General features: G+C 38.7%; 3 protein-coding genes, 2 long non-coding RNA genes and 1 pseudogene across 5 annotated transcripts; 2 read left to right on the forward strand and 4 right to left on the reverse strand.

Moving 5' to 3' along the window:
• The first annotated feature begins 8,345 nt into the window (after positions 1-8,345).
• On the forward strand, positions 8,346-9,537 carry LOC144705663 (uncharacterized). Its single transcript, XR_013582076.1, has 2 exons — positions 8,346-9,155; positions 9,289-9,537. It is a non-coding gene; the product is annotated as an uncharacterized LOC144705663 (long non-coding RNA).
• Positions 9,538-18,061: 8,524 nt separating this feature from the next.
• Positions 18,062-27,226, reverse strand: LOC144705989 (uncharacterized; annotated as a pseudogene).
• A 1,016-nt stretch (positions 27,227-28,242) lies between these two features.
• Positions 28,243-29,834, reverse strand: LOC144705243 (uncharacterized). Its single transcript, XR_013582006.1, has 2 exons — positions 28,625-29,834; positions 28,243-28,491 (listed from the first exon to the last, which is right to left on the reverse strand). It is a non-coding gene; the product is annotated as an uncharacterized LOC144705243 (long non-coding RNA).
• A 1,798-nt stretch (positions 29,835-31,632) lies between these two features.
• On the forward strand, positions 31,633-38,151 carry LOC144705242 (catalytic/ hydrolase). The gene is made up of 10 exons (XM_078577828.1): positions 31,633-31,833; positions 31,904-31,972; positions 35,618-35,697; positions 35,980-36,079; positions 36,157-36,210; positions 36,289-36,366; positions 36,447-36,544; positions 36,623-36,677; positions 37,674-37,795; positions 37,918-38,151. Exons 1-10 carry the CDS (start codon positions 31,654-31,656, stop codon positions 38,075-38,077), a joined length of 996 nt encoding a protein of 331 aa, XP_078433954.1. The 5' UTR covers positions 31,633-31,653; the 3' UTR covers positions 38,078-38,151.
• Positions 38,152-50,279: 12,128 nt separating this feature from the next.
• LOC144705932 (pentatricopeptide repeat-containing protein At1g74630-like) lies at positions 50,280-52,184 on the reverse strand. The gene has a single exon (XM_078578800.1). The coding sequence runs from the start codon at positions 52,167-52,169 to the stop codon at positions 50,424-50,426; it is 1,746 nt and encodes a 581-aa protein (XP_078434926.1). The 5' UTR covers positions 52,170-52,184; the 3' UTR covers positions 50,280-50,423.
• A 3,553-nt stretch (positions 52,185-55,737) lies between these two features.
• Positions 55,738-57,828, reverse strand: LOC144705636 (large ribosomal subunit protein eL8y-like). The gene is made up of 7 exons (XM_078578411.1): positions 57,718-57,828; positions 57,464-57,511; positions 57,147-57,348; positions 56,474-56,643; positions 56,261-56,389; positions 56,097-56,189; positions 55,738-56,018 (listed from the first exon to the last, which is right to left on the reverse strand). The coding sequence occupies exons 1-7, from the start codon at positions 57,718-57,720 to the stop codon at positions 55,887-55,889; spliced, it is 777 nt and encodes a 258-aa protein (XP_078434537.1). The 5' UTR covers positions 57,721-57,828; the 3' UTR covers positions 55,738-55,886.
• Between the last annotated feature and the right edge of the window lie 14,261 nt (positions 57,829-72,089).

Below are 72,089 nucleotides of genomic sequence, written 5' to 3' on the forward strand. Positions count from 1 at the left end.
GTTGGCCCCCACGGTGAAGTGTCACTTCTGCAAAAACCTCGGTTATACCAAGAAAGATTGAACTAAGAGGAAGGCATGGTTTGCCAAGCGTCACTCAGGCAATATTGCCTCATAACTACGTATGAATCAAATACAGCATATATACCTCAACCGCGTTAGTGGATTCCCCAGTGCTATGTGCACATTTCAACCACCTTGTAGGGATTTCAAGCAAAGCAAACCCCAAATGAAAGCAAAGCACTCGACATTTCTAGCAATAGGATGCGGTCGCATGTCAAATATGTGGGAGATCATCGCCTCACCATGGACGCTAGAGAAGTTTTTATTTGGAAAGATTTCTTTTTCATTCCATCTTTTCAAAGAAATTTGATCTCTGTAACCAAACTAGTTAAAGTCAATTAGAGAGTATATTTTGATTCATATAGAATGTCTTTAATGAGGGGAAATACTCCTATTTGTACAACGATAATAGATGGATTATTCAAGCTTAACAAAACTTCAGTTGAATCACCCACTTCTCTGGTTAGCTCGCTTAAGAGGACAAAAGTTGCACAAGATTCTAGTATTCTATGGCATAAGAGACTGGCACATATATCCCAAGAAAGAGAGGAAAGATTAGTGAAGGAGGTAATTTTAAGTTCCCTAGATTTCAATAACTTTTACAATTATGTTGATTGTATAAAGGCTAAGGCAGTCAATGCCTTCAAGAAATCTGCTAATACAAGCCAAAATCTTCTAGATTTGATTCACACTTATGTGTGCGGACCCTTTGATCTTTTCTTCACTGGCCAAAAATACCTTGTTAACTTCATAGATGATTACTCCAGATACATGTATCTATACCTCATCTATGAGAAATCTGAAGTCTTCGCGATGTTTCAAGATTTCAAATTAAATGTAGAAAAATAACTGGGTAAATCCATCAAATGAGTTCAATCTAATAGAGGAGGCGAGTGCTATGGTAGATACACAAATAAGTGACACATGCCAGGACCTTTTGTTATTTTCTAAAGGAACATGGCATAGTACCACATTACACAATGCCAGCCAAGGCCAATATGAATGGGGTAGCTGAACACTGAAATAAAACACTTAAGGAAATGGTTAGAGCTATGATGAGTCACTCGACCCTGCCAGTCTCATTGTGGGGTGAAGCATTGAGAACATGCATGCATATACTAAATAAGGTTTCTACCAAGTCTGTAGGGCAAACTCCTTATGAATTATGGACTGGTAAAAGGCCTTCTTTAGGTTACATGCATTTATAGGGTTGCCCAACTGAAGTCAAGCTTTACAATCCAAATGAGAGGTCTCTAGATTTAAGGACAGTCAGTGCTTACTTCATTGGCAATCTAGAGAGGTCAAGGGGCTACAAGTTCTATTGTCCTACATATACAACTATCATTGTTGAGTTTGATCGGCCATATTCTTAGAGGAAGTTTGTGTTAGTGGTAATATACTAAGGGACTTTGTTTTTGAGGAGTCGATAGAAGATTGCATGGAACCTCATCATGATACGTCGAACACTAGTATCTACCATCCTCAATTGACTCGCACATATTTGTCAATTATTATTCCAACAAAGGATGATACTCTACGAGTGAGTGTGCTAGTCCATGAACAACCTCAAACACAACCATCAGAGGAACCTCAATCAGATGAAAATCTGCATCAAGGTCAAGAGGTTATCCTAAGAAGGTCTACTTGACAAAGAAGACAAGCAATTCCATCAGATTATGTGGTGTACTTATCAGGTGAAGATATAAGTGAGGGGCAAAATGACCCCAATATATTTTCAGAAGCCATGAGTTCTAGAAATTTTGATCATTGGTTTGAAGCGATGGAGGAGCTTGAATCAATGGATCACAATCAAGTGTGGGGAATTGTGGATATACCATTAGGGAAGAAACCAATTGGTTGTAAGTGGGCCTACAAGATGAAGCTTAATCCTAATGGAACTGTCGAGTAGTATAAGGCCAGACTTGTTACAAAAGGGTTTACACAGAGAAAAGGTATTCACTACTAAGAGACCTTTTCTCTTGTCTCATCAAAGGACTCATTGCGAATAGTAATGGCCTTAGTACCTTATTACAATTTAGAGCTACATCAAATGGATGTAAAAGCAGCTTTCCTAAATGGAGAATTAAAGGTGGAAGTGTACATGCTGCAACCTCAAGGTTTTAAGGTCAATGGAAAAGAAAATATGGTTTGTAAGCTGAATAGATCTATATATAGGCTGAAGCAAGCTTCCAAACAATGGTACATCAAGTTCTAATTTATTAACGGAGACCAAAGATTTCCTATCTAACCATTTTGATTTGAAGGACATGGGGAAGCCAACTTTGTAATTGGAATTCAAATATAACGAGATAGATCCCTAGGCACTCTAGGACTATCACAAAGGTCCTACATATCAAATGTGTTTCGGAGGTTTGTGATGAAAACTTTTTCTCCAAGAAAGGCCCCTATTGTGAAGGCCGACAAACTGAGAAAGCTAGAAGGTCCTCATTCCGATGAGGAAGATGGCTATGAAGGACAAACCATATGCTGCTATTGTTGGATCTCTCAACGATGCCCAAGTGTGTACATCACTGGATCACTGGATATCTTGCTTTCATCACTGGATATCTTGGTAGATACCAAAGTGACCCCGGACTCATGCATTGGCAAGCTGCCAAGAAGGTTCTAAGATATTTGCAAGGGACAAAAGATTTGATGCTTACGTACAAACAATCAGATCAATTCGAAGTCGTGGGATTCTCGAATTCTCAGATCAATAAGTAGCCGCTACCCGGAAGAGAGTGACCTTGATATGAGAGGGGAGAGGTCCACCACTTGAAGAGTGTAGTGAGGAATCTTTTGGATCATAGTGTAATATCTGGAGAGAAGTACTTCTTTATATCTCATTTCATTAGCTCTACCCAAAACCAAGAGGGATGGCACCCATATTCCTGACAAGGTAGAATCCAAATTGTCTAGGGGAGTTTCGTTTGCGCATGTTATTGATAATTCTAACACTTCATGCAGATGAATAAGGATTGATGGATGAAGAAGTCATCTAAAGGAATAATGGTACATTGCTAAGGGACTAGCAATGATTTAAGTGGGGAGGTATGATAACTTGCAAATTAACAAGATTAATTAATCAATCTTACATTAAATTTATGTACTTTAATGATCATATTTTTATGTTATCATATAAAAATAAAGATAAATGACTTATATTTTGATTTTATTATTATTTCTAATTTTTTATCATTTTTTAACATGGTATTTAACCTTATTTCATTGAAGAAATATTTTTTACAGGGCTCTATATACTTGGCTAAAGGTTGTTAAGGGCTTTTATGATTTTTTTAGAACTGTTCCATATTTTTATATAATTTTCTGACCAATATTTAGTTAAGAAATGATTTTATAATATTTAAATAATACATATTCTATTTTTTTGGCATTTTATAAACTATTTATATAATTATCAAGGGGCATCCACGTCATTCGCCCGACATTCGGGCGAATAAGTGGATAACTATTATTTAAACATTAAGAAAGAGAAATAATGGGCCAATCATTAGTTCAGAATTTATGACGTGGCGCGGTCAGCGAGAGAGAAAGGTATAATTTTTAATTTTACTTTTAATTTTCGTGCATTTATCATTATTATTAGTCGTTAGTGCGTACATTTAATGTACGCGCTAACTGACAAGCGCAATTTTTGACTTCGCAGCATCGATTCGTCATGTGCATTAAATGCACGGGGGAATCGACTATAGGAAGACAAAAATTGCGGCTTAATTGTCGTTTTGTGTTTTTTATAGAAAAAATAAAGAGAAGGGGGCGACGTGGCTTCTTTATAGCCATTCAAAGAGACGAATCATTTTCCAATGATTGCGGCCATTTGAAGTGCGCAAACACGTGTCGACACACGATCCAAGGCGGCGAAAACAAGGAAATAGAGGTTCAGTCAATCAGAAAAATCAGTTTTTTTATATATAATGATATGATCCAACGGCCTAGATTAATCTGCAGTAAAATGGCGATATCTTGAGATCTAGCCATCTGGTTGGGCTGCATGTTTGTCTTTTCCCCCTCTACAATCCCTACGGTTGGATCTTTAAATAGAGGTCTGGAAAAGAGAGCAAAAATCACTTTTTCTAGCTCTCTCCAAGGATTTCGCCAGGAAGGACACAAGAGTTGCTTTGGAAGTCGACAGTTCTTGATTCTGCACTCAAATCTGTAAGTTTCTGATTTATATTTCAACCTTCATCTTGAACGATTCTTAAACGCCAAGGCATGGGCGAAATGCACATGCCCTAGAAGTGGTATGGGGTTCAACATAAATTCATAATTCAGGACCATGCTAAAAGAATATGGGGTTCAACATAGAATCACTACCCCATATCATCCACAAGCCAATGGTCAAATTGAGAATTCAAATAGAGAGATTAAGAAGATTATTAAAAAGATTATTCAGTCTGATGGGAAGGATTGGTCAAGTAGGTTGTATGATGCACTTTGGGCGTATAGAACTGCTTACAAAACACCCTTAGGATGTCTCCTTATAGGGTTGTTTTCGGTAAAGCATGTCATCTTCCGGTGGAAATAGAACATAGAGCTTATTGGGCTATTAAAAAACTTAATGTCTCTTTAGATGCAGCAGGAAAACAACGTTTATTGCAGATGCACGAACTCCAGGAGCTGAGGAATGAAGCTTATAAAAATTCAAGAATTTATAAAGCTAGGATGAAGCATTTTCATGACAAGAACATTAACCGCAAACATTTTCAGAAACATCTAAAGGTATGGCTTTATAATTCAAGGTTGAAACTTTTTCTAGGGAAGTTAAAATCAAGATGAGATGGACCATTTACAATTATTGACATATATGATAATGTAGCAGTTTTGATTTTTTATCCTAAGACAGGGAAGGAGTTCACAGTGAATGGCATGCGATTAAAGCCGAATGTGGAAGCAGAAAATTTATCACAACCCACAGCAACAATATTGTTAAAACCGATCGCAACCACCGAACAGGAAGCACAAACTTAGGATTTGGATTCTAAAACTTTTCTCTTTATTGCATTTTCATTTTCCAAATAGTGGGAATTAACCTACATTCCTAGCTTTAATTTTTGTTTGTTTTGTTTTCAGTTTGTAGTTTTTTCCAGGAATAAAGAAGAATAAGAAGTACAAGTCACACACATAACGAGATGTCGGCTCACCATTAGTAAGTTCTTCAAAGATCACGCCTACACATGCTTGCAATTCTGAATTTCTGAATTATATTTGTGATCCATTGAGGACATTGCAAATTTTAGTGGGGGGGGGGGAGAACATTTCATGTGCTTAGGAGTGCAAGCCTTTGTTTGGTTTTTGTCATATAAATTCCATGTATAATTGAAAACCCACCTTTAGGAGACCTTCTTCATCCATGAATTCGAATTATATATGTAGGGAAGTTTGGCTTTATATAGCGGATCATGATCATGCAAGAATAAAACAAACCTTGATTTTGGATGATGTGGGAGTCAATTTCTGAATGGCTAGGGTATCTAGTGGGTGTGTAGGGGGTAGGAAAATCAAAGGATTGAAGCACTATGACTCAAAATGGTAGAGAGTTGAGTGAATTGAGGACCCCTAGTGCGCCACCATTCACTGAGCCGATCCTACTCGAATGTTTTTATTCTTTCATTGAGTCAATCTTACTTTAGGGTGGAAGATAGGCATTTCTCCAGGTCTTTAAGCACAGAATTTCCTTTTCTTGATTCTCCATCTACCTTGCCATTCCACTATGCCATTCCATATGCCATTCCACTATGCCATTCTATATGCCATTCCATTTTTCCATCCTATTTGTTATACCATATGCCATATGCCTTTCATGGATGGTAGCCATCTCCGAAGCCATTCTATCTTCCTTTCCATGGGATCACCTTTATCCCATCTCTATCACCATTTCTGTCTAATTTCGCTCTCCAATTTCTTATTACCTCTTCTTCTTTTCAATGATTTTGCATACTGCCCTCATTAGAGTCAATGATAATTCTATTCTCTTTTCTCTTTCACAATGTTTTAGTATGTTCTTTACCCCTTACAAAAAAAAAGAGAAGGTCCTCAAGTTCAAGCAAAATCTGAGGAATTAAAAAAAAAAAGGGGGATTTTTGTGATAGCCATTGTTAGTACATTAATTTTGTTTCAAGTTATTGAATGTATTGAGGGCATCACACATGATTTCTTTCTTTATATTTCTTTCTCATTCATCTAAGTCTTGGGAGAAGGCAACCTGAAATGATATATCCTTGATGGAACCTTTCATTCAAAATTCATCTCTTCCCCTTTGAGTGTTCTATCTTTCGTTCATTCTTATTCTCTTACCATGCCATCACAATATTTGATATTATGTGCTAACTGGGAGGCGAAGAATTTCTAGATTTTATCGTATAGTAGGAGGAAACTTAGTGGAGAAATTTAACAATAAGTAGTCGCTACCCGGAAGAGAGTGGCCTTTATATGAGAGGGGAAAGGTCCACCACTTGAAGAGTGCAGTGAGGAACCTTTTGGATCATAGTGTAATATCTGGAGACAAGTACTTCTTTCTATCTCATTTCATTAGCTCTACCCAAAACCAAGAGGGATGGTACCCATATTCCTGACGAGGTAGAATCCAAATTGTCGAGGGGAGTTTTGTTTGAGCATGTTATTTATAATTCTAACACTTCATGCAGATGAATGAGGATTGATGGATGAAGAAGTCATCTAAAGGAATAATGGTACATTTCTAAGGGACTAGCAATGATTTAAGTGGGGAGGTATGATAACTTGCAAATTAACAGGATTAATTGATGAATTTTACATTATATTTATGTGCTTTAATGACCATATTTGCATGTTATCATATTAAAATGAAGATAAATAAGTTATACTTTGATTTTACTATTATTTCTAATTTTTTATCATTTTTTAACATGGTAGTTAACCTCATTTCATTGAAGAAATATTTTTACAGGGCTCTAAATACTTGGCTAAAGGTTGATAAGGGTTTTTCTAATTTTTCTGGAAATTTTCCATATTTGTTTATAATTTTCTGACCATTATTTAGTCAAGATATGACTTTCGAATTAAAAGATTTGATATTTATTAATTTATTTAATATTTAAAATGAATTTTCTATTAAATAGGTGGCATCCACGTCATTCGCCCAAAAATTAGGGCCAATGATTGGAAGCGACAGAATTATTCAATGATTAGCTCATTGTGGCATTGCGAATCACGATGCCATAATGAGCAAATGATTTGTTCAACAGCTAACATGGCACGGGAGGCGACAAAGGTATGTTTTCATTTTTTTAATAAATACCTCATCGGTTAACCACATGCATTAAATACACGCGGCAACCGACACATGTTTCATATGATGATTCTTTGCATGTGAAACAGTTAGCCGCGTGCATTTAATGCACGCTCTAACCGACGCACGTGTGTTAAAGAATAAAAAGTTGCGGCATGCTTTTAATGAAGCATAAGCACGTTTGGTCGGTACTGGAGGAGGTAATTAACACTACAGAGGAGCGGATGGATCGCAAGTTCCTAGTGCACTGGCACAATCGACCTTCTTCAGATGACACGTGGATCTTCGAAGCGAAACTTCTTCAGCATCGACCAGAGCTCGTCCAACCCATTGAAGATATCCTTAGCTTCAACTCGTCAGAGCTGAGTTCTTCCTACCCTAGGAGGATGATGGAGGACCATCCCGCTGACTCCGGCCCCACCCGTCGCCAGCCCAGTCGTGGAACCCGAGCCGACGTGAAGAATCCACAGTTCCACTATCAGGTTTGATGAGGGGCATCGTCGTCTCGCTACGTGTCCAATGTCTGGGTGCAAAATTTTATGGTTTTATGTTTTCATTGTTGTTGGACTGACGGGAGTTCCCTCCTGCGCGAGTACCAGCCTCCTGAATGTTTCTGTTCTTTGTATTTGATTTAGTGTCTTCTTTAGGGGAAGAGAACCATGTTGGGTTTCTCTTCTCCTAAAGAGTCCTCTTAAGGAAAGCCCAATAGGCTCTCCCTTAAGAGCCCAATAGGGCCACCTTCCCACAACTGCCACTTCCCCAATAGAAGAATAGAAGAGTAGATGTGGAGGGATAAAGTTATGGTTGAAATTTCAAAATTCCAGATCTCGTTTATGTTGTTGGCAACTAATTTTGGTTGTTCATCGCTCTACCCTGTTGTTGAAGAAGAAACCATCGAGGAGGAAGAAGAAGCAACATCTCATCTATTTCCCAGTGTTGAGAGTTGACAATCGCCAGATCCTCTGCGTCGACATTCGCCGAATTGAACCTCTCTGTATCTCTGGGAATCTGATCAACCGTGAACGAATCAGTCGGTGACTTAGCTGCTCAAATTCAAGCCCCGTCCATCAGCTTCAAACGGAACCGTCCTCGAACAGATTTTGTCTTCAACTTAGAAGTTATCACTGTTGAGTCGTCAATTTGTTGGAATACCGAAGAAGAAAAGCATCCTGAAGAAGGAGCCTGTTTTGTCATGTTCCCCTCTGGTTAGATCGATTCAGAGGAATCAAAGTTTCTTAATTCCATCATCGGACAGCACCTTGCCGCTCATTTTCCTATTTCTCAGCATCTTTTCTTTTTTTCTCTCAACTGCTTGCTCCTCAATTCTACTGAACCTGCACTTGTGGACTCATTATTTTCTGTCATTCGGCCGTCGATTGCATTTCTCCATACCTCCAAAACTTCCTCAGGTGTTAATTATCCTCATATTTCTCCACATTTCATCCTCCTGGTCGCCGATCTCAGAATTTCCAAGTGCTATAAGCGCCGCAAACGCACCCTTTTGGAGTCCAAGTCGTCGGATTTCCCATTGCCCTTGCCTTACGTCGTTGGGTTTGCTTGGGCCTCTTCTCCCTTGGAAGTTCAAACGATCATCGGATGGGGTGAATGGAGGGACGATGAAGGCGTTCTAAACATTGAATTAACTGCTGAATCAGAGTCATAGAGGATTCTATTGTGGCTATTTTCCTGAAGAAGCTGAGAGCCCTGATAGCACAACTACAATCGGATTCGAAGACGATCGGCCGGCCATTCTACTTAGCAGAAGCTCTTGGAACGATCTACTGTGTTACTGGAACGACGAGTCCAGGTCACATTCCCTCTTCCTTCTCATTTTACAATGTTATTTATCTCTTTGAGTGCCGATTACCGACTACTCTGCTGCTATGAGAGAGAATCTTACGAGAATTATAGGATTAGACACCATATCTGTTTTTTTTCAGAGAATTTCTTGACGGTGTCGGGCCTGATTGAGTATGTTGATGGTGTGGACGCTCTTGGACCAGACGTTCCCCACTCATCGTCTTTTGAACCATTTACGTTGATCATTGGAACCTTGATTAAGATGAAACCCGTATCGTGTCGTATAGTTGATCTATGTCTCGGATCATCGACAATCAATGTGCTTCTCGTTATTATTTTTCTCGAATAATCTTAATATTCCACGTCATTAACATTGCATTTTGTGTTTATCATTGATAAATTGCAAATTAACAGGATTAATTGATGAATTTTACATTATAGTTATGTGCTTTAATGACCATATTTGCATGTTATCATATTAAAATGAAGATAAATAACTTATACTTTGATTTTAGTATTATCTCTAATTTTTTATCATTTTTTTACATGGTAATTAACCTCATTTCATTGAATAAATATTTTTTAAAGGGCCCTAACTACTTGGCTAAAGGTTGGTAAGGGGTTTTCTAATATTTCTGGAATTTTTCCATATTTGTTTATAATTTTCTGACCATTATTTAGTCAAGAAATGACGTTCGAATTAAAAGAATTGATATTTATTAATTTATTTAATATTTAAAAATGAATTTTCTATTAAATAGGTGGCATCCACGTCATTCGCCCGAAAATTCGGCGAATGATTAGAAGCGTCAGAATTATTGAATGATTAGCTCATTGTGGCATCGCGAATCGCGATGCCATAATGAGCAAATGATTTATTCAACAATTAACGTGGCACAGGCGGCGACAAAGGTATGTTTTCATTTTTTAATAAATACCTCGTCGGTTAGCCGCATGCATTAAATGCACGCGACAACCAACACACGCTTTATATGATGATTCTTTGTACATGAATCGGTTAGCTGCATGCATTTAATGCACACGCTAACTGATGCACGTGTGTTAAAGAATAAAAAATTACGGCGCGCTTTTAATTATGAAAGCCACAATCGGTTAGCCGCGTGCATTAAATGCACACGGCAACTGACACACGTGGGTTAAAAAAATCAAATATTGCGTCTGCTTTTGTCGTTTTGTGTTTTTTTTAAGAAAAAATAAAGAGAAGGGGACGACGTGGCATTTTTATAGCCATTTAAATACAGGAATCGCATTCAAATCATTGTGTGCGGCGGATGCGGACAACCACGTGTCGACACGCGATCCAAGGGCGGCGAAAACAAGGAAAAAGAGGCTCAGCCAATCAGAAAAATCGGTTTTTCTATATAATGAAATGATCCTACGGCCTAGATTAATCTGCAGTAAAATGGTGATATCTTGAGCTCTAGCCGTCTGGTTGGGCTGCATGTTTGTCTTTTCCCCCTCTACAATCCCTACGGTTGGATCTTTAAATAGAGGTCTGGAAAAGAGCAAAAATCACTTTTTCTAGCTCTCTCGAAGGATTTGGCTAGGAAGGACACAAGAGTTGCTTTGGAAGTCGACAATTCTTGATTCTGCACTCAAATCTGTAAGTTTCTGATTTGTATTTTAACCTTCATCTTGAACGATTCTGAAACGCCAAGGCATGGGCGAAATGCACATGCCCTAGAAGTGGTTTTGAATGAAATTAGCACTGCATCTTGATTCTGATTCGAGATCTGGTTTTTACTCTTTTGATTCTACATTAATTTGGAATATTTCTGTATTATTAGATTTTTAATTTAGCGTCGGATTTCACCTTTTCCCCAGTTTCTTCACTTTCTCTCTCTAGGTTAATTTGTCTAGTTTCTCTCTCTAGATTTCAATTTTTATTGTTTGGAAATTTAATTTAATATATAAAAAACCTAAAAACAAAATTTGATTCAAAAATTCATTCCTCTTGAAGTCCAATTTAAAAATCCTTTCTTGATTATTAAATTCCCCATTTTAATTCATAAAAATTGTCTTAAACTTTTATAATAATTGGGAAATTAATAATCCGAATTAATCTGATCTTATAATTGAAATAATTCTATCTTGAGTTTTTTGACCGAATATTTAAAATCAAAATTAAGTTTTTACTTGATTTTGATTGATTGAAAACATTATTAAGCATGATTAACGTTTATTAATTGCAAAATTAATTCATCTTTGAATTAATTCATTAAAATTGGATAAAATTTACTTGCTGCCTCCTGCAGTTCGACCCCTTGCTTTCTCTATATTCTATATTTATTGATTAAGGGTATTCATAAATTTTATTGTATAAGTCTAAATGTCAAATCAACGACATATTTACATGCATTTTTAGGCTTATCAATTGGCGCTGTTGCCGGGGAGGCACAGTTTGAATTTTAAATAATTCATCAGGAATATTCTGTTCTAGAGTGATAAAAATTTCTATATACATTCTTGAATTGAATTTCAATTCTGCATTTATTTTTGGGAATTTAAAATGCATAGTGGAAATTGCAAAAATTGTCATTTCTCACTATCTTATATTTGATTTTTCTTGTTCATCTAAGCTGATTGTCTTCCTATTTGTGTGATTGACATTGCAAGAACTGTAGGAGGTCCTTAAATCCCTATCTGGTGAACCTTGAGACAATCAGTAGAAGTCCTAGCGTTGATAATTTTTTGAAAGCACCGAAGGGGAAAATCAACAAATCTGTGAGATAACGGAGGATAACCAAAATTGTAGAGCTGAACAAGGAATGAGAAGAATGAGATTGAGAGAGTATTCTGATCCTGCAGAGAGTGAACCTTACACTAAAATTTCTGCTCCTTTACCTGAAAATGTTAACGTTAGAATTGACCCGAATATGATCAATCAATTACCAACATTTTATGGACGATTTAATGAGGAGCCTTATGAGTTTTTAGAAGAGTATAACCAGATATGTTCTGCTTATAGTTATGCAGGTGTTCCTCAGGAAATTCTCAAACTCAGGCTATTTTAATTTGCTTTAAAAGATAGGGCCAAAGAGTGGTTCAAAGGAATAGGTCAAGAATTTCAATCATGGAGTGAGATGCAATCTAGTTTTTTAAAGAAATTCTATTCTTATAGAAAGACCACTTCAATTAGGAAGGCTATTAGAGATTTCTATCAAGGAACTGACACCCTTGGACAGGCATGGTAAAGATTTATGTCACTTACTAGGAAGTGCCCACATCATGGAATTCTATCTCATGAATCCGTTCAATTTTTTTAGGAGCGACACCTAGTAGATATATCTAGTGGAATAATGTTTCTTGACACTCATGCAGATGAATCCATGAAACTTATGGAAAAGTTAGTGGAAGATTGGACATATCGTCAACGTTTTTCTAACACCCGCCGACATGCAAGTCCACAGCATGGAGGAATCATTGACGTCAAAGTAGTTGAGCCAGAGATCAGAATGGATAAATTGGAAAGAGACATTCGATCCGCCGTCAATGTTCTTCCGGATGGAAGAACATAAATCGCGGGATTTTAATCCCGCGATCCATTATTATTTTTTTTTTTTTTTGATTTCATCGATTGAATCAGATTCAATCGACTAATCCTTCAAAAGGATTAATCAAAACAAAACAAAAAAAAATATTAACGATCAATCTTGATCGGGGATCGAATCCCCAATTTGGGGAAGAACATTCCCCTTCCTTTTTTTTTGAAATTTAGGGTTTCGATGATGTGGCACCGTCCACATCATCTGTCCATGTGGCACCATGCCACGTCATTGTCCGCGAATGACCGTCATCCACGCGGACATGACGTGGCATGGTGGAGGTTATTTTAATATAACCGGTGGGGCCCACGTCCCTTTAAAATTTAAAAAAAAAACGGTTTTTTTTTTATTGGAGCGTGCGGGCCCCACTAAGCGACGTGTCATCTTATGACACGTCGCGGTAACCGCCACCTTGGCGGTTACCTTGCGCGCATGCGCGCACCACTTGCGCGCGCAGCGCGCGCCAGGCCGCGCGCAGCGTGCGCCAGGCCGCGCGCAGCGCGCGCCAAGCGCGCCATTTTTGCCACAACAATTCAAATGATCATAACTCCTCCAATTTTAATCCAAATTTGATGATCTTGGATGTTTTGGAAAGCTTGTGATGTCTACTTTCATGCTCTGATACCAATTGAAAGAAATCTGATATCTAACTTGGTCAAAAACTTGACTTAAGCGGAAGCGTTCTATGATTCTCTTATGAGTTCTAGGGGTTTGAAACTTTTTCTTGAACCTCAAACTCAACTGGATTACAATCATCTATTCATAGTATGATTGTATGAAACACATTTCCATCATAAAGCAAATAAATAACATACCATTGCCATTGGTAATGATGAAATGGTTGAAGTTGATCCAAGAAGCTTTCCTCTTGAAGAAGATGATGGACTTTTGAGCCTCCCTTGTGTTTGGCCTCTACCGGTATCCACACGATCTTCCCTTGGAGGTGAGTTCACTGGTGCTCTCACAGATCCTTCTCTTTGACCCCTCCTTTTTCTCCTTTGCATGCTCTTTGGAATTCTTCCAATTCCAAGTGAGTAGGAGAGGAAGGGGATGAGAAAAGATGAGAGAGAGAACCAAATTCGACCTAGAGTTGGTTGCTTGTGCCCAGGGCCCACATTTCCTTAAATAGGGCTCTCCACATGTCCTTTGGCATTAATTTCCATTATGCCATCAATTAATTATAACTTCACCTCATAAGATCTTATGTGTGTGACCCTATAGGTTCACTTATCATTCTAGTTTAATGACTCTAATAGTTGATGATCATCCAATCAACTTTACCAGTCAATTAAATTCATAACTCACTTATAATTTAATTGACCTTGACCAATTTAACCTAATTGGTTAGTTGAGTCTCCTGCCATGCCATAAGGACAAGCTTCACTTGCATTGGCCTAGAAGACAAATGAATTTCATCCATGCATTTTGCTTCATGAAAACCTTTCTGTTATCAATACCATATCAATATAGTCCTTCATTCATTAATGATCTCATGATTGATATCTGGGATATGGTGGTTCAGTCAAATCCCAATCATATGAATCAATTTTAATATGATTGCATAAGAGATCTCCAATGAATCACATCATTGGAATCTCCTTTATTACTCTGGCCAGAGATTCACTGCAATCTATTAGTAAGACCATAACTTCTATTCATCGGGTTGAATGATTCCTAATCGCTATTCAATTACCTCCATGATACTCTAGAAGTGCCCAATCATATTTATACCGGCCTCTAAATAGAAGCCTTTGTCAACATGATCAAAGCACAACTTTCATCACAAGATATCTTTGATACCTTAGGTCAAAGGACCATTGATACTATGACAACATGAATCTTCCTGGTTGACTTAGATGTTTAACCATCCAGGTGATTCATACGGATCAATACAGTGAACTTCTTCTTACCAAGAAGCACCTGACATCCATCATTAGTGTCATCACACAAATGGCTATTGGGAACGCCATTATCATCATCCAAGTGATCATGAAAGATGTCACCACTCTTCCGGAATATCTAGTGTCCCTTACTAGACTTCCTTCGAATGGGATTGTTTAGGTTAATGTCCTTTGAGTCTAGTGATCCCTAAATTATGAACTCTTCATAATTCACTCAAACATATGGACATTACCTGGGACTTCATTAATCATATATGTACAATATAGAAATAATGAAAACAAGAGTCTCGATAGAATTAACTATAAACTCAAGAATGTACTTTGATTGGCTCTTTAGGCCACCAATTCTTACAATCTCCCACTTGACTAAAACCAATCAGGTTTGCATTTGAGACCCATAGATCTTCTATGCCTGCCTAGCACGTTCTTCGTCATTGGCTTGGTATGGATCTGCCACATTGTCAGATGTGTCAACCTTTGTATGACTATGTCCTTTCTCTCTATGATCTCACGAATGAGATGGAAGCGTCTCAAGACATGTCTTGATCTTGGTCCAGACCTTGGATCCTTTGATTGTGCAATCGCCCATTGTTGTCACACAATAAAGGAATGGGTTCTTCTATTGAAGGAACCACACCTAGGTCAGAAACAAATTTCTTTAACCATACCGCTTCCTTAGCCGCCTCAACAGCCGCTATATACTCCGCTCTGTAGTTGAATCAGCAACTGTTGGTTGTTTGGAACTCTTCCAACAAACAACTCCTCCATTCAACATGAAAATGAATCCAGATGTTGACTTAGAGTCATCTGGATCAGACTGGAAGCTAGAGTCGGTGAATCCTTGAACTTTGAGTTCACCTCCTCCATAAACAAGAAAATCATTCTTTGTATTTCTCAAATACTTAAGAATATTCTTGACTGTAATCCAATGTTTGAAACCTGGATTAGATTGAAACCTGCTCGTAACACTTAGAGCATATGCTACATCTGGTCGTGTACATAACATGGCATACATAATCGATCCTATAGCCGAAGCATAAGGAATTGATTCAGATGCTTTTATCTCTTCAGGATTGTTTGGACAATCCCTTTTGGATAATTTAACTCCATGGCGTATTGGTAGATACCCGCCTTTGGAATTCGACAAGCCAAACCTTTTGACTATCGTGTCTATGTACATGGATTGTGTTAATCCAAGCAACTTCCTTGATCTATCTCTATAGATCCGTATTCCCAATACATATGTTGCTTCTCCCAGATCTTTCATGGAGAAGTTCTTAGACAACCATGATTTCACTGAATTCAACATCACTTTATCATTCCCAATGATAAGAATATCATCTACATATAATACCAAGAAAGTAATGGAGCTCCCACTAGTCTTCTTGTACACACAAGGTTCATCTCCATTCTGAATGAAGTCGAAGGTCTTGATCGCATGATCAAATTTCTTGTTCCAGCTTCTTGAAGCTTGTTTGAGTCCATAAATGGACTTACGCAAATGACATACTTTGTTTGGATGGGACTTGGATGTGTAACCTTCAGGTTGTGTCATATACACTTCCTCTTCTAGGTCTCCATTAAGGAAAGTTGTTTTGACATCCATTTGCCATACCTCATAATCATAGTATGCAGCTATTGCAAGAAGTATCCGTGACGACTTAATCATTGCCACGGAGAGAAGGTTTCGCCATAGTCAATTCCTTGCCTTTGACGATACCCTTCGCAACTAGCCGGGCCTTATAAGTCTCAACGGATCCATCTACACCAATCTTCTTCTTGAAGATCCATTTACATCCAATGGGTGTCTTACCTTTTGGAATGTCACCAAGTTCCAAACTTGGTTGGTGTACATGGATTGGATTTCAGAATCCATAGCTTCTTTCCATTTCATGGAATCAGAACAATTTATAGCTTCTTTAAAGCTCAAGGGATCTCCACTCATAGTGGTGATTGACTCCTCATCCTCTACATCAATACGTCCAATGTATCGGTCAGGATTCTAGTCACCCTTGTAGACCTTCGTGGTTCTTATGATCGGGATCAACATATTCTGTCAATTGAGAATCTTCTGAAGATCTCAATTCCGTTTGTTGGTCTTGAGCTTCTTCAAGCTCAAATTTACTTCCAACTTTCTTATTCAAGATGAAATCTTGTTCTAAGAAAATTGCCCTTCTCGAGACAAAAACATTTTGCTCTTGAGAACGATAGAAATAATATCCATAAGAATTCTTAGGATAACTAATAAACATGCACCTTTCAAAAGTAGACTCTAGCTTCTTCGGACCATGTTTCTTAACATGAGCCAAGCATCCCCAAATTTTAATATGATTATAACTTGGTTTCTTCTCCCACCAAATCTCATAAGGTGAAGAAGATACGGATTTTCTAGGCAATATGTTGATATAATATGCTGTTGTTTCCAGCGCATATCCCCATAGAAAACGTGGTGCCTCGGCAGCGCTCATCATGGATCGAACCATGTCTAACAAAGTTCGATTTACGCCCAAACTCCATTCAATTGTGGGGTATAGGGAGGCGTAAGTTGCGCAAGGATCCCATTATCCTTTAGGAAGTTGGTGAACTCGCATTTAAGTATCCTCCCCCCCGATCGCATCGAAGAGTCTTTATACTTTTCCCGGTTTGCTTCTCTACTTCAAGCTTATATTCCTTAAACTTTTCAAGGGATTCGGATTTATGTCTCATCAAGTAGACATATCCGTATCTTGACACATCATCCGTGAATGTGATGAAGTAGGAATATCCACCCCTTGCTTGTGTGGACATTGACCACATACATCAGTATGTACTAGTTCCAATATGTCATTAGCACGAGTTCCCTTTCCTTTGAAAGGTTGCTTTGGCAACTTGCCCATAAGACAAGGTTCAGAGGTGTCAAATGATTCATAATCAAACTCACCCAACCTTTTGTCTTGATGCAACTTTTGAACTCTTTTTGTGCTAATGTGACCCAATCTACAATGCCATAGATAAGTGGGTTCACCTCATGTTCACTTCTCTTAGAAGTCACATTTAGATTTATTTCGCTTTTTCGACGTGTCTAGAAGATACAACCCTTTCACTAAAGGAGCTGTAGCAACCAATTTACTTTGAAAGTAAATCAAACAACATTTGTTTCCAAAGGTTAAACAGAAACCAGCAAGGTCGAGACATGAAACTGAAATGATGTTCGATACGATATCGGAGCATAATAACAGTCATCTATGAAAACGAGAAATCAGGAGATAATGATAGCTTGGCTCTTCCCACATGCATAGCAGCAACTTTTGCCCCATTGCCAAGCCGCATCACCATCTCCCCGCAGCGCTAACTTGCGCTTACTTGTCATCACCTGCATGTCATTACATATGTGAGTTGTGCATCCGGTATCTATTACCCACAATGAACAATCACAAGAAGACAAGTAACAATCAATCATATTGATTTTACCTCCAAGCATTGGCATGCTTCTTCTTGGCGGCCATCTCTTCAAGATACTTCTTGCAATTTCGCTTCCAATGGCCTTTGATGCCACAATGGAAACATTCTCCCTTGTCCTTTGAGACATTAGCATTCTTCCTCTTTTTGAGGTTCTCCTTCTTTGCTTTCTTCCCTTTGTACTTTACAAAGTTCAAATTGGGCTTTCTTTTCTTCTTGCTAGTCTCACCAACAAGAAGAACCTGGGATTTATCCGATAGGATGTTTCCCTCAGCCTCCTTTAGCATATTGAGGAGTTCCGAGCGAGTATTTTCATACTTGCCCATGTTATACTGCATAACAAAAGAGGAGAAAGTCTTAGGGAGTGATTGCAAGATGAGATCGATATCAAGTCCTGGAGTGAATGTGAAACCCAAAGAAGCCATTCTTTCAATGAGTCCGATCATTTTAAGAACATGAGCTTCTACCGAAGACCCCTCGGGCATCCTTGCTCGGAACAAATTCTTTGCAAGTTCATAGCGTTCTGTTCGGCTATTCTTGGCATATAATTCACGTAAGTGAGCCAACATTGTCCGAGGGTGCATGTCCTCATGTTGCCTTTGCAACTCATTTGACATGGTTCCAAGCATGTAACATTGAACTATGTCAACATCTAGCTTGTATCTTTCGAACTTCATAAGTTCTTCATCAGGGCACCGCTGGCGGCATTTCGGTTCATCTTCATCAAGGACATAGAGACGGGCGCTCGCTCTTCAGAATGATTCTGAGATTACGGCCAGTCAGCTAAATTTGGACCCACAACTTTTGCGATTCCATAATCCCTCGTAGAGGACTAGGGCCCATCATGGTATCCTATCAAACATAGAGAAAACCATACAAATTTATATTAGGCAGAAAAATAGTCAATTCAATCATTAATTCTCCCACTAAGAAACATAACCTCAATAGTATGTTTTCTACTCAAGACTCTGATTATCTTCTCGTGGGATCGGAATCCTCCTTCTCATAATGTAATCTGGGGTAACTCCAAACAATTACATTATGTTCCAGAGGAACTTATCTCATAAGATTCATACACCTATGACATCCAATCATATTCGGTCCCTTACTTTCGAATGGCCTGGGGTAGCTCCAAACAACCATCGATTTCAGTCAAGACATACCCATGTTACTTGCTTTCCGATGAGTTCACAAGAACCCTGGGTAACTCCAATCAGATTCATGCTACCTCATCGTTAAGCCTTGTATCACATACTTAATCATAATTACCATCAAGCACTTAGGAAGAGAATTTGGGGTAACTCCAATCATTCCCTCAATGCACAAGATGTAATATTGATTATAACATAGGAGGACCATGCAAGATTTGTTAATCATGCATTTAAGTCATTGATTTTAAAATTGAGGGATTTATTTTAAAACAATACATTTTTCATTTAACAATGAAGTCACAAATGAAAAATCTCATGAAAATTGAAACAATAAATCATAAAAATTTATTTTAAAATTTTCTAATTTGGTGTTTGTGCCCGCTGGCGCGCTGTGCCTGCGCGCGCTTAGTCGCATGCGCGCGCGCGCCGCCGCGCGCAGCGCCTGGCGCGGTGCCGTGGCGCATCGCGCGCAGCGCCTGCACGCACCGCGCTGGGCGACTGGCGCGCCGCGAGTTGCGCCAGTGCGCGTGCGCTGCGCATAGTGCCTGTGCACGCTGCCGCGCGCGCTGCAGTAGCGCCGCGTGGCGCAGGCGCGCTGCGCTTTGCGCTGCGCGGCTGGGCGCCAGGCGCGCGCGCGCCGCGCTGCGCGCCAGCGCCAAGGCGCGCTGCGCGCAGCGCAGCGCTGGCGCGCGCATGCCGCGCGCACGCGCAGCACCTGCTCGCGTGCTCACCGCGCAGCAGTTTGTCATTTAACGATCGCAGATTCAAAATCTGCGATCTCGTGTTTTAATTAAATTTTTTTTTTTTTAAATTCGCTGATCTTCATTAACAACTTAATGAAATCAAAACAATCAATCAAATTTTATTTTTTGATGATTGTTCGCTCTTCCGACGGAAGAACTGAATCGCGATTTGATCCGCGATTCGCCAAAACAAAACAAATTTTTTTTCGATTCTCAATCCATTAACGATTTAATGGATTGAAACCCTTTTTTTTCTCTCGCGATCATTCGATTCACACAATGTTCTTCCGGATGGAAGAACACAAATCGCGGGATTTTAATCCCGCGATCCATTATTATTTTTTTTTTTTGATTTCATCGATTGAATCAGATTCAATCGACTAATCCTTCAAAAGGATTAATCAAAACAAAACAAAAAAAAAAATATTAACGATCAATCTTGATCGGGATCGAATCCCCAATTTGGGGAAGAACATTCCCCTTCCTTTTTTTTGAAATTTAGGGTTTCGGCGATGTGGCACCGTCCACATCATCTGTCCATGTGGCACCATGCCACGCCATTGTCCGCGAATGACCGCTATCCACGCGACATGACGTGGCATGGTGGAGGTTATTTTAATATAACCGTGGGGCCCACGCCCCTTTAAAATTTAAAAAAATGGTTTTTTTTTTTATTGGAGTGTGCGGGTTCCACTAAGCGGCGTGTTATCTTATGACACGCCGCGTAACGCCACCTTGGCGGTTACCTTGCGCATGCGCTGTTACCACTTGCGCGCGCGCTCCAGCGCCGCGGCGCGCGCCAGCACAGCGGTGTGCGCCAGGCTGCGCGCGCCAAGCGCGCCATTTTTGCCACAACAATTCAAATGATCATAACTCCTCCAATTTTAATCCAAATTTGATGATCTTGGATGTTTTGGAAAGCTTGTGATGTCTACTTTCATGCTCTGATACCATTTAAAAGAATTCTGATATCTAACTTGGTCAAAAACTTGACTTAAGCGGAAGCGTTCTATGATTCTCTTATGAGTTCTAGGGGTTTGAAACTTTTTCTTGAACCTCAAACTCAACTGGATTACAATCATCTATTCATAGTATGATTGTATGAAACACATTTCCATCATAAAGCAAATAAATAACATACCATTGCCATTGGTAATGATGAAATGGTTGAAGTTGATCCAAGAAGCTTTCCTCTTGAAGAAGATGATGGACTTTTGAGCCTCCCTTGTGTTTGGCCTCTACCGGTATCCACACGATCTTCCCTTGGAGGTGAGTTCACTGGTGCTCTCACAGATCCTTCTCTTTGACCCCTCCTTGTTCTCCTTTGCATGCTCTTTGGAATTCTTCCAATTCCAAGTGAGTAGGAGAGGAAGGGGATGAGAAAAGATGAGAGAGAGAACCAAATTCGACCTGGAGTTGGTTGCTTGTGCCCAGGCCCACATTTCCTTAAATAGGCTCTCCACATGTCCTTTGGCATTAATTTCCATTATGCCATCAATTAATTATAACTTCACCTCATAAGATCTTATGTGTGTGACCCTATAGGTTCACTTATCATTCTAGTTTAATGACTCTAATAGTTGATGATCATCCAATCAACTTACCAGTCAATTAAATTCATAACTCACTTATAATTTAATTGACCTTGACCAATTTAACCTAATTGGTTAGTTGAGTCTCCTGCCATGCCATAAGGACAAGCTTCACTTGCATTGGCCTAGAAGACAAATGAATTTCATCCATGCATTTTGCTTCATGAAAACCTTTCTGTTATCAATACCATATCAATATAGTCCTTCATTCATTAATGATCTCATGATTGATATCTGGGATATGGTGGTTCAGTCAAATCCCAATCATATGAATCAATTTTAATATGATTGCATAAGAGATCTCCAATGAATCACATCATTGGAATCTCCTTTATTACTCTGGCCAGAGCTTCACTGCAATCTATTAGTAAGACCATAACTTCTATTCATCGAGTTGAATGATTCCTAATCGCTATTCAATTACCTCCATGATACTCTAGAAGTGCCCAATCATATTTATACCGGGCCTCTAAATAGAAGCCTTTGTCAACATGATCAAAGCACAACTTTCATCACAAGATATCTTTGATACCTTAGGTCAAAGGACCATTGATACTATGACAACATGAATCTTCCTGGTTGACTTAGATGTTTAACCATCCAGGTGATTCATACGGATCAATACAGTGAACTTCTTCTTACCAAGAAGCACCTGACATCCATCATTAGTGTCATCACACAAATGGCTATTGGGAACGGCCATTATCATCATCCAAGTGATCATGAAAGATGTCACCACTCTTTCCGGAATATCTAGTGTCCCTTACTAGACTTCCTTCGAATGGGATTGTTTAGGTTAATGTCCTTTGAGTCTAGTGATCCCTAAATTATGAACTCTTCATAATTCACTCAAACATATGGACATTACCTGGGACTTCATTAATCATATATGTACAATATAGAAATAATGAAAACAAGAGTCTCGATAGAATTAACTATAAACTCAAGAATGTACTTTGATTGGCTCTTTAGGCCACCAATTCTTACAACCATGAAGTGGGACTTCTCTCAATTTAGCACCAGATTGTTCTGTACACATATCTTCAACACCTTGGTAAAATAGATAAACAACTATCAAATGATGAACCAAAACTGAAAAATCATCCATAAAAATTTCTAAGCAATCCCCTACTAAATCAGAAAACATAGCAGTCGTAATCTTTGAAAAGTAGCTGGTGCATCGCATAACCCAAAAGGCATCCTTTTAAATGCAAAAGTACCTACTGGACATGTAAACGTTGTTTTTTCCTGATCACTTTTGTTAATTTCAATTTGGTTATATCCTGAATATCCATCTAGAAAACAATAAAAGTTTTGACCTGAAAGTCTTTTAAGAATCTGGCCAATGAATGATAATGGATAATGATCTTTCTTTGTTATCGAGTTAAGCTTCCTGTAATCTATGCATACTCTCCAACTAGAAGCCACTCTAGTTTGAACTTCATTTCCATTCTCATCCTTTGTCACTGTTATTCCAGTTTTCTTAGGTACTACATGTACAGGACTTACCCTTGGGCTATCTGAAATGGCATATATGAAATCAGTTTTTAGCCATTTCATGATTTCTTCCTTAACAACCTCCAACATGTGCGGATTGAGTCGCCTTTGAGGTTGTCTTGTCACTTTAGAATTTTCTTCTAAGAAAATTCTATGCTCACAAATGTTTGGACTAATGCCCTTAATATCATCTATTTTCCATCCTATAGCATATTTGTAAGTAGATAAAATATCTAAAATCTCTAATTCTTTTTCAGAGGATAACAATGATGATATAATTACGAGAAAAGAATTGCATGGTCCTAAATAAGCATACTTCAAAGACGAAGGTAAAGGTTTAAGCTCAATTTCAGAATGTAATGAAATATTTGCTGGCACAGATGAATTTTCATTTAAATACTCCTTAGATTCACAAGAAAATAAATCATAAGAGCACGGATCAAAATCAAAATTGTCTTCTTCTACCAACCCTAAAAAAAAAATATCCTCACTTGTGTCTATTGGGTATTTCATTAATTTTGAGATGGATAGTTCAATTTTCTCATCTCCTACTTTGAGTTCCATAATACCCTTATCCCAATCCGTTGTGGCTTTTGCCGTAGCTAGGAATGGTCTACCTAAAATAATAGGAGCATGGCTCAAATTTCCTGTTATTTTCATATCTGAAACTATGAAATCAACAGGAAATTTACAGTTCTCTACTTTCACAATAACATCTAATTTTCCATAAGGTTGCCTAATTGATCCATCGGCGAATTGTAATTCAAGAAAAATACGTTCAAGTTCACCAAATTTAAATTTATCATACAAAGCCTTAGGCAATATGTTAACACTATCACCTGAATCAAGAAGTGATTTGCTAAAAACCATTCCTCCTATTTCACATTTAATGAGAGTAGCCCCTGGATCTCTTCTTTTTCTAAGAATATCATTCAATAGAATTGAACTAATATTTTCATAAAGTTGTACTCTTTTTTGCTTCCTAGTAGGGGCGCACAATTCCTTCACATATTTTGCAAAGTAAGGAATATTTTGTATTGCCTAAGTAAGGGGAATAGTTATGGTTGCATTTTTAAATATTTCAAGCAAATGAGAATTATCTGGTTTTTGCTTGGTTATATTTAATGCACTAGGAAATGGAATGGGTGGTCTATAATCAACTAGATAAGGGTCTGCCATTCTTGGATGCCTTTCCTCATCCTGGCAAACCTTATCTTGTTGATCACTTTCCATCTCTCCATTTTATTTCTCTTTAGCTTCATGCAATCCTACACCCTTTTCATGAGGATCCAACAAAACCTTTCCACTTCTAAGATTTGAAATTGCATGCACTTGCTCATCCTTATTTTTTTTATTCATATCTTCTTCACAACTATATAAAAAATTATTCGTAAAACTAGTGCATGATGCAACATTATTATTTTCACTAATGCAAGATTCATTAGTATTTTTGGAAGATACAAAACATGATGATTCTAAAATCCTACCTACACACAACATGATATTCTTCGGATTAATATTAGGCTGGGTAGGGAGTTAACTTGGATGGCTTTCTCTTAGAAGGATTTCTTCTGATTTACGTTTCATTCTGAGGCAGGTTGCTGTGCTTGAACGCCTTTTCCTCGCTTGAGTATTTCAATTTCTTTTTTGTGCTCTTTTAAGGTCTACATCAACATCTTCCTTTCTTCATGCATGCTCTTTCTCTCTTCCTGCATTTCCTTGATAAAATCCATTAAATTTGAGTTATTGCTTTCGTTATTGTTGTTAGGATGAGAGTAAAAGGCTTAGAAAAATTTTGAAAATTTTCCGGATATTGCTGCGGAGCAAATTGCTTTGATGCGAAGTTGTTGTTTCCTCATTTGCTCCAATTCTGATTAGGTCTTGCATTCCATTGAGTATGTCCTGCATATTGTCTCCCAAATGCGTTAACCTGTTCAGCCATAGGACAAGATTCATCAGAATGTTTTCACTAGAACAAAACAACAAGGGGTGTTAGTGGAATTGTTGTCCTCATATGTATTCGCCTTCCCTTTAGTTTCCTGCAAAAAAGATTTAAAATTATTACTCATATCTTCTATTGTTTTACCAATCTTACTCATGTCTCTTTCCAATTTATCCATTCTGATCTCTGGCTCAACTACTTTGACGTCAATGATTCCTCCATGCTTTGGACTTGCATTTCGGTTGGTGTTAGAAAAACTTTGACGACATGTCCAATCTTCCACTAACTTTTACATAAGTTTCATGGATTCATCTGCATGAGTGTCAAGGAACATTCCTCCACTAGATATATCTACTAGGTGTCGCTCGTGATCATTCAATCCACCATAAAAAATTTGAACTAATTCATGAGATGGAATTCCATGACGTGGGCACTTCCTAGTAAGTGACATAAATCTTTACCATGCCTGTCCAAGGGTGTTAGTTCCTTAATAGAAATCTCTTATAGCCTTCCTAATTGAAGTGGTCTTTCCATAAGAATAGAATTTCTTTAAAAAACTAGGTTGCATCTCACTCCAGGATTGAAATTCTTGACCAACTCCTTTGAACCACTCTTTGGCCCTATCTTTCTAAGCGAATTGAAATAGCCTGAGTTTGAGAATTTCCTGAGGAACACCTGCATAACTATAAGCAGAACATATCTGGTTTTACTATTCTAAAAACTCATAAGGCTCCTCATTAAATTGTCCATAAAATGTAGGTAATTGATTGACCATGTTGGGGTCAATTCTAAAGTTAACATTTTTAGGTAAAGTAGCAGAAATTTTAGGGTAGTTTCATTCTCTACAGGATCAGAATAATCTCTCAATCTCATTCTTCTCATTCCTTGTTCAGCTCTACAATTTTGGTTATCCTCCATTCTCTCACAAATTTGTTGATTTCCCCTTCGGAGATTTCAAAAATATTATCAAGGCTAGGACTTCTACTGATTGTCTCAAGGTTCACTAGATAGAGGTTCAAGGACCTCCTACTGTGCATGCAACATCAAACACACAAATAGCAAGACAATCAGCTTAAATGAACAAGAAAAATCAAATATAAGATAGAGAGAAATGACAATTTTTGCAATTTCCGCTATACGTTTACAATTCCCAAAAAATAAATGCAAAATTGAATTTCAATTCAAGAATGTATATAGAAATTTTTATCACTCTAGAACAGAATATTCCTGATGAATTATTTAAAATTCAAACTGTGCCTCCCCGGCAACAGCGCCAATTGATAAGCCTAAAAATGCATGTAAATATGTCGTTGATTTGACATTTAGACTTATACAATAAAATTTATGAATACCCTTAATCAATAAATATAGAATATAGAGAAAGCAAGGGGTCGAACTGCAGGGAGGCAGCAAGTAAGAATTTTTATCCAATTTTAATGAATTAATTCAAAGATGAATTAATTTTGCAATTAATAAACGTTAATCATGCTTAATAATGTTTTCAATCAATCAAAATCAAGTAAAAAACTTAATTTTGATTTTAAATATTTCGGTCAAAAAACTCAAGATAGAATTATTTCAATTATAAGATCAGATTAATTCGGATTATTAATTTCCCAATTATTATAAAAGTTTAAGACAATTTTTATGAATTAAAATTGGGAATTTAATAATCAAGAAAGGATTTTTAAATTGGACTTCAAGAGGAATGAATTTTTGAATCAAATTTTGTTTTTAGGTTTTTTATATATTAAATTAAATTTCCAAACAATAAAAATTGAAATCTAGAGAGAGAAACTAGACAAATTAACCTAGAGAGAGAAAGTGAAGAAACTGGGGAAAAGGTGAAATCCGACGCTAAATTAAAAATCTAATAATACAGAAATATTCCAAATTAATGTAGAATCAAAAGAGTAAAAACCAGATCTCGAATCAGAATCAAGATGCAGTGCTAATTTCATTCAAAACCACTTCTAGGGCATGTGCATTTCGCCCATGCCTTGGCGTTTCAGAATCGTTCAAGATGAAGGTTAAAATACAAATCAGAAACTTACAGATTTGAGTGCAGAATCAAGAATTGTCGACTTCCAAAGCAACTCTTGTGTCCTTCCTAGCCAAATCCTTGAGAGAGCTAGAAAAGTGATTTTTGCTCTTTCCAGACCTCTATTTAAAGATCCAACGTAGGGATTGTAGAGGAAAAGACAAACATGCAGCCCAACCAGACGGCTAGAGCTCAAGATATCACCATTTTACTGCAGATTAATCTAGGCCGTAGGATCATTTCATTATATAGAAAAACCGATTTTTCTGATTGGCTGAGCCTCTTTTTCCTTGTTTTCGCGCCCTTGGATCGCGTGTCGACACGTGGTTGTCCGCATCCGCCGCACACAATGATTTGAATGCGATTCCTGTATTTAAATGGCTATAAAAATGCCACGTCGTCCCTTCTCTTTATTTTTCTTAAAAACACAAAACGACAAAAGCAGACGCAATATTTGATTTTTAACCCACGTGTCAGTTGCCGTGTGCATTTAATGCACGCGCTAACCGATTGTGGCTTTCATAATTAAAAGCGCGCGTAATTTTTATTCTTTAACACACGTGCATCAGTTAGCGTGTGCATTAAATGCATGCAGCTAACCGATTCATGTACAAAGAATCATCATATAAAGCGTGTGTTGGTTGTCGCGTGCATTTAATGCATGCGGCTAACCGACGCAGGTATTTATTAAAAATGAAAACATACCTTTGTCGCCGCCTGTGCCACGTTAATTGTTGAATAAATCATTTGCTCATTATGGCATCGCGATTCGCGATGCCACAATGAGCTAATCATTCAATAATTCTGACGCTTCTAATCATTCGCGAATTTTCGCGAATGACGTGATGCCACCTATTTAATAGAAAATTCATTTTTAAATATTAAATAAATTAATAAATATCAATTCTTTTAATTCAACGTCATTTCTTGACTAAATAATGGTCAGAAAATTATAAACAAATATGGAAAAATTCCAGAAATATTAGAAAACCCCTTACCAACCTTTAGCCAAGTAGTTAGGGCCCTTTAAAAAATATTTATTCAATGAAATGAGGTTAATTACCATGTAAAAAAATGATAAAAAATTAGAGATAATACTAAAATCAAAGTATAAGTTATTTATCTTCATTTTAATATGATAACATGCAAATATGGTCATTAAAGCACATAACTATAATGTAAAATTCATCAATTAATCCTGTTAATTTGCAATTTATCAATGATAAACACAAAATGCAATGTTAATGACGTGGAATATTAAGATTATTCGAGAAAAATAATAACGAGAAGCACATTGATTGTCGATGATCCGAGACATAGATCAACTATACGACACGATACGGGTTTCATCTTAATCAAGGTTCCAATGATCAACGTAAATGGTTCAAAAGACGATGAGTGGGGAACGTCTGGTCCAAGAGCGTCCACACCATCAACATACTCAATCAGGCCCGACACCGTCAAGAAATTCTCTGAAAAAAAACAGATATGGTGTCTAATCCTATAATTCTCGTAAGATTCTCTCTCATAGCAGAAGAGTAGTCGGTAATCGGCACTCAAAGAGATAAATAACATTGTAAAATGAGAAGGAAGAGGGAATGTGACCTGGACTCGTCGTTCCAGTAACACAGTAGATCGTTCCAAGAGCTTCTGCTAAGTAGAATGGCCGGCCGATCGTCTTCGAATCCGATTGTAGTTGTGCTATCAGGGCTCTCAGCTTCTTCAGGAAAATAGCCACAATAGAATCCTCTATGACTCTGATTCAGCAGTTAATTCAATGTTTAGAACGCCTTCATCGTCCCTCCATTCACCCCATCCGATGATCGTTTGAACTTCCAAGGGAGAAGAGGCCCAAGCAAACCCAACGACGTAAGGCAAGGGCAATGGGAAATCCGACGACTTGGACTCCAAAAGGGTGCGTTTGCGGCGCTTATAGCACTTGGAAATTCTGAGATCGGCGACCAGGAGGATGAAATGTGGAGAAATATGAGGATAATTAACACCTGAGGAAGTTTTGGAGGTATGGAGAAATGCAATCGATGGCCGAATGACAGAAAATAATGAGTCCACAAGTGCAGGTTCGGTAGAATTGAGGAGCAAGCAGTTGAGAGAAAAAAAGAAAAGATGCTGAGAAATAGGAAAATGAGCGGCAAGGTGCTGTCCGATGATGGAATTAAGAAACTTTGATTCCTCTGAATCGATCTAACCAGAGGGGAACATGACAAAACAGGCTCCTTCTTCAGGATGCTTTTCTTCTTCGGTATTCCAACAAATTGACGACTCAACAGTGATAACTTCTAAGTTGAAGACAAAATCTGTTCGAGGACGGTTCCGTTTGAAGCTGATGGACGGGGCTTGAATTTGAGCAGCTAAGTCACCGACTGATTCGTTCACGGTTGATCAGATTCCCAGAGATACAGAGGTTCAATTCGGCCGAATGTCGACGCAGAGGGGATCTGGCGATTGTCAACTCTCAACACTGGGAAATAGATGAGATGTTGCTTCTTCTTCCTCCTCGATGGTTTCTTCTTCAACAACAGGGTAGAACGATGAACAACCAAAAATTAGTTGCCAATAACATAAACGAGATCTGGAATTTTGAAATTTCAACCATAACTTTATCCCTCCACATCTACTCTTCTATTCTTCTATTGGGGAAGTGGCAGTTGTGGGAAGGTGGCCCTATTGGGCTCTTAAGGGAGAGCCTATTGGGCTTTCCTTAAGAGGACTCTTTAGGAGAAGAGAAACCCAACATGGTTCTCTTCCCCTAAAGAAGACACTAAATCAAATACAAAGAACAGAAACATTCAGGAGGCTGGTACTCGCGCAGGAGGGAACTCCCGTCAGTCCAACAACAATGAAAACATAAAACCATAAAATTTTGCACCCAGACATTGGACACGTAGCGAGACGACGATGCCCCTCATCAAACCTGATAGTGGAACTGTGGATTCTTCACGTCGGCTCGGGTTCCACGACTGGGCTGGCGACGGGTGGGGCCGGAGTCAGCGGGATGGTCCTCCATCAGAGGTCAAGTGCGAGAGAGAGAGAGAGAGAGGGAGAAGGAGACAGAGAGCAAGTGCGAGAGTGAGAGAGAGAGAGAGACAGAAAGTGCGAGAGTGAGAGAGAGAGAGAGAGAAAGTGCGAGAGTGAGAGAGAGAGAGAGAGAGAGAAAGTGCGAGAGTGAGAGAGAGAGAGAGAAAGTGCGAGAGTGAGAGAGAAAGAGAGAGCAAGTGCGAGAGTGAGAGATAGAGAGGGAGAAGGCGAAGGAGAGAGAGAAAGTGTGATTGAGAGAGAGTGAGAAGGAGAAGGAGAGAGAGAGAGTGCGAGAGTGAGAGAGGGAGGGAGAAGAAGAAGTAGAGAGAGAGAGAGAGAGCAAGTGCGAGAGTGAGAGAGAGAGAGAGAGAAAGAGAGAGCAAGTGCAAGAGTGAGAAGGAGAAGGAGATAGAGAAAGTGTGATTGAGAGAGAGTGAGAAGGAGGAGAGAGAGAGAGTGCGAGAGTGAGAGAGGGAGGGAGAAGAAGAAGTAGAGAGAGAGAGAGAGAGAGAGTGCGAGAGTGAGAGAGGGAGGGAGAAGGAGGAGAATGTGAGAGAGAGAGAGAGAGCAAGTGTGAGAGTAAGAGAGAGAGAGAAGAGGAGAGAGAGAGAGAGAGAGAGAGAGGAAGGGCGAGAGAGTGAGTGAGAGAGAGAGCAAAGAGAGAGGGTTGGGGAGAGATGAGAGAGAGAGGGCGAGAGAGAGAGCAAAGGGAGAGGGTGGGGGTGAGGAGGAGGTGAGAGGGAGGGAGAGGGAGAGAGCTTTTATTTTTTATTTACTTCATAGAAAAGTCAATTTTAATTAAAACTTGTAGAAAAGAGCGTATTTTCCATCGTTTACAAATCCTTCACCAAAGTTGTCATCATGTCAACTGTTCGAGCCCATCTGTCACTATCATGTCATCCATTACCACTACTCCGTCACCGTCATGGCCTCCCTAAACATCAACCATCACCATCACATCATCTGTCATGCCTCCGTCACTGTGATGAAAGATGCAACGGATGATGTTTGACGAACCCTAGTCTCGAGTATATTTGGTACGTCTCTCTTCCGATAGAAAGACCATTTTTCACCAAATTTTCATGCTCCTCTGACTTAAAACATGACATATAAAATATAAAGATCAACCAATATAATACACTTTATAAACTTGTCATTGATGAAGAGTCTGACTTCATAGTCCGACGATGTTGACGGATGACTACTGAAGTGAGTAAATTATAAAGGAACCCTATGATAGGATTGACGGAATGGACAAATGATTTTCATCCTTCATAATTGACTAATTGAGCTGTCTGATGATGGAACGGAACGGGATCAGGTAATCCTTTCCAGTTGCAAGATTATGACGGATTGAGGTTTAGGTTCTGTCCCATCCCATCTTCTGCCAACATGGGAAACTCAGGGGCTGGCTGTGGACGGTTGCTACGAAGACCGTCATCGTATTCGTCAACGACCAGAAGTCTCAGTCAGAACGGATGACGGACGACGATTGGTCGAAACGTCAAGCCCGTCCCGTCCGTCATAAAAAGTCATCCGTCGTCCGTCCCTGAAGTTTAGATGAGTGAAGGGTGTGGGAAGAAGCTTGAAGAGTATCAATGGCCGTTAGCGTCGCTGCGACGCGTCTACCGTGTTTCTTCTCCAGCAAGGTTTTCTCGTCGAGGAGTCGACCGCGGTCGAGAAGGAGAATGTCTACCGCGAAGGCGATCGATGCGTCGATTACCTCCTCTTTCAAGACCTTCGATTCTCATCTTCATGTCTGGGCTTCTCCCGAGGAGGTGAGTGGTGTGCTGTGGCTCCCCAATTGTGTGAATTTGATTCGATGTGTTATTTCTCTGTCAAATTCAGGCTTTGAAGTACCCTTACCATCCAGGGCAGGAGCCTACGCTTCCCGGCCATGTCGATTTTCTGCTGCAGGTTACTATAGCTCTTAACTGAAGCATTTCTGGTGAACCCTAGAACTTCTCCTGGATATTTGGAAGACGCATGTCTTCATCTCTAACTATACGAACTTGGGGTTTTTCGTATTGGATTGGCGTTGAGTGAGCAAATGAACATCTTGATCAGTATCTTTCATGTTTAGCATGAAAAATTAATTTAATTGTGGAAAATGGGTACGCTGATTATTTCATTTGTCTGTAAGATCTTGAAATATTGTTTATCGGGCTTTGTAACTGTACCCAGTTATTTATATTTAGGATCAAATCCATACTGCTTGTGTTACGAAGTTCGTCCTCTATGTAACTATGGTTTACTTTTAGTTCTTTATACTCTTGAAAATAATATAATTTTATAATTAAAGTTATTTCATTTTAGTGTGAAGGAGATTTAAGCAAAATTGGCTCCGATGTGCTTTTCCGTTACGTATGATACAGATGAAGCTGCATTCTTAGCTGTTAATGGAAGGGCTCGTTGCCTAACCACAGAATGGATTATCTATTGGGGGGAATGTATGCGTTTGCCTAAGAATTCACTCATCGAAGGATGTTTAATAATTCATATTAAATAAATAATCTACACTATACCATAAATAGTTCCATGTGGGAAGATGGGTAGTTTTTTGACTAATTTTTTTCTCAGTAAGATTTTAAATTTTCAGTGTGGTTAAGTGGCGTCATTCCTTAAGATTTTTCAATGATGATCTATTTCATATCGTAACTTCTTTCCGTACAAGCTTCGTCTACCATTTAAATGTCATCTACTTTTAAATTTTAATGATTCTGATAATGAACAAGTTAAATCGATACTCTAGAAGACTGATTTCCGTTGACCAAAACCATAATGCCGGTATTCAAAAAATTAAGTAACGATATGAAATAGATCATAACTGCAAAATCCTAGGGAATGAATCTACTTAACCACACTGACAATTTTAAACTTTCTTGCTTCTTTCCCAAAAAAAAATTCCCTACTGAGAAAGAAATATAGCAACCAGCGATCTTCCTTTTTCCCCTCAAAAAAAATGAAGGGGAGAAGATTGTAAGAGGGAGAGAGAGAGAGAGAGAGAGAGAGAGAGAGAGAGAGAGAGAGAGAGAGAAAGAGAGAGAGAGAGGGAGAGAGAGAGAGAGAGATGCCACCTCAAATATTGCTTTTGAAAACTGTTACAAAAGATGTTACTTGATGTCATCTGTTACGAGCAAATGTTCCTGGTTTTCTGTGGAGTGATGTTGTACTCGCTGCAGTCTATTTATCAATTGAATGCCATCTCAAATATTGGTTTTGGAAGCTCTGCTTGATACAGCCAATTTACATGCCTATTTAAGGCCACATAATTTAAGTTGCATTTCATTTGTTCTTTCGTATGACTTCACGAACCTGGATCTAGAGCCACTGAAAGACTATTTGTTGGGTACATTACCCAGAAAGTCTACAGATATCATCATCCTCCGACACAAAGTTCTTTGTCAATGAAATTCTATATTTGATGAAAGGGCTTTTTATTATGACAAGGATGTGGTCTCCGATCATTTGAATTATCAGCACATCAATTTGTAATTCCAATTTAGAATCATGGGCTGGAATTATATATTTCACGGCAATGATTGGGTATTGTTTAATGTCAACCAAGTTAGGGAGTGCTGTCTGCCTAAAATTCGGACTCTAGACCTTATTTGATTGATGAAGAAGCACCAGAATCCATGCATTCTTATCATCATAGTTTGGAAGAGGGTTTAGCCATTGGTTTGAGGAAGAGTACCTTCCAGCCGAAAACACAGCTCTGGTATACGTTAAGAGGATTATGTCTAATGTAGTCATCTCTCCCGTAGGGTATCTCTGGTACTTTTGCCCATTAAAGTCATTTTGGTCATTTTCTTTTGTGTGTTTGTTTCCATTTAAATCACACAAACCCGTCCTTTGAGGGGGGAAGCCAAGAGTGAATAAGTTTTTCTTGACTCAACCCCTCCTCGTCATGAGCTTGGTCCCTCCCCCCTCCCTCCCCACACCCAAGATCCCCTGCCCTGGTGATCATCTCTACTTTTACTGTATCTTCAAGCGGTTGATTCCTGCCTCCTCTGTTTGGACCTTTCTCTTCCCCCTTATTCGATAGGAATCTAACTTGACATTCTTTCTGGCTAGTGCCTCTTCCTCCTGGAAAATAAGTTGGTTTTGCATTGGTCAGTACGACTAAGTACTATGCAACCAGGGAAATCGACTAAGTACAAAGCAGGTTTAGAGGGAGGAAGATTCTCTCAGCAATATGATTCGACCCTGGATCTTATAAGAATCACCACCAAGGAAGCCAAATTTCCTTCCCACAATTCAAGAATGGCAGTATTCCATAAGATGTTTGTAGATGAAACCATTGATCGGATTGAGTGAGTAATAAAGGTAGAGAATATGTAATGTCTGAGATGAAGAGACAGGAGCGATGGCCAAATCTGACGTTTCTTTCCCCTGAGCTGGAAGATCTCCGGCTACCGCCAAGACTGAGTCATTTTCTTGAGAAATGAATTGATGCCAGTTCGGTGATCTGTCTCTTTTTATATGTAGGATTCCCACCACCTCCTATCTTGAAGAGATAAATGTAGACTCCAATATGTTCAACGAATGGTACCATCTTCTTTTCTCTTTATGATAGGTCTGAGTTAGGACCCTATCACAATATGCCATTGATTATTCATAAACATCTGTACCTGTAGTTTAGTTGACAACACGTCTGAATTTTACTTTGTTTGGCATCTAAGTGAAGATACTGCAGCAGAAGAGGTATCCAGTTGTTAAGAACAATTTAGTTGGCAGATTTCGCAATGGGGCGGATTAAGAAACTGCTGGAGTTACATCCTCTATCAGATAAATAGTTTTAATTCTCGAGATATAATAATTTAAACCCTCCTGAGAAATATGAATGAAGTTAGAATTCCCAGGAAAACTTGAGATAATATAAAATGAGAAATGGTGATAAGCTTTTTCATAAATAAAAGAAGACATCAAAGAAGATTGACGCATGTGAACTTAATTCACAGATGCCAGCAAGAAACTGGTTGGTTGCAAATTGTTGTTCACCACAAAATAAAGCACAGACGAAACCCTGGAAAGATATAAAGTCAGGTTAGTAGCAGAAGACTACACTTATATTATGGATTGGAAGGAGACTGGCTGGCAGTGGCAGCTGATATGATCTATAAAAATGCACACTTCTTTCAAGTATCGTCTTCTTTTAGCTGATCAGTTATTTTATACTGTTGAAAAGATTAATAATTATTTTTAACAAAAAAAATGTCTGTTGCCTTTTTGGAAATTGATGCAAAACTGTTTTTGATGCAACTTCTTTATAAATGTGGATAATTGAGCTGATAAAGGCGGATGCATAGCTGTTTACGGGAAGGACTCTCACTGCCTAAATATAGAATTGACTCGAAGAAAATGTATTCCTCAGTATAAGATCGGTTCTTTGAATGTCGATCTATATTTAACATAAATGGCCAATGAATGGTACTTTATTTACATTTGAGTGGGGATATGGTGTCTTTGTCCTTTCATCGTCTTCTATTATTAATTTATTTTTCCTATATCTCATATCCTTCCGTTTCTCATTCTTCTACATTTTGCCAATCGCTGTAGTGCATGGATGAAGCAGGTGTTGATGGAGCACTTATTGTGCAGCCAATTAATCACTTGTTTGACCATTCTTATGTGACAAGGTCAGTATTACCGTAATTGTGGTATTTGAATCATTGCAACTCTTTTCAGCCGTTTTGATCAGAGTAAATATATTTTTCCGATTGGCTGAAAGAGCCTGTGGCTTCTTGATATCTGTGTGTTACTTTATTACTGTATATCATGTGATTTTGGATGGTGACGCAAATAAGTTTTTTTTTTAAATGGAAAATAAGTATTATTCAAACCCCGGCATTTTCAACCAAGGAATCAGTAAAAATATTTGGATCGGGCAGGTCTGAAGGTTTTAGATGATAATTTTTCAGTGTCTTGAAGAAATACCCATCCAAGTTCATTGGTTGTTGCCTTGCGAACCCCTCAGACAGTGGTAGCGGAGTCGCCCTGCTAGAGCAATTGGTTTTGAAGGTCACTCCAATGAGGACTGAACCGCGTCTTTTTTTTTTAGGTTTGCCTGACATATTCAATCAATCTCGATCTTTCAGGATGGATATCGTGCCGTTCGTTTTAATCCATACATATGGCCGTTAGGTCAAAAGGTGCCATCGTTGTTTTAATTTCTTTTTTGGAATTTTCTTCCTCACTTTGTTGGAAAAATATCTGTATGATGGTTGCAGATGACGAATGAAATAGGCAAGTCACTCTTCGCTAAAGCCGGAGAACTTAATGTGCCTGTTGGACTCATGTGTATGAAGGTTCGTGATATTCTCCAATGGCATTTCAACTATTGGTTATGAGGTATTCAGTCATAATCCAAATGATATTTCATTTTCAGGGCCTTGGATTACATATTTCAGAAATTGAGGAGCTCTGCACGAATTTCCCTTCGACAGTTGTGTTGATTGATCACATGGGTTTCACCAAGCCAGAAGAGTGGGTCATTTATAGATGGGCTTTATTATTTTGACCGCACCATCATTCATAATCTGATATGAATTTGTTTCACGTCAGGGGCAAGGAGAGTTTGGCCTTCGCTGAGCTTCTCTCTCTCTCCAGATTCCCCCAGGTAATTCTTTCTCTTTCTCTCTCTCTCTTCCTCTCTAGATTCCCTCAGGTTACTTTCTCTCTTTAGATTCCCCCAGGTAACTCTCTCTCTTCTCTCTCTTGCTACTGTTGCTAGTGCCCCAGGGTAACTCTCTCTCTCTCTCTCTCTCTCCCACTCTATCTCTAGATTCTCCCTGGTAACTCTCTCTCTCTAGATTCCCCAAGGTAAATCTCTCTCTCTAGATTCCCCCAGATAACTCTCTCCCTCCTCTCTCTAGATTCTCCAATGTAAATCTCTCTCTCTAGACTCCCTAGATAATTCTCTCCCTCCTCTCTCTAGATTCCCCAAGGTAAATCTCTCTCTCTCTCTCTAGATTCCTCCAGATAACTCTCTCCCTCCTCTCTCTAGAATCCCCAATGCAAATCTCTCTCTCTCTAGATTCCCCCAGATAACTCTCTCCCTCCTCTCTCTAGATTCTCCAATGTAAATCTCTCTCTCTAGACTCCCTAGATAATTCTCTCCCTCCTCTCTCTAGATTCCCCAAGGTAAATCTCTCCCTCTCTAGATTCCCCGAGATAATTCTCTCCCTCCTCTCTCTAGATTACCACAATTTAAATCTCTCTCTAGACTCCCTAGATAATTCTCTCCCTCCTCTCTCTAGATTCCCCAATGTAAATCTCTCTCTCTCTAGACTCCCCAAGGAATTCTCTCCCTCCCTCTCTCTCTAGATTTCCTCAGGTAACGCCCTCTCTCTCTCTTTCCAATCTCCCTCTACGGATTTCCTCAGGTAACTCTCTCTTCTCTATCTCTATCTATCACTTGCATTTAAGTGGGGGTTTGACCACGCGGTATTCACGGATGAGCTGGAAGAAGAAGCCACCAGAAGTGATATCCACATGGTGTTTTAATACACTTACGCCGGTGGTCCTCATTCTGGGATATTAATAGAGCCATTATATATTAATTCAGATATATGTTAATTCAGATATATGTTTTAATACATATACTCTGACGCAGATATATGTCAAATTCAGCGCCTTGTTCCGCCTCTCCAAGAGACCTTTCCCTTACTCTGACATGGCCAATCTCCTCTCTCAAGCAGTCTCCTCTTTTGGTCCCCATCGCATAATGTGGGGAAGGCAAGCTCTCTCTCTCTCTCTCTACATGTATTTATAATATTCACTTCTGTATGAATTTTGTTGATCTGTAATTATGGGTTTCTGTAGTTCTGAGTTGAGCGTTGACTTTTGGGTTTGCGCAGCGATTTCCCTTTTGTTGTTCCAGAATGTGGTTACAAGGGAGCCAAGGAAGCGGTGTTGGAAGCGGCGGCTCAGATTCCGTTGACCTCCGACGATGTGGACTGGATTATGGGAAGAACAGCCACTCGTCTCTTTGATAATCTCCCCAGGCCAGCCGTATAACTTATATTTTCCTATGTTCCCACTTTAGTACTTTCTCTTACTTCTCATAAATGCTGCGTTGACCTTTCGGATAATGTAAGTCTTTGGTGGAGTGAAACAGTGGCCAGTGGAGAAGTTTGAAAAAACTGAGGGTCCCTAAAACAGCCACTTCTTTGCAAGAACTAGTCAATCTCCGTCGACCAATCTTATAACAGCGCAGCCGCTCTCTGCTAGAGAGAGAAACAATGGTCTGGGGAGAATTTTTTTAAAAAAAGGGGGCTCTAAAACAGCCACTTCTTTGCTAGAACTAGTCGATCTCTGTCGACCCATCTTACAACAGCACTGCCGCTCTCTGCTAGAGAGAGAAACAATGGCCTCTGGAGAAATTTTAAAAAAATAAGGGCTCGTAAACATCCTTTTCTTTGAAAGAACCAGTCGATCTCTTCCGACCCATCTCACAACAGGGTGTTGCTCTCTTCTAGAGAGAGAAACAGTGACCAATAGAGAAGTTTGGGGAAAAAAGCGAGGGGGTGCTCTAAAACAGCCACTACTCGGCAAGAACTTGCCGATCTCTGTCGACCCATCTCACAACAGGGTGCGGCCCTCTGCTAGAGAGAGAAACAGTGACCAATGCAGAAGTTTGGAAATAAGGGGATTTCTCAAACACCCACTTCTTTGCAAAAATTAGCCGATCTCTGTCGACCCATCTCACAACAGTGCTCTCTGCTGGAGCGAGAAACAGAGACCAATGGAGAAGTTTGAAAAAAAAAAGAGGGCTCTAAAACAGCCACTTCTTTGCAAGAACTAGTCGATCTCTGTCGACCCATCTTACAACAGGGCTGCTGCCCTCTGCTAGAGAGAAACAGTGACCAGTGGACAAGTTTGAAAAAAAAAGGGCTCTAAAACAGCCACTTCTTTGCAAGAACAAGCCGATCTCCGTCGACTCATCTTACAACAGGGCCGCCGCCCTAAGCTAGAGAGAGAAACAAGGAGGAAAGAGTGGCTGCGGCTGATCTGGGCCGTTCATTTCCGGCGCCTGGCCGCAGCCGTGGATTGCTCCATCTCCGTCAGCATCTCCCACATCACCTGCACATCCTCATACCCACATCCCTGCACGTCGTCCTCCAGGCTCTGAATCCCCATCCCTGCCCATCATCATCATCATCATCATCATCATCTTTAGAGAGAGAGATAGAGGGTAGAGAGAGAAACCCTGGGGTCGTGAAAATCTCAAGAAGAATTGAAGAAAATCTCACCGTTCTTTCTTCCGGCAGCGCCGCTGCGGGGAGAGACGGCAACCAAGGCCCTCTTCACGGGGTGGACGAGCTTCTCCAGCCAGTCCTTTCTCTCTCTAGACCCACCTCTCTCTTTCCCACCTGACATCTCTCCTCCCTCTCTATCTCTCTCAAACCTTTGCCACACACACAACTACAGAAGACTCCCCGCGACGCGGCGGCTACTTATACGGGTTCTTGATGAGAGAGACAGAGAGGTAGGTAGAGAGAGAAAGAGATAGATATGGATGGCGCAGCGGCATATGCCATCACGTTGAATCCGACAAAAGCCCATCCCCCCCACACAACCGGTGAAACAGAAGAGAGATGATGATAGTGACAGAGATAGAAAGATAAAGATTTAGAGATGGAGAGAGAGTTGACCGACCGCGGGCCGGTGGGCGGCGCGGAGCTCAATCAACCACACAGCCCGGCAAAGTGTTTGATTTGCTCATTAAAAACCTGCCGTGAAGAACTGCAGGAAAAAAGCGATGGAATTGGAGTTTCTCATCAATGGCGGATTCAGCGCGTGAAAAAAGGCTTCAACCTCTCTCTACATCACGTGTCTGTACTTGATCTGCATCACCGACACATCGAAACAATGTGTTGATCGACAGAACGATCCGTCCATAGTTTTTCCTGATCAAGAAAAACAGCTCAGCGTTTTTCTTCACAGAATCACAGCCAACCTGTCAAAAGTTATCAGAACATATGGGAACAGATGTGTACTTGTTTTTAAGGCAGGTGAAGAACGTGGGAAATAGATGGGTGTTCTTTCCTGGAAGCCTCACCAAACCTCCGGTAAATTTACCGTTTTCTACTGAGTTTTACTGTTTCCATGGTGTAAATCAATAGGATTCTTCTGTTTTCTTGGAGCAAAGAGTTTTCCATCTGTTGCAATCCATTTTTTCCTAGATCCGAGGAAACACCTTGGCATGGCTATTTCAGACGTTATGATAAGATGAAGTACAGAAAAAAAAAGAAAAAAAAAAGAAACAAATCTTCAAGGCGTCATGACGTTTGGAGGGAGAAAGAACCAAAAAAATGCAAGAATGAATTGAAAACTGCAAGAACGCCATATAAAAAATTCAGGATTGGATACAAACACATTAGAAAATCCAAAATGAGGAAAGTACAGTGTAGACTAAAGATAAACATAATCCCTTCTCATCCTTCCCCATCATGTCTCTGTCGTAATGTGACAGATAATCTTCCTGTGCGGAAAGATTTTTATTTCAATGAATAATGTTATTTTTTTAATAAAAAAATGGAAAGGATGGCTAGTGAAAGAGATAGAATACGGGCTTAATAAACAGTGGTAGGAAACTCAACAGTTGAGTGTGCCAAGACGTGAGCAATTTGGAATGGGTGACCTCCCGGGAACTTCATTGGCAGTACAACCCTTGGCAAAAGTTATGAAAGAAAGATGGACTACAAGATGAATCAATTGCAATTCTCTTATAAAAAAATTCCAGGACAATTAAGAACGAACAAGGAACCCATAAAATGTTTTTTTGACTCCCTTTGGCAAGAGTTTGGAGCAAAAAATGGACTAGACGATAACTCAGTACCCATTTTTACATCTAAAAAATTCTGGAACCATTGAAAACCAAAAAGGAGCCCAGAAAAAGATGGAAAGGTGGACATACAGATGCAAAAACAGATAATACGAAGAAGCAGATTGACAGACCGACAGATAGACACACAGAAACTACACACACATACATGCCTACATATAGACACACAGGCAGTCACAGAGAGAAAGACAAACAAACAAAACAGAAAAAAAATATGGGGAGATAAATAGACAGACAAATACATACACACAGATAGGAATTCAAGCACTCAAAGAGGGTCCCAGATAGATAAACAAACATATAAACTCACAAATTGATAGAAAAATTAGCACTAACAGAAATAGACAAAAAGTAAAAAAACAAACAAAAATGCAGAGGTAGACAGAGATAGTCAGAAAGATAAAAAAACACTCCTATAAAGAGACAAACATATGGATAAACAAACAAAATGCACACAGACACACAAATAGACACAAACACATACAGATAACACAGGAACATAGAGACGGACACACAGACAAACAAACAAACACTCAAATATACAAACATAAAACGTACATATAGATAAAAAAAGGAACACACAACCACATAAACAAACAAAAATACAAACATACAAATAGACTCACCCATAGAAATACAGGCACACGCCTTAGAGACGTGAAGATAAATAGATAGAAACATAGACAAACATACACAAAGACATATGGATACAAATCAGCATATACATAGACACACTGATAGACGTGCACATAGAAAGATAGAGAGAAGGAGAACCAAAAAAATAGACAGACATAAAAAAAATGAGAAGCAGGAAGGGCCCACATGAAGCCAAATAAACAGACAAGAAAACACATATACATGTGGAAAAACAAACATACAAACTAACACAGTCACACAAATAAATAGATAGACAAATAAGCACATAGAGAAAACCAAACAAATATAGACAGAAAGAGATACAAAAAAAATAGACAAAAACATACATTTTGAGACAGAGATTGACACACAAACAAAGAGAGAAATAGGAACAAAAACAGACACACGTACGCACATATAAACACATGCAAACAAACAAATACAGACAAATAGAAACAAATAAAGACACACATACACACATATAAAATACATAGGCAAACAAACATAAACATATACACAAATAGGGAACGGCAAACGTCATCGGTCATGTCACATGTCACCGTGACAGATGTCGTGACGGTGACGGTGACAGAATGGAGGGGTCGTGACCGTGATGGTGAGGCGTGACGGTGACGTGACAGTGACGGGATACTGCGGGCGCGTGATGTGACGAAATGTCCGTCACGGATGACGGCCATGATGGATTTTTAATGCATTTTAATAATGAATTTATTGACAGAAAAGGTAATAATTTTATTCTTTTTATTAAATACATTTATATAATTGATTTTTTGCCGTAAAATGTGTATAAAAAATTATTAACTATTTTCTTGACTAGGAAATTAAGGATTTAGTGTCACATTCTTTAATAGAATTGAATAATTTTTTTACGGATTAAAAATTCATAATTACATTTTAATAATGAAAATTATGAGTATATTAATTTTAAAAATTAATATATTGATGGAAAAATGAAGGATTTTGTGACTTATGGTTTAATATGTTGTGATAATCAAATTATTGACGTAAAATTGAGAATATAAGTAATTTAATAATTAAGTTCTTGATTGAAAAATGAAATATTTAGTGAGGTTTTTCTTGAAAAAAATTTAATACATTTTTTTATTAATGTGAAATTATGAATGTAATAATTAATTTGTTGACAGAAAAGGTAAGAATTTGAGATAGGGAGATAGAAAGATAGAGAATTGGAGATAGGGAGAGAAAGATAGAGCATTGGAGATGTGGGGAATTGGGGATAGAGAATTAGGGAGATCAGAGATGGAGCGACAAATAGGGAGATAGAGAATTGGAGATAGGGAGAAAGAGAAATAGGGAGATCACAGGGGGAATCGAGAAATAGAAATATAGAGAATTGGAGATAGGGAGTAAGAGAAATAGGGAGATAAGAAAGGGATCGAGAAATAGAAAGATAGATAATTGGAGATAGGGGGATAGACAAATAGGGAGATAAGAGAGGGATGGAGAAATAGAAAGATAGAGAATTGGAGTCTTGGAGATATGGGGAATTGGGGATAGAGAAATAGGAAGATCAGAGAGGGACCAAGATATAGGGAGTATGAGAATTTGAGGTAGGGAGAAAGAGAAATAGGGATGTCAGAGACAGATATCAGAGAGCAAAAATCATTTCTTTACTGAAGACTGAAGCGTACAATCGGATATGGCATGGAATAAGATCAATGTGAAGGAAGAAGATCGGATATAGCATGGAAAAATAAAAAAAATTGCTCAACTCACCGCGAGAGAGCGAAGAAGAAGATCCACGTGAAAGGAAAAGTTCCACAATTCTCCACTTCTCCTTCACGAATTGCAACTTGCCAGAGAAGATCAATGTAATCTTTGATGGTTGAAGTTCCGACTTCGAGTTCGACTTAGAAGAGCTTCCGACTTCGAGTTCTGACTTCTACTTCGACTTCGACAATCAAAGTTCGACCCAAGGGGACTTTGACGCAGAGAAGTAGAAGTTAGATTACTATGTTTATTAACATAGTAATGTAAATAACATTATTTCCGTCACTGGTGACGGTGATGGCATCAGAATGACGGTGACGGGATGGAACGAGGAACAAGGGACACGTGACAGGTACGTGATGGAATTTTTCAGAATCCTCCGACGCATGATGAGACGGTGACGTGACGAACATTTTGTCACGTCACTGTCTATCACGCGTCGTCATCCATCCCATCACGTCCGGGGCATCACGTCCCGAACGGGTCGTTCCCTATACACAAAGAAAGACGTAGATATATATAGATGAAATACATAAAACAGAAACATGTGCATACATGCACATGGACACATAGACAGATCAAAAGACAAAACACACACAAAATAAAGAGATAGCCGGAGAGATAGACCAAAAGAAAGAAGGAAAAAAAACACAACCATACGTAGAGATACAACAACAAAAAAAATAAAATTGACAGAAACAAAAATAGGGAAACATACGCAAAGACACATACAAAAAATAGGCACATTCACAAGCAAACATTTCTAAATGCAGAAAAAACAGGCCTATAGATATAGAGATAGACCAACCAAAAGATAGAAACACATGCAAAAATAGGCAAACTAACCCATTAATAGATATACATGCACATAGACAAGTAAATAGATAGACAACCAAAGAGGCATATATACAAAAATAGAAGCAGAATTCTTAAGTTTTGACAACAAAATATTAAAGAAGCATCATTCTGATCGAAACCCATGTAGAGGAAGCACCACTCAGCCCACTGGGCTTATGAAGAGGAGGGTATCATAATCTTCATCATTTTCAGGCTTAGGTATTCATCCTTTCTTTTAGGCTTAGCAGGGTTTTCACTATCCCACAGTCAACACTGACTATGCCCCTTGCTAGCATGCATCTGACTCCATTTATGTCACCACTAGAGATAGTAAATCCACATCACTTGCCGCCCCTGCACTCATAGACACATATCCACCACCATCTCCATAATAATTCACAATGGTAAAATCAGTACTTTCCGCTCACCGCCAACCTCCTTGTCACTTTGAACTAGGAAAGCAACTGTTAAAGTAAAATTTACTAAAATTCATTAAAATTATTATATAATTTTTTTGATGAATTATTTTATATATGATTAATATTTCATCACCTTCCTAAAATTATTTTTGATGAATTAGTGTAAATGATTAATTTTTACTATTCTGGTTTTATTAAACTAGATTTGCTTCCTCGAAAAATATATAAAACCCTAAAAATATAAATAAATCATAAAATTCACTTAGTCAATACATGATTCATGTGGAGTTGACCCTTACTCATTGTGTACAGGTGAAGAAAATTATAACTATTTTGTATAAATTAGAAGTCTCAAAATTTGTAATTAACCCTAATTTCCAGTTTATGACATATCAGTGCAAACTTCAAGAAGTGTGAGACTTCTAGAAATTATCATTTTCCTCTAACCATCACAGAAGTAATAACTAGAAAAGATATACCATATGGTCATCATATGATCATTTGTTCCTGAGTCAAAAACCTAGTCAATGATTAGTGGAGAAGCGATAAACTTTTATAATATCAAATGTGCTTCTTCGTGAGATTTAAATTGGCATATTGATTGACTCAATATTTTTGGAAGTTTTCCAATATTCCAACTGATATTAATGGAAACTTGGCGATAAAAATGTGAGATAAAGCTCTTTTTAAAAATCATTCTTTGTATCAGTTTGCCTTAAAAAATATTTTATAACCTATAAATGGATATATAGGCTATTCAATAGTTTTTTATGTGAAAATTTTCCTCTTACATTGACAAAAATAATTGAACATTCAATCAGTTCTTCATAAATTGTATCTTCTATTTTGATTTTAAATCAGATTTCATTCTAAATTATATTCTAAAACCAAGATTGAAATTATATTCTGAAAGTTTTTCTCAATCTTATCTTTCAGAATTATGTTAAAATTTATCAATATTCAACTTAATATTATTTTCATAAATTTTATTTATATATTTAATTAATTTTTATCTCAGTAAATTGATATGGCCTCAAATCATTTTACTCATCTTGTAATAAATCACTAATCCTTTAAATAGAGTGTTGAAGGCCTTCCTAATTTTTAGTTAAAATTGACTAATTTTGTAATTCTGATTAAGAATACAACCTTTGAATTTAATAAAAAAGTTTATATATGATTACGATGAAACTTAAGTTGGCATAATCAGATTAATCGAATCGTAACATATTTTGAAAATTCTATTTTTTAAGGTTGAATATTAAAAAAATGATTGCCGGATATGTAATACTAAAATATGTGAACTGGTGTTGAAATATTTGTGATCAATTTGGTGTGAATATGACCAATTTTAATCACATTTAATTATCTATTGTATTGATGCATCTCTCAGCATTTAATACAGCCATATTGTTCCCTCTGACTACCTTGATACGACTTCACCCCAATTCAAGTTTCACCATGGTATGTGCCAATAAGACCATAAAAACTCTTTGTGGCACATTGATCAAATCCAATTTAGGGTATTAATTTTTTCATCATCCTCTGGAAATGAGTCAATGAAATTTCAAGTTATGATTGGATGTGAGTGTACGTAAGTTTACATTGTTTAATTGCACAGATCGAAAGGCAGTGAGGGAGGAGATTATGAAAGGAACTAGAATTGATCTTTCAACAGTTCCATACAGACAGATTTGTCTATCAAAAAGATACTCTGAAGGCTTCATTCTCGATGTCTCACTTGCTGAAAACACCCTGGTCATTCCATGTGACCTGCTTGATGAACATAAATGACAGAGACATCTTAAATTGGTATGCAAGCATTCTGATAAGTCATATGTCCTTTGGAATAGTTCTTTCAGAACATCAGTGCATCTCTGTGATGGTTACATGAAAAAAGTAAAAATTTTGTGTAGTATGTAATTTGGTTTAACTGTTTAGATTTTCTCTATATGAAAGATTTATCTAAATTGATCTCTTATTATTCTGTAATATTCTGAAAATGTGGCATTGTATTTTTGTGAGTCAACTGTCCTAATTTTTCTTTGAAGTAGAGGACAGGTTCAAAATATTAATGCAGGCATGGAAGATTTTGTTGAATCTGTCGTTTTTCCCGCATCAAGGCTATCAGAGTCAAACCAAGTCCCCCCTCCCAGCTGACATACTTAAAAAATATCCACATTGGTCCCTAAGTCCCATTTCTGGAAAGGCTCAACTTCAAAAGTGTATGTGGAGCTTCCACCTCATACAACTCCTCTAGGGATGGAGATAGGCCTAACCCAGATGTGCAGTTAATATTGTTTTACACTAAATAAAACGATAATTCAGTTAGAGATAGTGATCTCACATCCACTTAAATACATCCATCTATCAAGCAGGAAAATTCTATTTTATAGTATTACATATACTTAAGTTAATCAATAAAGATTATAATACCTTGAATGGCAAAATTATATGACTAGTGATGAGAAAGGGTTGTCTCCACAAGGAACATAAATTAGGGATTAAATTATTTTTTATTGGTAATCAGGGGATGAGAAGACATGTTTTATGTATGGTGAGATGCGTAGGATGATAAGGATAAATATATGTAATAATTAATGTTTTATAAATGATTACAAAAATGGAATGAATGAGCACAGTATATGATAATGACGAGGCATATGAGTTAGATGTGATGGATGTATAGAAATGGATGTATTTCAATTAATTGATATTGATAAGAGGATGACAACATAAGCACCAGGGGATTCATTGTAAAGCCATATATTCCGCCACAAAAGTTAATGATTCTCAAATTTACTTTCTTTCACTCAGCATGCAAATATTGGAGCAATTACAAGATGGTTTTTATACAAATATAGGGTTATATATATCAGAGTATTTGAATGGGTATGGGTGAGGTAGGCGAAGATGGTCTTAATATTTCAGCCAAAAACTCATTTTTTATCATTAGATATTGTAATTTTATGTCCTTATCATGTATCAGATCACCGATGAGTCAGAAAATTCCTTGATTTGCAAAATATTCTGCCATAAAATTATGCATTTAACTACCTCTATGATGATTTCTCATTTTCTTGAGAACCTATGATTTTTTTATTTATTGATTCTCTTTTAGCCAACAAAAGATGGCCACATGTGTTTGCTTTCTAGATCTTCAAAATCACATTTATTGTGGTTAAAATGGTATTTATGACATGTGACCCAATATATGGCTTCAAAATCATATTTACTGCATTTATTGTGAACAAAATGCAAGCTTTTGATTGTCATGTGTGTCCCTACACATTAATAAAGGTAATGTGAGCTAGGAAAGTTGATGTATTTAGCCATTATAGCATTGTGATTTGTAAGACCTTAGTGGTACCTTTTTTCAATGATTAGAGTAGCTAATTTTTGGAAAGGATCCATAAACCCTTCAATTAGTTCTATAAAAATATTATATTCATAAAATTACAAAATTATTTTTAATATAAAATTATTTTCTAATAATATTGTCAAAATTTCTGAAAAAATATTACAACTTAGACACTTCTTATTTAAAAATATGATCCCAGAAATTCCATAAAATAATTTTATGATACATACAAATCAAAATATCATTCTAAAAATAGATTAGTCATTTAATATTGATAACATTTATATGTAATCATTTTTTGCAAATAAACATATATGATTTATGATATTAGTGTAATAACTAGTGTGTTATCACACATATGGCATTGAATTAAACTTTTCTAATTACATCATATGAAAAATTGATATCAAATGACGAAGAGTGGAGATATCTATACAAGCTATATTGAGATATTTAAATACCATTATTTTGGAAATATTTGATAAGGATTCTATATTTATTGAACTTATAGGAGTGGGAGAAGTTTATTGAGACTGTTTTAAATCGAATCCTTATTACTGAGAGTATTTTTGGTTTAATGTTCCCAAGTTTGGGCCTTATCTTATAATTTTTATAATTGATGAGTGATAATATCTTATAGGTTGATAATTTTGAAAGAGTTATTGAATCATCGTATTGGAATAAAATTGAATGAATACCATATTGAGATTGAGTAGTTTTGATATGGTAATTGATCTTTGAATAATCATTGTAAAATTTGATTAAATATTGGTTTTATTCTGGATCTGTGGTGCAAGCTACTTTGTATTTATTGAGATGGAAGAATATTTCATATTCCAATATTCAAATGAATGTGTTGTTGACTCAGGCAGAGTCATTTGTTTGACTTGTGTATAGTTCATGCATGTCTCATTGTAAGTCAAGAGGTGACTCATGAAGAGTCAGAGATTGACTTGGGTAGAGTGACAGAGTTGGCTTGGACAAGGTCAACTATCTTGGTTTTCCAAATTTTTAACAGAGCCCTCCTAAAATTAGTTGGGAGGCAAGGAAATTTTGTGAAGTCAACTTGGTGGATGTCACTCACATGTAGATGCATTGAGTATCTGTAAGACAAATGGTCGCACGCTTAACATACATGATCTGTAATCGTTAAAATGGGTAGCATTTGCTTAAAAAAGTACAGATTTGATTATACTGCTATGAGGCTGAACTATGGGACTATGAGTCCCATAGTCTATGGTAAGATAATTGTAACTCAAGGGATCTAAAAACAGACAAAGAACACTAATATAATGCATCATCACTTATCCTCCCCCTTGTGCCTATCACCACCACTTAGCTCCTACACCTTGATAATTCCATGTCTTCTTCAACATATGTAATTAATCTTCTGGATTATTATGCGTTGTTTGCATTCCTTTGATACCATAACTTCAGTGTCATCCTTCCCTCTTCTTGGACTGTGGTGCTCTTAGTGTTGCATGAACAATGAGATCTAAAATGGTTTTTTTATCACTAATCAGTGTTGTGATTCATCTTCTCACAATACTTGAAGTATAGTCCCTCTCTTGGTTTCCACTTCTGAGTCGTGTTCTTTCCGGGACATTTGAGATTTATGTGATCTCTGTGAAATGGTCTTAGATATTAGATTATGAGTCTTATTGTTACAGTCGGCTGTGACAGCAATTCTAGCCTTTCCTCTTATTCTCTCACAATCTTATTAGCTTCCTCCAATTTGGAGGTTCCTCTCTGTATAGCTATCCCAAGGCCACATATTCCACATACAAACTCAAATGAACACCAATATTTTAGGAGTTAAGGCTGCTACAGAGCCACAATATGTGACATTACAAAGTCAAACAAATCCTACACTTTAGGGATGAGTTTTTACATATCTTTATGTCAGCAGACACCCCTATTCATCTGCTGTGTTTTTTTTTCTTTCTTTATTTTTTTTCTTATTTTTTATTCTGTCCCTGAATTTACCATTACTAGACTGTTATTCTTTTGAGATCTGATCATATCAGGACCTTATCTTATGGTGCAACTCCACTCGCAATATGTGACCCAATATTAAAGGGTCTAACGCATTTGGGTCTGCTTTGGCATTGCACCGTCATGCTGGTTAGGCAGTCTCACCCAATATTAAAGGCCAGACTTGCCTATTCTCCATTGAGCTGTCATGCTGGTTAGGCAGTCTCACCTGCCTTGAGGTGGTAAAAAAACCTGCTAACTCTACTTTTTATTCTTTTGGTGGAAAACCCCAAAGTCAACATATGTTTGACTGCACAAAACCTCACAATTTTTTTCAAAAAATATAGAGTTCTAAATTCCAAAATATCCATTTGAAGCTCTGTTTCATTCATATAAATGAAATTCTTATTTCCTTAAATTAATGTAAATAACATGTGAAAAATCTGTTATCTTCAATTGATATACAGATGAGAATCTTACAGAGCATGAATCACATGCTATCAGACCCCTCTGTTCTTCTCCTCTGCCCAAGCAAGCCTACTTTTCTTCCATCCCCAGGGATGGTCCCCTCCCACCTGCAAGAAACTCATGTGTTTGCCCAGAAATTTCTATAGAGCTGCACCCAGGCTCCTTCTCCATGCCCTCCTCCTTCATCCTCCTCCTCACTGCTGCAGCCTCCTCCAATCTCCCCGCCATGGCGTAGGCCTTTGAGAGCAGAACCAAGTTGCCAGCAGTCACTGGTTGAAGCTCTTCGACACGAAGAGACACCTCCTCGGCCAGCTCCACTGCACCATGGAGTATACAGGAGCTCAGAAGGGATGACCAGATGGTCAACCCCGGCGGCATAACCATGGTGGAGACCATCTCCCTAGCCTCGGTAAGGCGCCCAGCTCGACCGAGGAGATCGATCATGGCGCCGTAGTGCTCCACAGAGGGCGACAATGCGAATTCCTCCAGCATCAGCTTCCAAACTCTCCTTCCCTGCTCCACCAGCCCACCATGGTTGCATGCCTTGAGCAGCCCCAAGAAGGTGACCTCATTGGGCACCAACCCATCATCCTGCATGGCCTTAAAAACCTTAAAAGCCTCCTCTGCTTGGCCATGAGACGCCAAGACCTCAATCATGGAGCTGCAGAGGACAGAATTCCCTCTTCCCCTGGCTTGCTCAAAGATCCTCTGAGCATCCTCCAAGCTGCCGCATTTGCCATACATGTCCACCATCGCCGCCGCCAAGTGAAGGTCAACTTCCAAGCACCGCCTCCGGATAAGCGCCTCAACCCACTTCCCCTGAGAGAGTGACCCCAGGTGGGCACAGGCCTGCGCAACCGCCACCAAAGTAACCTCACTAGGACTAATCTCAGACCCCTGCATCTTCCTGAAGAGATCCAGCGCCTCCTGAAACCGGCAATTCTGCACATACCCGCCGATCATCGCGTTCCACGACACAACACTTCTCTCCGGCATAGAATCAAACAGCCGCCGAGCACCATTGACATCGCCGCCGCCGCACCGGCCCGAGATCATCGTGTTCCACGAGACAATGTCTCTCCTGGGCATTTCCTCGAACAGTTTCTCTGCATGTCTAAGCAGACCCTCCCTAGAGTACAAACCCAGCATGGTATTCCAAGAAGAAGTGTTTCTCTCAGGCATTACCTCAAACAGTTCCCGAGCACGGACCAGCTCGCCGCGACGGCCAAGGCCAGAGATGGCCGCGTTCCAGAACACGATGTCGCGGTCGGTAGCTGTCTCAAAGAGGAGGAGAGCGCGGTCTGCTAGACCGCAAGAGAAGTACATGTCCATGGCGGCGGTCCTCAGAACAGCGCCCCCGTCGAGACCCAGTTTAACCGCTACGCCATGGATCTCTTCTCCGACCATGGTCAGCGCCATGTCCCCGGAGGAGGTCAAAACAGGGGGAAAAGTGAAGGGGTCGGCCTGGACGGAACGCCATCGCAAGAAAGAATAGAACTTGAGGCATTGGTCGTAATCTCCGTTGTCGGCATAGCCTTTGAGCATGGCGTTGTAGAAGAAGATGCTGGGCGAGTCGAGGGAGAGGAAGACGGCGAGGGCGTAGTCCATAGACTTAGAGAGCGAGCAGCAGAGGAGGAGACGGCCGAGGATGACGTCGTTGTTGGAGTTGCCCGTCTTGAGAACCAGGCCATGGATGGCCTTCAAGCTGCAAAGGGTCTGTGGAGTTTTGAGGTAGGAGAGCAGCTGGCGGCCATGATCGTTGCAGCTTAGAGGGGATCGCACCAAGAGGCCCCCAGATGGAAGGGAAACACCCATTTGATGATCGACTCATGGGTTGAAGGTTTTGATACTTAAATGTGTCAATTCAATGTGTTGACTGTTGAATTAAAACTTGTGCGCTAAAATGTGTTATTTTAACTAACTTGATATAAGTAAATGGAGAAATGATGAGCCCAAGCTTAAATATCAGTGTGATTTTCTATAATGGGTATTGTGATGGAGAGGATTTTGCAGAACTATTTTAGAAATGTGAATCTGTCGTATTTCTACACATGTAGTAATGAGGATTGATCTGGGTTTTTCTCATTTAGATGATTGATTAATGGTTAATGCCTTCAAATCTCTGGAAGAAAATTCCATTGCAGTGTACTGATTTTTATGATATTCTTAACTTCAGCTGCCAATAGCCCCGTAGGGTTCTTTCTCGGTGTATGTTGACTTAAATTCATCGATGATGAACTCTGAATGGCCACCCCTCCAGCAAATACGGTATGCTCTCTATACACCTGCAGGTCAGATTTCATAAGAAGAAACAAATCCATTGCTCTCAATTTGGAGATTAACATCAAGACAGAAACCCTAAATAACTTCAATTTTTTTCTGCCTCTTGCAACCAAATCAGCTGACTCTTCTTCAACTCGGTCCCCTTCATTTGTTCTGATGTCTCTATTTTTTATTATTTATCTCAGTCCACATTCTATGAATGTTTAGTCTAGAAAAAAAGAAGAATCAACTTTCAAGAGGTCTATGTTAAAGATATCTTTACATGTATCCTTGTGAATTAATAGATTTATGAATCTTTGATTGGTTGTCATCATGGTTTTTGTTTCTTTTAGTTTTTCTTTTTTAGAAGGGTAAGCTTTAGTGTTAGGCCCCAAATTAGACAACTTCTCTGCCCAGAGGCATGTGTGCTTACTTAGAGGGCATATTCGTATTTTGACTCACGATATTTAACAATTGAGTCCTATTTAGTGTGATGTTGTAGCGCACTAAGGGTGGTGATACCCAACCCTGATCTTTCAGGGCATCGCACTCTGTGGTGGTAACACACTATGGATGGTGCACATGTCCATCAGCGCTCTATGCGACAGATCAGGGTGCCCCGCACGCGGCTGGCAAAAGCGCACAAGCATGGGTACCAAGCGCAGCACGCACGAGCGGGACACACGGGGGGGTGGCAGTGCCGTGGTGTGGCATGCGGAGCTGTGCGGGGAGCCGCGCGGCTGCGCGTGGACATCACACACGTCGCGTGTGCGAGTCGTGGGGCAAGAGACATTCCCCCAAGAGACTAAGGCATTGGCGCTTAGTGAGCTTTGAGACGGCTTGGGGCGCACGCCACTCGTAGTATTGGGTGCGCGGCGCCCAGCTTGAGGCATCGAGCACAGCAAAGTCCGAGCAAACCGCACGATAGTTGTTAGCGCAAGTGCTGGTGGTGTGTGTGATTGCTCAAGGCTGGGGTGGCGTGCGTAATCGCCATGCCAACGGGCACGCGGCGCCCGGCCCAGGTGCACAGGTGTAGTGGCGGGGTCGATGAAGGTGCGCGGGGCTGCGGGCCTCAAGGCGCAAGAGCGGCCCTACCAAGGCACACGTCGCCTTGTTTCTTTACCTGGTATCAACCCTTGTCTTCTCCCATATAATGTCAATGATGGCAACGCAACCCTTTGATGATATTGATGCAATGACCTTATTCCTCGACTCCACTCTCTCCTCTAACTCCTTTGAGATCTTAAGCTATTGCAAAAGACTTCTGCTACAAGAGATCAAGGTTGCTTAGTGTTCTGCTTCAAGCACTGAGGCCGACACGCGCTAGATTTGAGCAATTGGCATAACTCGGAATTAGAACACATGACAATTAAACAGCAAAAGTGATCAAAGTATTGCATTCTAGAAAAATAAAAATACCTCTACTAAATATTACTTGTATATTTTGGGAATATTTTTGGCCTTATTGTTTCACAACAAGAAATCAAATTTCTCATAATATTTTCTTTATTTACTAGTCGAAGACATAAATTTTCTTCAATTAAGCCAGTATGTCACAAATATTTAAAAATTCTACAAAATTACCTATTAAATAACTTCAATTTACTCCCCCTTGGGGAAAACCCTAAACATGAGGTATACAACTCACCCCAAATGCAGCTCCCCTCATAGAGATGAGATTAAACCAGGTGTTTAAGGGCCGAGTGAGGATAAGCAGATAGGCCATAAAATGTTCAAGACATACTTACCATAATAAACATATCATTAACTTATACTTGTCAGTAAAAACACCTGGATAATTGTGTGACATCTGAATTATATGATATATTGAAAAAGAATTTGGGTCCCCCGTGAAATGAGGATCTTCTTTGGTGAGCATTTTTTAAGAAACTACAATTACTTTACTATGATACCAACAAGGCAATATCAAAGGAAGAATTTACAAAATAGAAAGAAGGAAATAACAGCTACAGCAAAACAAGTGACAATAAAGAATCAGAAGGACACTCTTGAGGTCCTAACCAGGACTTGTAGTAACCAGAGGCCCACAAATGGTGCCTTGCGTCGAGACCCACAGTAAGAATTTAAGTGCCTGAATGCAGGGGAAGGGGAAGGTCTGAGACCAAAAATAAGAGAGCTCATGAAAGAAGTCGGACTTTTTAGACCTCATTTATATAAAACTCTTGGCAGAAGCACTCTCATTTATATAAAACTATAGCTGCTGGATTCAATTAGCTGAGACTCTCATTTACATTCAAGATGACTACGCCAAACCATTCATACAAAAAAATGGAACATGGCAAGGGAATCATAATTCAACTACCTTATCCAGAATCTCATGGTCAGCTGCGGTAAATCTAATTGAAACTAATCGTTATGATTTGATTACTAGATGGAAAACATCTGTGGTCCCATACTAGACGAATTTGAGCTTAAAAAACATTTAACTACCACATTAACATATTTTTTTAAAAGATACCACATTAACATTGATGAAGGCTCAAGAGATGGATAACATAACTACAGCGCCTTGAATTACGCTTTTTTTAAGAAATAATGGCGGCTGGCTTTTTTATATGGTCTAATATTTGAACTAAATTTTCAGAAAAAAAAAATATTTGAACTTGGATTCAATAGTAGGAACGGTTGACTGTTGCACGGTTGAACAACCCTATCTGCTACTCGACTTGTGTAGAAGACACATGTTATAAGAATCCTTCTATCGATACATTTGTGCAAAGCGGCATAAAACGAATTATCAGGGTGGTAGAGCGGTATTGCGATTATTATGTTCAGACATTACATGATTTGAGCAAACTTCGAAAGATTACAAGTTCCTCCGAGAAAATTTATCATGTGAGACATACTACGCATTCGAAGTGATATAAACACCGAGAGATTTAGAAATCCCAACCTCCCCCTGCCCCATTTCGGGCATCTTCGCTAAATATCTGATTTTAGTAGAAAAACAAATGGCAAGCACTAAGAGTTAAAGAAATTCATCAACTGAATGCACAATAAAACCCACTGTAAGACAAGGACATTATAATGCAAATTTACCCTTTGAACTAGGACCCACCTCATTATATCATTTTGACTTGTGATGAAATAGCCAGGGCAGTAAAAGAAAAGACATAATTTGCCAGAAGGGTACAAAATAGAGATAAGAAAGGCAGTTGAACAAGGTTCAGCCGACCGTCTAGATTAAAATTATGACTTCGACGAAAAAAAAAACAACATAACATTAAACAACACACCTTGACTTGAACCCTAGTTCATCCTCTGGGCGGCCTCTTTGGCCAAAAGCCTTTCCTTGCCCTTCGTCTTAGCCTGCGATTTCGAGCCCATGATTCCACCACCCCACTTCTTCCTCACCTCGTCGAACTTGTCATTGAAATTGGCCTGAACCCCCACACAGTACCCAATTCAGAAACAGAACACCCAAAAAATAAAAGAAGAAAACAATGAACGCAGGCAAACCTTAATCGCCTCCAAGATCTTGCTGAATTCGAGTTTATCCTCGTTCTTGACTGAAGTCAAACACAAAACTGATGCCGTCTTCTTGTGAACAATCTGGAAACAACGTCAACCCAACATGACATGATCCATTAAACCCTTTCAAAGCCAAACAAAAATGGGCTCACCGTTCCCAAACGGGCTTTTCCCTTGACAATGCAGAAGGGAATCTCCATCTTCCGGCAGAGAGCAGGCAGCCACACCACTAGCTCAATTGGCTCAACATCGTGCGCTATCACGACCAGCTGAGCTTTGTTCTGTACGCCAAAAACTGAACTCCCCATCAGCATTGAACATGATCATAACATAGTATAGTATGGGGTTTGCATGACACGGTGCACCTGCTCAATCAAGTAAGTGACGTGATTAAGACCATACTTCACGACGATGGGCTTCTTTACTTCGACAGTCTTCCCTTCAGCTTCTGCTTGGGCCCTCGTTACAAGCCGTTCCTTCTTCGCCGCCTTGTCCTCAGGGCGGTACTTGAGCAGCATTTTAAAGAGATTGGTCGCTGAGACCAGAACCAGTCATAAACCTTTTAGAACACTTAGAAGAAACACATTCCTTGCCTCCAAAATCATTCATCGTTAATCAATAAATATGTTTGTGCTGGCCGAGAACTTGCATAGAAATTAATTACCTCTCTAACAGTTGAAACTAAATACGAAATTACAATGTAATTAAGAAAGTCAGAGAGATGATTATTCCAAAAAATATGTTTCCATGATCTTTTTTATATAGGTTAACACGACATTCAGAAAAGAAATCAAGAAGCTCGCCCAGTATAGACAGCTCTAAAATTCATAATTCAGTTCAGTATCGATGCCTTTTTTTTGTATAGCGTGCAATGTTTAGAATCAAATATGCCTATTGACATTATTCCGCAGAAAATTCAAGGGTAAAGAAAAACCGAATACAGAGAAGACGATACCGGTCATAGAAAAGCATTTCACAATGGTATGGATGGATCTTGGGGGGATAAAAGAAGATCAGAATCACGACTATTCAACTCACCGAGGTTCTTATCCAGAGTTCTGGTGAACTGGTTCAAGGCTGGAGGGACCTTGAGTCGCTGCTTGAGGATCCTCTTCTGTCTCTGGATGCGGACAACCTTCGGCCATTTCACAAAGCGGTGCAAGTCCCTCTTGGGAGGGATAGCGCCCCCGATACCGAATTGCTTAGGGCGCTTCTCAAACAAAGGATTTACAACCTTCTCCTGTACTCAAAGTCAAAAGTTGAAATATATCATTACAAACAACGTAGAATGGCCTAAACTAGAAAATAATCAAATGTATAAACACTATAGAGAGGTAATGAGAGATCAGTCATACTGGCTTCTTCTTGACAGGAACAGGCGCCCTCCCACCTTTCTTAGGAGCCTGTAATTTTTTAGTCCAGAATATGAATTACTCAAAAAATCTTTACCGCACGACATACAACATCAAATTCAAAAAGGCCGCACAAAGGTATTGAATAACAGTAGAAACTCGTTGAAACGTTGAAATTCGGCGTTCAAGAGAGAAAAGGAGATATTGAAGAAGCCTGAGGAGAAAACAAAAACGCGACAGAGAGGGATTTCACATACCATTGACGACGCTCTTGAGAAAATGACGATGAACAAAAAACCCTAAATCAAGCCGGCGGCGAAGGATCAGGAGCGAGGAAGAAGACGAATATTACAAAACGATATTTGGAGGCAATACCCTTATTATAGTAATTATTTACGTCATTGCCACGGATTAACTCTCTAATTTATTTTCTGCCAATTTTTTTTCTCATGGGAAATTAATTACATAATTAATTTTAGTTATCACCGCTTAGTCTACCTTTCTGATCCTTATTATCTCGAATAATAACATTCTTAACATTCGGAATCAAGGAGATTAATTTAAACCACCCTTCAACCTCCATTTCTTAAAATGCAGATCTCATATTGTATTTCCTGGCGATACAAACTTTTCAAAGAGAGTCTCCTCACACCTCTGTCAAACTTGCAGAGGAGACTGTCTATACGTAAATCATTTTTTACCTTAATATTAATATATCTTTAACTAATTATAAGATCCTTGAACTTGAAGGTAATACTTTTATAAATATATTCTCATACGATAAGACATACTCTCCATAATGTCATAAACATCAAGTTAGTTGTATTGCTTCTAGTTACATACGCACATATACTTCATACCTTAGATTGTTTTTTATGGTGTTATTTTCAAGTTCTAAGTATAAGAACGTCAAGTTTTAAATATAATTATATCTTATATTTTGATTAATATGATTCCCATTTGAATGAAAGTATAATGTGGGAGAATGAGATTAAACATAAAATCACATTTTCATTTACATTAAATCATAAATGTATTTCACTTTAGCTAGTATATTATGCGTTGGGAGCAACCAGTCCTAGTTCTGTCTTTTACTTTAATCTCTTTTCTTTCACTTTCGGGCCCACTTGTAACATAATGGGCCCAATAACATTCGGGCCCACTTATAACCCATAAATATGGGGAAACAATATGTGTTAGATGTTTTACCTGTTTTGTCCAAAACCCTAGATAGCCACCAGAGGTCGCTAGCTGGATTTCCACATGGTATTAGAGCTTCCTGAGAGTTTAATGATCTGTGTCTCCATCAGTTCTGATTGGCGGCCACTCGGGTTAGCAGCATATTGCAATGAAGCCAAGGTGAGTAGGTCTGATACGCCTTGAAGAGTCCATAGTCGATTTTGTCGAGGAAAGTGGAGAGGACAACTTAGTGGCATCTACCAGGACAGCTCTAACTTGGAGACGGTGGAATAGAAGCGACCACAACCAGGTTTGTAGAAAGCTGACTCTGGAGAAGTGACGATCCAAAGTAGATTGAGAATAGCAGCCTCACAATTTTGAAAATGGTTAGAGAGGAACATGTGTCAGTGGGCCAAGTAATCTTCCCTATTGTCCCTAAAGCATTGAAGTTTAATGGCTTCAATTTACTTGATTGGAGTCAGTATGTAGAGCTAATCCTTGATAGTAAAGGATTAGTCCATCATCTCAGGGAAGAGATAGACACAGAGAGTATGAAATATAAAGCCTAGAAAATGGAGGATGCATGTGTACATGCATGGTCACTGGGCATCATGGCTGCAAATCGTTTCAGGAAATATTTGTACCTAAAGACAGCTAAAATTATCTGGGACCATCTACTCAGAAGCAATGTGAGAAAAAAGTCATGCACAGAGGATCTTTGAACTTGTGATCTGAGGAATTGCACTGGTACACGGAGGAATGCCAGTTACTGAATTTGTTGAGGAACTTTGGGCACAGTGGCAAGAGATTGATCATCTCATACTAATAAAGCATCTAGAGGAATGGCAAGCTACACTTCTAGACCGTATGTTTAGATTCCATATGAGACTAAATAAGGAATATGAAGGACTATGGAGTCAGATTCTCAATTGAGAACACGTTCCAGATTTGGAAGAAGCAATCCAACATGTGATAGATGAGGAAAGGCAGGGGACCTCTCGAAATGATATGTAAGAGATAATAAAAAAAAGTAAGGGCACACCAAATGGACGTGAAGGCACAACTACAAAATATCAAAGAAGAAGTTGATCTGTGAAGGAGGTAAACCACATGGTAGATTCAATGTACACTACTCATATTGCGAGAGGAAGAATCACACCAAGGACACACGTTGGATTCTACATGGATGACACCCCCAAACCTGCTCAAGCCTATGTCTCCAAAGCCAAATAAAGTGAATATGCTGATAAAGGAGAGCAAGGACAAGAATCCATGAAGACTGCCCCTAAGATTATTGTTGAAGACTATGCTACTCAGAAGGAACAATTTGAGAAGCTTAAGACCGTGACAAGTTCTACATCCATGGCCTGAGCTAGTGAGCTACCTATCTATCCTGATCATATCTTATCTGACTAGATTGTAGATACCCGTGTAACATACCATATGACTCCCTATTATTTTAAGTTTCGTAATTATACTCTATATAAAGGAGACAGAAGGGACTTCAAGACAGGGGGATAAGTCTGTTTGGTCATATGTATTGCCTTATCATAAACAAATTACAGACCTTGGCCTCATTAAAAATGTCCTACATGTCCCTGGTGATGGATATTATGTGGCTGTCAAGCCAATCACACTACCATGTTTATTTAAGTTCATTGAATAAAATATTTGCGTTCATTATTATTCCATTTGATGTTTATAATGAAGTCCATGAATACGTGCAATGACTTAGTGAATTATGATGAGATCATAATACAGTGATCACTAGTCTTTAAACACATATTCTAAATATTCCTATTCGATGGATAGTCGAGACGGACATCGAATTATCATGATAGAATAGCAATACTGATCCTACTTATACGATAAGTATAGCTGATTATGTGGCTATTATGTGGCGACACTAAGAACAGATAGTGGGTGCTCTTTGGAGAAAGAGTTCACTGAATTGATCTGTATGAATCCCTGAATGGTATTATACCTAAAGGTCAATTTGGTTGATTCAAGTCACGGTTGTATAAGTGATCCACTCACTTGAGACACCAAGGACATCTCATGAGTGGACGACTACATTTTGACTATGACTTACGAGCCTCTAATCATGGGATTCAAATAAGTTATAGATCGGATGTAGTAAGAAGCTTGCGGATATGATTGAGTGGTCAAGATGGAATCATCCGCCTTTGTTATAAGAAGAGATTGACTCGAGGAAGACGGTGCATAAAAATCCCTGGCCAGGGTAGTGAGGATATTGGAGAAGGCGTTCTCCAATAATCCCTATTACGCATCAATACTAATCAAATGATGGATTAGGGTTTGACGATAAACCATACCCTAAGTCATTCGAGAGTCTTGTGCGGATGATGAGTTATACATATATGGTAACCGATGATGATAAAGGTTCCATGAGAGAGTTCGAGACTACCCGATATCTTCTAGAGCATGAGGTGTAGCTTGGCAACCCACGGGTTGGAAACTTACTATCGGTCGGGTTAAATCGATCCTTATTTAATTATTCTATATGTTGATATAGATAATTGATAAGGTTGGTCAATAAATGTTATTGGGCCACTAGAGGGTCGCACACACATGGGCCTAGAGGGTCGCACACACAAGGTCATAAGGGCATTGGTGGATATTATTTACTTTGTATGGTTTTTGAGAAAAACTTTAAGAGAAATATAAAGAGGGAAAGGGGTCTCATTTGAAGCACCCATGCAAGCCTGATTTGAGAGCCCCTCCCTTTCTCCACTCTCTTCTCCACTCATCCAAGGAAGAGTGTCTTCATGGTGAGGAGATCTTCTAGATTTTCAAGAAGAGTTGAAGAAGAAGACGTGGAGATCCAAGCGCCGAGTGATCACGTGGATACTTCTAGAGGCCAGACGCGTGAACGGCTTCAAAATGATCTCGGAGCAGCAAAGTCAAGGGTGGAACGAGTTCCCCAAAAGGTACATACAATATTTTATTTTAAAGATTGATTGTGAATCGATCGACACGCTTTTGTATCCATGGAACATGTTTTTCATGGTCAAACCAAGGCACAGAACCCAACACTTGGCCTCAAAGCCCAACTAATATCTCCACCTAGACTTGTCAAAGATTTAAACCTTTTTTTTCATGACACGTGATGATGTGTTTGTTTACGATAAGGCAAAGAGCCAAAGGGCTTCACATTGTAAAGTGAAGAATGACCTCACAGCGATGAAGGTGGTTGAGATGCAACATCATGCTATGCGACACAAGAGCCAAAGTGGAGCAAACAAATGGAGCAAATCAATTTGATGCATTGTTGCCTTGGGCATCCGTCATTTGAATTGCTAAGAAATATGTTCCCAGTATTATTTAAATACATGAATGTTGTTGATCTTTACTATGATACATGTCGATTTGCCAAGCATAAACATTCATCCTTTAATGGGAGAAGTGAACGAAGTGTAGTGTTGTTTGCTCTTTTTGACTGTGATGTGTGGGGTTCATCTTCTACTACACCATTGACATACACAAAATATTTCATTGTGTTTATTGATGACTGCACATGGTTAACTTGGATATATCTATTAAAATCCAAGTCATATATTTATGCAATAATTCAAACCTTATGTCTCATGGTGAAGAATCAGTTTGATACTTCCATAAAATGATTGTGTTCTAGTAATTTAAGGGACTTCACTAATGGAACTATTTCCACATACTTCAAGGCACAGGTTGTGATACATGAATCTTCTTATGTGTGTACACCACATCATAATGGAATATCTGAGAGGGGTATAGGTCATGTGATCACTACTGCTAAATCACTACTCATACATTATGATGTGCCCAAGTGATTCTAGGGAGAGGTTTTTTAAAAGCTATACATATAGTTAACTTACCGCCATCCAGATCATCAGGCTATGAGAGCCCTATAGATCTAATGATGAAATTATATCCTCATTCTTGGCGAAAGACAAACCTAAAACTGAGAATATTTGGGTGCATAGCTTTTGTACACTTGCACAATCTAGAAGACAAGTTCAGCCGCAGATATGCTAAGCGTAACTTCTTGGGTTATTCAGACACCAAAAAAGGGTACAAGTGCTACCACCCTAAAACAAAGTTTTTTGTGTCAATTGATGATACATTTCATGAGGGTGAAAGCTACTTCAAGGCATCAAAGGGGATCTTGATTGATGTATACGTGCAAGTTTCAAGAGGTGTAACACAACTACCACATGATAATGTAGCAAGAAACATAATTGTGGATCAAAATATGAATTTTCACCCTGAGATCTGGTAACCACCTACAATCGAAGATCAGACACCTCAAGCTCTCCCAATTATTGTAGACAGAGAATAGGTGATGAATGATGTTGAAAACACCATGGGAGAGATAGATGAGATTGAGGATGGACCTATAGTGGGTGAAAAAAATGAAAGCACTGGATGGCATGTTGCCTTGAGGAAAGGCATGAGAAAATACACCTAAGGAGTGAGATATCCACTCTCTAATGTGGTCAGATATTCTCATCTAAGACCAGGTTATCAATCCTTCATTGTAGCCATTAATTCAGTTTCAATCCCCATGACTGATCATGTGGAGATTAAGGATATGAATTGGAAGAAAGTGATGGTTGCTAAAATGGAGGCATTAATCGAGAATAAGACATGGGAAATTGTTATGATACCATATGGCAAACACCCAGTTGGTTGCACATGGGTGTTTAGTGTGAAGTCTAAGGCTGGAGACAGTTTGGAACAGTACCAAGCCCACCTAGTCGCTAAAGGCTACACACAATCCTATGGGATCTATTATGGAGAGACATTTACACCTATTGCGAAGCTAAACACAGTGTGGATATTTCTCTCCCTAGCAGTAAATATGGGTCGGTCATTGTTACACTATGGCATAAAAATGCCTTCCTCCACAATGACTTAAATGAGAAGATTTATATAGAACTACCCCCGGTTATTATGAGACCAAATCAGGGCAGAAAGTCTGTAATTTAAAGAAGACACTTTACGGACTGAAACCGTATCTTAGAGCATGGTTTGGGAAGTTTTCATGTTGCCAGAATACATGGGTTATATGCAAAGTAATGGTGATCATACGCTTTTTCTGAACTTTCTACCTCAGGTAAAACTTCGAGTTTATTGGTGTACGTTGATGATAGTATTATTATATGGGATGATGAGCTCGAGAATCTATCTTTGAGTATCAAATTGGCTGAAACATTTGAAATCAAGTAACTTGGAAACCAAAGATATTTTCTACGTATTGAAGTTGCCTATTCTTCCTAAGGTATGGTTATCTCACAACACAAATATATTCGTGATCTACTTCACGAAGTAGGAATGAGTGGATGCAAATCCTCTCTTATACCCATCTATCCAAATACAAAACTGGGTTTTTGTGAGGAAGAAACACGTGTATATAGGGAAATATCATAGGTTAATTAGGAAACTCATCTATTTGAATCATACAAAGACCAGATATAGATTTTCCAGTGGTGTTGTCTAGCATATTTATGTATAATCAAGGAAAACCTCATTTTCAGGCAGCCTTTCATGTATCAGCATATTTGAAGGGTTTTGTAGGTCATGGAATCTTCTTTAGCCGATATGGGAACACCGATGTGGAGATGTATACCGTTGTCAATTTTGGAGGTTTTGTGATAGATTGATCATCAACGCCAGGGTACTGTGCATTTCTAGGAGGAAATGTGGTTATGTGGAGGAGCAAGAAACAATCAGTAATTGCATTATCCAGTGCTTTAGCTGAGTATAAAGCCTAGGTCAAAGGCACCAGTGAGACCATGAGGATAAGAAATATCCGTGCAGAGATTGGGATGGTACAAAACAAATCTATGGTTGTATACTGTGACAGTAAGGCGGCAATCGACATTAATCATAATGTGGTCTTAGATGATAGAAAAAAATATTGAACTAAATAAGCATTGGGCCAAGGAGAAGATCGACCAAGGACATGTTCATATCGAACATGTTAAGTCAACCAACCATACTACGGATGTGCTTACAATGGCATTGACCAGATCTCTCTTCAACCGGTTGATGAGAAATCTGGGATTCTGAAGTATCTATTCACCAGCTTGAGGGGGTTGTTGGAAGCAACCAGTCCTAGTTCTATCTTTTACTTGGATCTCTTTCCTTCCAATTTTGGGCCCAATAACATTTGGACCCACTTGTAACTCCATAAATATGGGGAAACAATCTGTGTAATATGTTTTTTTCCTATTTTCTCCAAAACCCTAGACAATGACCAAAGATCGCCAGCTGGAGTTACACAATATGAAATAAAACACCTCTTAAAGGATAAAACTCATGATTTCCCACCTACACTCACTTCATGGAATTTTCCTAATCATTCTCATTTTTCCAAATTGTATAAATTAATAGTGTGGATTTTATAGAATTTTCTTCTGAGAATTACTGATTAATTACAGTTAAACATATTAATTGGCACTTGAGTAGTGATGTGTGACAGCTGATGGTGGTATCATGGATAGAGTGAGCAGGAGAGTGTAACCATCGTAGAAGAGATGGCTACAGATACCACTCGAAAGCAGCCGAGAGAGTTGAGTAATGCAGATTTTGAAGTCAACATTGACGATGGAGATACATGCTGATGAGCAGTGGAGTTAGCATGTGTAATGGTGAAAACCTAAGCTATTGGTTATGATAACATAGGAAAAAGGACAAAGATGTGAGTCTGAAAAGATGAAGATCACACGAACATTGTCATCATGTGCAAGGTGCAAAGTGTGTTTTTTATTTCATGTGTCTTGATCAGATCATGGCTCATTCAATCATTTTCCCTCAAAACATGAGAACAGAACCAAAAAATATTTTGAATGAGCAAAAAATTATAGTAATTCCAAATAATAAAAAATATATAAGGGTGTCTTTTATATTGATGGGAGGGTTATATTTATAGATCAGATGATGTAGATAAATAGAGAGAGAAAAGATGGATTGACCCTAATATTTTAGCATAAATCCATTTAGATTGATAAACCAAAAGGTTGGAATTAATTAACACATTTAAGGATTCCAATTCATACAACAATATCTAAATTTTTCTTGCAAGCATAGAGCAAGTAAAGGTCAAATCCACAAGGGGAAAGTATTTAATAAGTGAATCTTTTATTCACATTATTTTTTGGATGTTAATACATTTTAAGGGATTAAATTTAATTTAATAAAATCAAACTAATGAAAATTAATTCAAAAGATGTCTAAATGATGAGAAACATACATCCCTAATTGACCTAAATTACTCAAATTTTAGAAATTATTTTGGGAATTTCACTTGATTTTGTATTAGAAAACACTAATTGAATATAATTATATACCTTAGGAGTGTTGTGATAGTGTCGGATGATTATTGACCCTAGTGGCGTGAAGTGAGGAACCAAGGAATGAAATGTCACTGCTGACTGCTGGGATGATGGCGTGGATAGGTGTTGTTGACTGTCAGTGAGGGAAAAAGTGGTCGTGATTTTTTTTCATGGTGACAGAGGAGAGTAGGTGAATATGCACTAATGAGTAGTGCAGTCAGTAGGGTATTGAAAACAATAATCTTGAAAATAGGATAAAGAAATGAGTTTCAAAAAGATTAATATCACACTAACATTGTCGTCGCATGCCCAACGGCCGAGTGGTGCTTTTTGTTTGAGAGTCTTAATCATAGCATCACTCCTTCAATCTCTCTTTTCTACCATAACGTAAAACTGGACCCAAACAAACTTTTGATTTAGCAAATCACTCCACTAATTGTAATTAGGAATAAAACCTAAGAGTCATTTTTTAACAAAGATGGGGGTCTATGTATAAATTTAACAAATCTACCCTAAAAATTAAGTTGAAACTCCTTTGGATCATCAGATATCAAAATTTTAACTTGAATCATTCTCAACTATTTATTTTATCTACCCTTGTAATGTTTAAGTGAACTCAAACATATTTTTTGTAACTTAAAAATATTTTATTTATGAATTGAACATTATAAACTTCTATTAAATACCAAAAATAGAAAAACTAAAATTTCATTCCAAAAATATATTAAACCCATTAATATTCAAAGATATATACAGTGACTCATATAATTTTTAGTTAGGAGATAATTTTTTAAAAATATGTTAAAAGGGAGAAAAATAGGAACATCATTAAAAAATGTCATAAATACTTTTAAGCCTCAATAACCTTTATTAATATTCATCTCAATGACAATAAACAAATAAAATATTTGAATTTACTGATGAAATAAAAATGTTAATGGTGATTCTTAGATATCATGATTTGAAGTTGGAAAACTAAAGAACATTAGTGCGGCACCAAATTATCAGATTTCCCAAATATTCCACATCGTAGTTTGTACTTGAAAATATTATTAAATAATGTGCTGCCACATGTCCTTGATTGTCGCATAAATTTCCAGTTATTTGCATAAAACTATCTTTAAATCGTTACCCCAATTAGATTCAATGATCTATACCTGAGAAAATTAAAACAATTAAGGAATACGAGGCATTAAATGCAAAATTTTCTTCATTAACTAATGTGATGTTATGTTTCTTGCCCTTTAGTGCACATTTTTTGTGAAATTTATATATATATATATATATATATATATATATTATATGTACATTTTTGAGGTTAAATTATAAGTATATAACCTTGGAATACACATTTTAATCATCGGTTGCAGCTAGTAACTTGATGATGTCAATTTTTTCAATCAATGATCGAGAAGATGACAATCATTGACCATAGTCTATATGAATTGATGACACTTGGCTCACTGGATTTGATCAAATAAGTTCCATTTTAAACCCCTAAAAATATTTAATAATTTACCAAAAATCCTAAAAATCATCTTATCATTCTAAAAATATTTAATTAAATCCATATACTTCTTGCTTATAAAATTATTTTGTTCAAGAAATTAATGTCACAAAACTCTTTACTTCATTAAAAAATAAGAAAAACTCATGAAAAATCATTAATTGATTTAAAATGTAACAAATCCTTTAAATTACCGATCGTCCCCACAGGAGAATATTAAAGATTTGATATTCTTAATACGCTGATTATTTGAGTAGGCAAGAGATATGTACCAAATACGAAATCAACTGATGAGAAAGTACGATGTGAAATATAGATATTAAGTAGTTAGTAGATAGTGATAAATTGGGTTTGAGAAGAGCGAATGAATGTGAGAATGAAACAATGATGACGTGAAGAGTGACAAGAAAGGGGTAGAGAACGAGTAGAATACAATAATTAACTAGTAAGTTAATGGTACAACATGAAGGTGGTAAGATGTTCTACAAAGGACATATGGAGGTGATCGAATGACTATACGTGTAGTGAAAGTGAATGAAATTACAGAGGGTGTCAAGAAAGAACAATGTAAGGCGAAGATGCTTACCGTAGATCCTTAAGGATTATTTTGATAGTGCTCCACACCTTTATTTTAGATCAAAGGGTATGGATAGAAAAAGGAGGGGGAGACAAAGCATCCCTAAAAATTACAGCTCAATCCGACCTCTAAATTGTTGGATATTGCATTTTGAATTTAGAGCAATCACATCGGCTCACTTTTTCTCTCTCATCATCATCGGCATTGATACTTCCTATTTTCTGTTTTTGGTTAAGTCATTGAATTGTCAGATACATTAATGATTGCACCATCAGCTTGTCTTCTGCGATTGGTGATAGCACACATGATGGAGCGCGCCCAAACGACATCGACCGAACGTCATCGCAGCCATCCTCACTGTCAACAACATCACCGCCGGTTGATAAGTCCAAATTTAAGGAGTTTTATGTCGTTGTTTTGATTCAGACTTAGCCAACAATATTTATGAAAATTTCCACTTAAATACTCTATAATTAATATAGGTCAAGTAAGGGGTCGATCCACGGAGAGGCAGAAATTTAATTTCAGAATTCTTTCTCAAGCTTGGGATGAAGAAAATGATTTTAAACGTGAAAAATACTATATATTTTTTTTAGATTAAGAGATGTTTCTAGATTTGTTGGTAATTTTCAGAATTCCCTATTTTTTTAATTAAGCCAAAGTACAAGGAGAAACACAAAATTCAAATTTCTAAACTAATTTTTCTATTTTATCTTAGCAAATTAATCAGAAATAAATATTTTTAGAATTTTCTGGGATTAATTCACATAAAAAACACAACTATTAGCATTAAAATGAGAAATAGAGATTTTTTTTGAAATGTTTTAGGTGTTAAAATGACTTTAAATAGCTTATATTAATTTTCTAGATTTTTTTCAAATTTTTTCGGATTTTTTTAACGTAGAAAACAATTTTTTCCGATTTTGTAATTAATTTTAAATGTGAAATTTACCTACTCCGACGATCGCCGGAGCGGTGGCGGCGGCGGCGGCGGTGGAGCGGCGGCGGCGGCGGCGGAGCGGCAGAATGGGCCGGCGGGCCTGGATTGGCCCGTAGAGGGCTGGCCTCCTTAGTCGGTCAGCCCACTAGGGTTAGCCCAATTTGGCTAAGTCAAGACTTAGCCAAATTGGGCTTAAGCTTATTGGGCTTAACCCAATGGCCAGGACTTAGCCGAATTTGGCTAAGTCCTGCACAGGACAACCCTGTGCCCTGCGGTCTTGTGCGCTGGCTGCGCGCGGACCGGCGGGCAGAGGGCGGTCTCTGCCGCACAGGCACTGCACGGTGCCGCACGGCACCGCATGATGGCGGCTAGAGGACAAAAAATAAGTGCTTTGAGAGGATAAGAAATGATATTTCAATGCAACTTTTTTGGGATTTGAAGTAGGGAATGCAGGAGGATCTAGAGAGATAAAGGGAGAAATTTTATAGTAAGAGAAAAATGTTTCTAGAGAGATAAAAGGTCGAAATAAGAGGATAGAGAGAGAAAATGAAGAGATAGTGTAGAGAGAGTTTGAGAGGGAATTTGAAGGTGTAGATGAAGGAGATTTGTTTTGAAATTTTGTGGTGATGAACTGTGGATATGGATGGACGTCTAGAGAGAGAAATAAAATATTATAGAGAGAGAAAGGGCCGAAATGAGGAGATAGAGAGAGAAAATTAAGAGAGAGTGTAGAAGGAGTTTGAGATAGAATTTGGATGAGCAAATGAAGAAGATTTTTTATGAAATTTTTAGGGGAGTAACTATGGATATAGATGAAGGTCTAGTGAGAGAAAAAACCTATTTTAGAGAGATAAAGTGGAGAAAATTAGTGTTTAGAGTGAGAAAGTGATGGATTTTAAGGGTAAATGGATGGGAAATGATGGAGAAGGTAGAAATCTAAGATCCTAAAGCCTCAATGCAAGTTTACTGAGCCCTCAATGCTTCCTCTCAAGTATGGATCCTTATATTTTGCCAGGATCAGGCGTTTTTCAATGCAAACAAGAGACGAGATTAAGAGAAAACTTCAATAAACTTACATTAAGCAGGTTGAACAACCTGGATTCTGAAAAATGCCTTGTCCTGCTGGCCAGCCACTTGCTAGAGCACGTCCAGAATGAGGGAAAATGAGGGAGAAAAAGTCTGTTTATACATTGTGAGAATTACTAAAATACCCCTTTGGGCATTATCTATTCTCTTTTCTTGCCATTTTGCATCTTTTTCTCCATGGGTTGAGAGCTTTGCCTTGTAATTTCCAGTTTGTTTCTTTTGTAATGTGTTTGCAGGCCCAAAATGTAGGTCAGGTTGTGGTCCAAGCCCCTCTGGTCTCTCCTTTAAAATCCCACAATTTTGTTTCATCATTTGCAGCCCATTTTGATAATCACTAAGCTCCCAAAATCCTCCAATTTTTCTCATAATGATATCTTCTAATTCCTGTAAATTTCTGCACATTTGGAACTATAAAATACTCGTCAGAAATAAAACTGATTGACTTCATAGAAGTCAATGAAGTTAGTGAAAAATAATCATAATGTGCAAAAGTTGGAATTATTAGCTAATGCATAAATATTTGGTTAATTCAAACAATAACATGATAAATTATAAATTAATAATACTAAAAACATCTAAAGCATCAGTGAAGATGCCCGGGTTTAAATACCCCGGGTAATGCACACCCGCGCATGTGCTCGTGTTTTAATTCTCCGTTGTTCTTTCGTTTGTCCGATTTCATGTTTCATGTTCGTCACGGCAAGTACATTGTACTCATCGTGATGTGTATGTATCCGTCTATATCATTTATATTTGCATTGTTTTAATTTCTCTAGTTTTATCTTTGTTGTAAAAGGGGGGGTCATCTAATGGGCCTCCCTAATGGATTCCTTGTAAGGGGCCCATCATGGCCCTATATAAGGCCATGATGAGCCACACGTTCTTGCTCAGATCTGGAATTTGCAGTTGTGGAAGTTATCGTTTCTGTGTTCAGATCTCATGAAAGGAAGAGGAGGGGAGAGGAGAAGGAGAAGAAGAGGAACCGGGAGGATAAGAGAAGGAAGAAGGGAAGAACAGATCCGGAAGAAAGAACGTTTTCAGTTGCCCTCCATTGCATTCGTCACACCGCTTGCCAAGCACCACCGAACGCCGCCAGTTGCACCGCATGTGGATTGTTCATCGTCCTTCGGTAGCACAATGTGTGCCTGTTGCACCGCAAGTTGACCGTTAGTCACCGTCCTTCTGATCCACTGAGCGCTGCCACCGCTCCGCCGAGAACACCTTGGATAGCCGCATGGTGCTCCATTTGCTCATTGAGACCTCTCGGATCACTGCCGGTCATTCCATCTGCACCGCTGAGGAATCTTTGGATCGCTGTCGGGTGTTCCGTTCGCTCTCCTAGATCTCCACGGACCATCGCCGGTCATTCCATTTGCTCCACCGAGATCCCCACTAATTGTCGTTGACCGCACCGCCGAGTGCACACGGTTCACTACGCCGGATCGACCAAAGCAAACGTGTCCCGCCCGAGTGGAGTGTTGCCACGCGGCCGCCCAAGTGGTTTCGCCACTCAGCGTTGTGCGTAGGCCACTCCGTGTGGCATCGCGCTCGTGTTGACTGCGTACAGTTGCGGACCCGATGCCCAGCCCTGCCGTTGTATGATGTAATACCATTGCCCAATTTAATACCATCGCCTGACCGTTCGGTTGATTGGCAGCTGGCGCCAACACCTGCCAACCGCATCAACCAGCACCCTTGTTGAGTCACCGTCTACACGCATCACTGAAAGCCGCTCAGCGCTTCACCGAGCCGGCGCATTCCAACGCATGCTCTTGGTCGCACACATTGCCGCCCGTGCCACAATTGCTACAGCCATTGCCTACGTGCATTCTGCGCCCCTTGCTTCAACGCCACCCCTTCATGAAGCTCGCGCTCTACACTGATAGGCATCGTCGACTCACGCTCTACACTGATAGGCATCGTCGACTCACGCTCGCCGTGCCAACTACTGTGTTGTCGCACCTAGTTAGTTCGTTAGCGCCCGTGCTGCCTCGTAGCTGATT

Source organism: Wolffia australiana, chromosome 7 (genome assembly GCF_029677425.1).
Source record: "Wolffia australiana isolate 7733 chromosome 7, ASM2967742v1".
NCBI classification, from domain to species: domain Eukaryota; kingdom Viridiplantae; phylum Streptophyta; class Magnoliopsida; order Alismatales; family Araceae; genus Wolffia; species Wolffia australiana.

Excerpts from the sequence above, each read along its gene's own strand:
- LOC144705636 (XM_078578411.1), bottom strand. Across the intron at positions 57,349-57,463 it reads TTCCTGTCAAGAAGAAGCCA|GAGAAGGTTGTAAATCCTTT; the intron begins GTATGACTGATC and ends CTTTGAGTACAG. Across the intron at positions 56,019-56,096 it reads AGATCTTGGAGGCGATTAAG|GCCAATTTCAATGACAAGTT; the intron begins GTTTGCCTGCGT and ends GTGGGGGTTCAG.
- LOC144705932 (XM_078578800.1), bottom strand. The coding sequence starts at position 52,169 with ATGGGTGTTTCCCTTCCATCTGGGGGCCTCTTGGTGCGATCCCCTCTA.
- LOC144705242 (XM_078577828.1), top strand. The coding sequence starts at position 31,654 with ATGGCCGTTAGCGTCGCTGCGACGCGTCTACCGTGTTTCTTCTCCAGC. Across the intron at positions 31,834-31,903 it reads TCTGGGCTTCTCCCGAGGAG|GCTTTGAAGTACCCTTACCA; the intron begins GTGAGTGGTGTG and ends TGTCAAATTCAG. Across the intron at positions 37,796-37,917 it reads CATCGCATAATGTGGGGAAG|CGATTTCCCTTTTGTTGTTC; the intron begins GCAAGCTCTCTC and ends GGGTTTGCGCAG.